Source organism: Periplaneta americana, chromosome 9 (genome assembly GCF_040183065.1).
Source record: "Periplaneta americana isolate PAMFEO1 chromosome 9, P.americana_PAMFEO1_priV1, whole genome shotgun sequence".
In the NCBI taxonomy this organism is placed as follows: Eukaryota; Metazoa; Arthropoda; class Insecta; order Blattodea; family Blattidae; genus Periplaneta; species Periplaneta americana.
This window is the reverse complement of record NC_091125.1, coordinates 98,696,586-98,768,674: the sequence shown is the minus strand read 5'-3', so window position 1 is coordinate 98,768,674 and position 72,089 is coordinate 98,696,586.

The following is a 72,089-nucleotide window of genomic DNA, read 5'->3' as shown; positions in this document are numbered from 1 at the left end:
AGTTAAAATAATGGATAGTTGAAATGGAATCGGCAGTGCCACAAACAGAGCCATCTTTTTAGTTATAAATCAACAAACAATTGAACATCAGTTCACGTTAACAGCTTCTCAAAGGGCCGATTGTATAAACCATTTAATCTTAGATCAGAGGTTAAATTGATCCTCGTTCTAGCTGAACTTGCAATTTTGTGTTGTATAAAGTCTAATCTGAGATTAATTTGTTTTAAACTAAAGTCAACTTTGAGTGAAGAAATTTCTCCGATTAAGTTACATGATCCAAGTTCAGTTATTTATTTTCTGTTTGAAGTATACGAGTGGCAGATTGTGCAAAAAGAATAACCATTATTATTAATATATATGGTAGATACATTTATATATATACATATTTATATATATTTTTTTCAATTTCCTGCCTTAATATACATTCTTATATTTTATAAGTCTTCATCGTGTTCAGCAGTATCAAATAACATAACCTATAATTATATTATGTTTATAACAACCATTAATTATTCATGGATATGATAGGTATACATTCATAAATTTTCAATTAACTGTATTACTAAACGAAAATTGTCGTTTTATAAAGCTTTATTATGTTTAGCAGTATCAAACACCATAACATAACAATTTGGAAAATGGTCAATCTTCTTCTTATTGTCCGCCATTATTTACAACGCACAAAACAAACTAGTGTCTCCAACAGAGTGTGCGGAAAGTCGCCAAAAAGTAGCTGGAAAGTCACTAGAGTTCTTATTATCAACAAAGAAAGATTAAATTTTGTCACTATGAGGCGCTAAAAAGATCGCTAAATCCCTATTTAAGCAATATAAAATATAAAAGAAATTGTCGTCGAAAAAGAGTTAAAGTCGCTATATTGGCTACACTGAACAAACCTGTACAACATGGCCCGCGCATAACATATTTCACCTGTTTATGCGATGTTGCCAAGTCCTTTTCACGTGAACTTAGATTGCATTTGAACCTAGGTAATTTGATCGCAGAAAAGTTTTATACAATAGAAGAAGTGTCTGAACTCGGTTCACTTTCCGATCTTCGATCAAAATTTATCTTTAGTCAGGGAGTTTTATATAATTGAGCCATAAACTGCTAAATAACAGAGGACAGTTCATATCTGGAAATCCAGGTATCATACTGTAAAAATGAAACTATGGACAATTTACAAGAACTTAAAACGAGTTAAGAACAAACAATTAAATTTGTCTATATTATTACGATGTACCGAAGTACATATGATATTTCAGTGCAGAAATTCTGCGTCATCATATGATTTTCTGCACTGAAATATCATATGTACTTCGGTACATCGTGATAATATATGATATGCGAAAAATAATCACTTTGTGATTTAAGACGGCGCTTATTCCGTTGGATCCCGTCACTTAGTCGCTCATAACGAGTGCACCTCTGCATATGTGTGGGCATTGTGCCACTGTCATACATCTATGACGCAATGCATGAGGGTAGGCCACTAGAGGGAACCCAAGAGGTGGAACTTAAACTGAGAGGATTCCATTCGACATCGGGATGGGAATCCGATGTGGCTTAGTGTATAGAGCGTCAGCACGGAGAGCTAAAAACCCGGGTTCAAATCCCGGTGCCGGAGAGAATTTTTCTCTATTCTACTGATCCATCATCATATAAATTTTTCTAAACAGAAAACATAATTCGTGATTGAAATGGTTTTATTCTCTTCAAAATGGCGATGTATTGTTTCGTTATATTTGAAAAAATCGTGACAGTTTGAAATCATCCGTTGATGATATCTTGTGGATAGTCAGAGAACTATGTCTCTGGAGATGACAGCATGAATGTGGCGCGCTCTCAACAACTCAGTGTCCATGAAGCGGCATTGAAGTTCCTGTCCTCTGTAGAAGACGCAGTGAATTAAAGAGTTAAAACTGCTTAGAAATCTTCAATCACATTGTGGAGACAACAAATTTTATATGAAATAAATCTTCTATTTTTTACTATAATATGGAGCAAAATCTTTTTAATAACCTAAAAGTGGATAACCATTTTAAACTTTTCACATTTAGAACGTTCTGGGTTTGGGACATACGCCTGCGGTAAAAATCCACGCAGTTACAGCGAGACCGCTATGTTGACAGATAGCTATCTGAATAAGAGCTGTTTGTGAGATCTCATCCTTGTTTTTCCCAAGGACTGGGAGGGAGGCGTGTGACGCAGTCCAGCAAGAAATGGCCGTGGGCCTCCGTAATGGGTCGGGGACACACAGACAATGCGACGCTGAGAAAATTGAATCAGTGGACATCACAGAGGAGGCGGTTCTCGGATCAATGGGCGCGGGCTTCGTGGCCTGATGTGGTAATGACCCGGAACTTATTTAATGACTCCGTATCAACCACATATAAAGCCTCATACTGGCATTGTCTCACAGCCAGCACGAGATTCATTCCAATAAATACGAGGAACAAATACGTTACGCATATGTCAATCTGTATTGGTGATAGCCACACATTTATAAATCTCAGCTATAGCCGAAGCAATTGATCAGAGATATCAATGTTCGATTATCGACATATACTTAGGATTACTTTTGTCAACATGATTCGAGATAAGATTTTCTTCAATATTTGTAACAACATTGGACATTATACCCGATAAATTTCTTCGAAAATGTGATAAAAATGCGTCGTTTTATATTATATGTCTTAATAAGCGATGTCGATCTAAGCGATTTTTTAAATACAGTGTTTATATAGGATTTAGACGGGACCGTTAGATTTCGCCGTTATAGCCAATACGTCGTTAAAAGCGATGTCGCTATAAACGGTTTCCACTGTAATTCCAAATGCATTATATACGGGTATATATACACTAGGGCTTGTGCAGCAAATGCTGCAACTAAGTTCATTAGACGTTCAAATAAAAATTTTACAGATTAATTTTCAATGAAGAATACCAGACATTTTGAAAGTTATTTGCTTCCATAATAATAAAACATACTCCCTCTGAATGTTTTTTTAAATGCCAAATACTTTTTCTTGAACCTATCCACCTTCAGTTTTTGAGTTTCAACTCGAAAACGCAGTAAACAATGTCAGGACGATCAATGGATTTTTCATGTGGGAGTAAAGCAATAGCTATTTCAGGTCATTGTGGATTGTAGGTGAAAGTTAAAAAAAATTAGGTTTGCTATGCTTTCAAACAATAGACATAGCATCTTGGCAGAGCTCTGCATGTAGAGCTTGAAATGTAGAGGGTAAAATCATTTTATCCTGCTAAGAGATCTTGCTGAAATGGTTGGGAGACTACAAAATTTTGTAGGCCTCTTATTTTATCAGTAAGTAATACCTTTTGCTCTTTCCTTAAGAACTGTAATTTTTGCGCCCTCTCGAGCCAGTATTAAAGAGAATGACGCATCAACACCAGACCGTCATTAAGTATATGAAAAATGCCCAATTCCACTTGATTAATAACTATGAAAGTATATGATTTTTAATAACAATATTATTATCTTACGCAAATTTTGTAGTAATATATATATATATATATATATATTATTTTTAAGTTAACATTTGCATAGCGGTATGTATTTTTCTGTATGTGATTTGATCCTGGTTGAGTGGAAGAGAAGGCGTGCCTTAACTCTGCCAGGAAAAATGAACCCTATTATTATTATTATTATTATTATTATTATTATTACTATTATTATTATATATAATAGCCGCCACTCAGTAAATTACAGAAATAAAGATCGAATTTTAGATATTCTCTACATCTACTTATATAACCCCAAAACGTTTCAATTTCATATCATCAATATAGCATTAATATGTATAATTAATGAAAAATAATCACGTCATAGCATTAACTATAATATTATTTCATTTCTAATGGTAAAAATGTCATCAAACCACCTCAAGTTTTGTAGATTTTAATATCTAATACACAGCTGTACTCAGAAAATTACACACCCCAGAATCAGATTTGTAAATTATTTTAATAAGTCTTGAAGTTTTTAAAGACCAATTTAATTTGAACTCTAAATATGTCAGCAATCCTGCAGGTCATGGCCTTCATGTAATAGTCTATTGTTTATTGTAGTGTGCGTTTTGTTTTATTCTGAAATGCAATTTAGTTCTGAAAAATGACGAAAGATGGATTTTGGAAAATAGGAAAATTATTTAGGAAAACTAACGCTTCACTGAAAGTTACTATTTTTCTGAAAATCCTTGGATGCCAAGCTTCAAAATTACGGGTCATTCATTAAAATCCGTTCAGCCGTTTTCCCGTAATTTCCATTACCAGTTCAAATTATATATATATATATATATATATATATATATATATATATATATATATATCGTATTCGTTTACATGCCATTACACATGTAATGCATTTCATCTGAATTTGTTCATTAAGTGTTATAATTATTTATTGTAGTCGGAAATATTTTCGTCATTTTGTTCATGAGCACCAGTCTGTTGTAATCCGCCACATGGTTGTGGACAGATCACGGAGACTTCATTCGACGCCGGTGGACTGTGGAAAGAGAACCAATGCTTTCCCCACGACTGCACCTCTCTCTCGCCCAGTTCTGCATCGCTGCCTTGTCCTGTGCTCAACAAGTTACAGGGTCACCGCTGAGACAACGCAGAACAGCACATGACGTAGAACAAACACTCAGTTACATGGACGGAAATTAAATCTCTTTCAATATTTGCGACGGAAATCGAACCAGGACCGCATGGATGGGAAACACATATTAACGATAGAAGCAAGGTTTTCAATTATGTTTTATTCCTTTCGTCAAAATTGTTCTTTACGTTATATTTTCCTGTGGGTTTTCTGATACACGAACTTTTTAAACTCGTCTTCAGGCATTCTTTTAAATGATACAACCACTACTCTCTTAAATTAAGGACTATCGTCTATTTGTTTCAAATTATCTAATGTTAGTTCTCATGGCATGAAATAATCTGAACGAATATATTGTAACTTCTTTTAATGCAGTTTGTATGACCATATAAATATATTACACTGTTTATTTTTTGTCAACATAAAAAATTTCTTATGCGAACCCATTACATAGAAAGCCTGCAAGTTTTAATTAACGTTGCAGAATTATAATTAAGTGCACTTAATATACACAATGTTGGAGATGCATGTGGCAACAGTATGACGTTTTAAAACTTCACAAATAAAGAGTAAAAAAGTGCAGAATGTTCATCAAACAATTTAAAAGTGCAAAAAATTGTTTATTTCTTTATCACATGCTATGAAGTTGCATGGAAAACGTTTGTTGTTTGTATTCCAATGAAAAAAAATAATGTTGAACTAGGGCCTTCATGAACGCCGTTAGCTTGCCAAGGGGAAAATTTCAACTTTTTGTTTTAATTTTTTTAATGTCCTGATAATTAAGTGCAATTAATGTACATAATGTTGGAGATGCATGTGGCAACGGTACAACATTAAAAAACTTCACAAATAAGGAGTAAAAATTGCAGCAAGTTCATCAAACTATTTAAAATGTAACGTGCAAAAAATTATTTCTTACTTCATCATATGTTTTGAAGTTGCATGGAAAACGTTAATCCGTTGTATTTCAATGCAAAAAAAAATGTTCAACTAGGATCTTCATGAATTTCGTTAACTTTCCAAGGGAAAAATTTCAACTTTTTGTTTTAATTTTTTGTTTATATCCTGAAAGACGAAATTAACTACCCCCAAATATCAAACTATAAATTTGTTAATAACACTAACGATGATTATAATAATAATAATAATAATAATAATAATAATAATAATAATAATAATAATAATAGCCTAATAGTAATAAATGATAATAGTAATAGCAATAATAATACTAATAATAAAAATAGTAATATTAATAGATGATTAGCGTGAATTATTGTGACCAAGAGTTTTCGATTTTTTTATATTTACTTACTAATGGCTTTTAAGGAACCCGGAGGTTCATTGCCGCCCTCACATACGCCCGCCATCGCGTCTCTATCCTGAGCAAGATTAATCCAGTCTCTACCATCATATCCCTCCTCCCTCAAATCCATTTTAATATTATCCTCCCATCTACGTCTCGACCTCCCCAAAGGTATTTTTCCCTCCGGTCTCCCAACTAACACTCTATATGCATTTCTGGATTCGCCCATACGTGCTACATGCCTTGTCCATCTCGAACGTATTGATTTAATGTTCCTAATTATATCAGGTGAAGAATACAATGCGTGCAGTTCTGTGTTGTGTAACTTTCTCCATTCTCCTGTAACTTCATCCCTCTTATCCCCAAATATTTTCCTAAGCATCTTATTCTCAAACACCCTTAATTTCTGTTCCTCTCTCAAAGTGAAAGTCCTAGTTTCATAGCCATACAGAACAGCTGGTAATATAACTGTTATATATATATTCTAACTTTCAGGTTTCTTGACAGCAGACTAGATGATAAAAGCTTCTCAACCGAATAATAACAGGGATATCCCATATTTATTTTTCGATTTTTATTTAGAAAATAAACATACACGAAAACTCCCTTCTTTAAGTGTATTTATATTGTACTTAGGTCCTAATGTAAATTGTTAGCGATGGACTTCCACTGTAATTTTCTGAAAGAAGCTATTAGGCCATAGGATTTCTGCCTTTCCTTAAAATGCATTAATATAAAAATGGGTCTGAATTCAAGGACTTCGAAAATAGGCCTAATGACAATATGATATTGTGCCCTGTAACACTTTATTGGTCTATAATTTATAATAATGTTTTCTTTTACTTTTTCATTTAGAGACGCTGTATCATCTTTTCTGTTATTTAACGTCGATAGAAGCGAGAATCTAACCCATGCACGAGCGCAACTCCGTATCGCCAGGAAAACGCGCTACCGCCTGAGCTACGCTGTTGAGTGAATAATCGTCTTACAAAAATGTTTTAGATATGCATTAGCATAACACGTTACAGAAGTGTTTGGAAAGAAAACAACTCAACCAGCAAGATAAACAATAGAATTGAAAGACAAATTGAAAAAAAAATATAAGGTTCAGAAGACGTGGAAAATATTGTCTAAATATACCACAAGACTGTATTTGGAACGCTGAATAAATGTTTAGGAAGTGAAGACATTTGGAACTCAATACCTGCTGATGATGCGGAAAATGATGCATAACCATCAAATAAATGCTTTCAAGGAAGAGTGCAGAAGCTCCCTGATCGCTGCTGGAAGAAGTGTAGCGATAATCTGGAGAACTATTTTGGAAAATAATTAAGATTTTTTGTGTTGTGAAATGTTCACAAATACGAGTAGAAGAAGTCTGGATCAAATTTGACCTCCATAAACATTTCCTTTGCAGACAGATCTATATATGCTCTAATTGACATCTTCTGCTGTACAGAAATAGAATAATAAACAGGCAGACGTTGCATTTGGGATGATAGTTGCAAAGAAATTTCTTTACAAAAATTTCAAATAGATATTTAGTGCCACAGCACTTTTTTATTATTAATAGCTATAACAGTGAAATAAAAAGACTAAAATTACGTCAATGCCTTCTGGCATTCAGAAGAATTCGTGTTGATATGCAACGCATCACAATATCAGTAGAGAATTCACGCCACGCGTATGAAAGACGCTGAAGAGAATTCCTATAGTGGCTCACGTTCAAGGCATCAGACAGTTTATCCCTGAAAATATTCCCACTTGTAAATATTTAATTTGACTCTTGCTGTTGCTCACTCTGACGTCTGGAGTCGATATTTTTACTGGCTTCATAGTCTGTCTGCCATTTCCTGAACATATACTTCTTTTTTTTTATCTCAAAAGCTTTCCAGCTTTATCTCTCATTTTCCTCCGATACTTTTTTTTTATACGTTCTGAAGTTCCTTTTACTCAGATGGACACAATCAAATAGAGAGAGGAAATTGTGGCTTATTCAATACTGTACAAACTTTTAATCTCACTTACACATATTCTGTCATAGCACAAGTAACTATTTTTGATCGAATGCAATCGGGATTGAATTTTGTGCAGATTCGGAGAAATATGGGGTGAACGTTATACTTGTGGGTACGTTTTCTACAGGGACATCATTTTATTTTTACTTCACTTTTTATTATACTTGAGTTTTTGAGTGTACTTCACTCCCACCCATTCTACTAATGAAGTTCAACCGTCCTGCACATAGATCCAAGACTGCATATACAATCATAGTGGCCTTACGGTAATAGTAAACAGTACGTTCCAAAACTATATTCGCGTTTTCCAGTGACGAAAGAGCTTTCAATATTAAATCATTTTAGCACAGGTACTGTCGTCCATTTGCCTACGTCGTATCCCTGTTTCCTCCACCTGCTTTTATTCGCCAGCTAGTGGCTGGGCTGTCGTCTTAGCTCTTTTGCGAGAACATTAATTTCTGTTAGGAATTGGACGTCTACGTTATATTATACAACTGTTTAAAACAACTTAAATAAAAGGGCCTCGTTAGTAATTAACTGTCACGTGATTTTCTCCCTTTCTACGACCCTACGACATAACCACTTGGACAGACAGTAGATAGTATGTCTGAGTAATTTTATCTTTTCAAATCGGGGAGAAGTGAAGATTGAATTTACAGTACGTAAGGTACTCTTTTACAAAGTAGATACAGAATTATTTCAACATGAGTTACTAGTACGAAGGACGAAACTGGTACTTGAAATTAGGTACAATAGTCTATAGTGCGATAATATGCACAAAAGAACTGAAGACTGTATCGAAATAAAAAATGTGTTTAAATATCCATATTATGATTATTTTTTTAATTTAACTTCATTCTCTATATTGTACGCTGATGTGCTGTAGACAGTATAATGTACACTACATAATGAATACGTCCACATGGACAGCTCAGTTCGTGAGTAAAATCACTTATTGTTAATACTGTACTGTATTTTGATTAAACAAAAGCGCGATATTTCCTAGTTTACAGTACGTATATGGATGAACTACTTTTCTTCCCTCTTATACGTAGTAAAGTGATTTGTTTGTATATTACGCCAGTATCATCGAACTCCAGTTGTGGAAGGGGGTAGGAAACAGCGTTGATCTAGAGGTATAGCCAGGTTAATATTAAAAATGTTAGTAAAAATAAAATGATGTCCCTGTACAAATGATAGGTTGTTCAGAAAGGATGTTTCCATTGTTATTACCATGACTTTCTTATTGCAGCAGTAAAATATCCTTGTAAAAACAAATACTATATACTGATGTTTCCGAGGTGGTGTTAAAAACTTTCAGGGATGATGGCGAAGGGCACATGTATCAATTTGAAATAAAGAACTCTGGTCCGGAAATGACTGAGTCGAATGTTATAAGCAAAAATAGTTGTGTGGAAATGGAATTGTAATTTGGCACCACGTGCCCTCCTTCCCTTAACCTTTGGAACAGTGGAATTACTTGTTGAACACCTTTCACGTAGCGCAAGTTCGGCTTAATCCACAACATGTAATAAATATTGTAATTAGGCTGTTGCAAAATTGACATTTATTATTATTATTATTATTATTATTATTATTGTTATTGTCAGTTATCGCAATCACTAGTTATCAACTTAGATAAATAAAACAACACAGAAGACATCTAAAACGTATAGTATTAGACAATTGCAACCAGGAAGAATCAATACATAGTTCAAATCTGCGTGTGATGATATGATGATGATTATGTGGTACACAACTTTTTTTTAAGAATACAATATATGGTGATTATTTTCACGTGTTAATTTTAACTAAGTTTATAAATACCTAGTTGACTAGTTTCGGCTTGGGAGCCATCTTCAGAACTGCATCTTCCGATGTCTTCACCCCCGGTGGGGGATATTGGATATCACGAGGTCTTTTACATGTTTTAAATCATACCTGCACAAACCGCGCTCAACGAGCGCTCGCTCCTTCGGAGCGGGAGAGCTATGTTTACCGCTCGCCGAAACGGAGAGGAAGATACGTCAGAATGACATAGACTTGCTATAGGTAGAGAAGAGGGAAACGACCACTCATTTATCTAGTGGAGTGCAGTGTGTAGGCCAATTCTCAGTAACTGTTTCAAGTTGCTTACCTACTGCTACAGTACAGTATGGAGGAATCTAAAAGACGGAACATAACATTTAACATTTAATGATTTACAGCTCGAAGTTACTGATCTTCAATGTGACCTAAGGGCTAAAAATCGTTTGAATAATACTACTACTCTGGTCGAGTTTTACAAGACTAAACATTAGCAATAATATCCACGACTACACAGGCTGGCTATGAAAATGATTGCTATGTTTGGCTCAACATTTATATTTGTGAGCAACTGTTTTCTATAATCCACTTTAATAAAGGCAGACATCGAACATCTGTAACTGATGTTTCATTACGATCAATAGGCTACTGTTCCTTTCAGCTGCCAACAGCATAAAATCTCGTTTTCATGTACTGATAAATAAAAATATAACAAAATGATATTGTACATTTAAGTAGCTATAGAATTTCTATTATTTCTGTAAAATAAATATTTCTTTATTAATGAATAATAGTCCAAGATAGTTTTGCAAACACTCAACGGGAAATCATTTCATAAACACTCGTAATAGTACTTCCTTTTGTGTATATTTTGTACGAGATCACCCCTTCTTCCAGTCCACCCTTACACAGAGCGCAGCTAATATCTGCATTCCGCTCGTGAGCTGTGAGCCGGCTCGGAGAGCGCAAACCTTTTGCAGGCCTGTTGTAAATCAACGACAGGGTCATCCCAGTCTTACCTCCCTTCCAAAGAAAGCAATGCTAAGCATTTTATTGCCCTTGAAAATCCATTCCTCCGATCAGGGTTTCAATACACGAATATTCGATGCAAGAACAATCACCGTAACCACTTCCACGGCTCGTGTGGTCAGTGCTGCGGAAGGATATCAATTCAAATCATCACAGCGTTCATGTAAGGCAAGCGACATGCATTCAATATGTACTAATGGGAAATGAGTCTCCACTTTACTGCGAGAGATCGAAATAGGATCCTCTGGATTTGTAATCGGAGACACCGCTACTTGAAAGGATGATATGAACTTCTAATTATTCCAAAGTGTCATTCAGTGACACTTCATCAGAATCACAATGCGCGTCTGCAAGCGGCAGCAATAAACAATATAATAGATCTACTAATTCCACATTCGCTATCACTTCAATTTTCTAAAGAGAGGTCCAACTCGAAACAACGCTGGAGAGTTTAGGAAGGGGTTGATGACAGTTGAGTAATGATGGGATTTCCAGTGTCGTCACCGACGTGCAAGCAGCTGGAGATGAGACTGAAATGCTCAAATCCAATCAGAGCCATGTACCCATTTTTATATTAACAGGAAGATTAGAGTGACTTTGGCAGGTTTTGGCATAACGAGATCAAACATCAGTGGAATCCACTCATAATCTCTCATCAGATTTATCCCTATGCTTGAAGTGGGAAGCAATGGAAGAGAAATGAGGGGCTGTAATCAGGCATTCATATCAGATTACAAGACGCTAGGTGATTAACACACTGCCATCCTATGCCCCTTTTCATCTGGGTCTTTAATAACAATTTATTGTAAACAGAAGTTTGATTCCAACATTTATCAAGAGAAAATTTCGTCTTCCTTTACACAGTCTGATATAGAGAAGTAGCAGTAGCAGTAGTAGTAGTAGTAGCAGTAGCGGCAACGGCAGTAGTGGTAGTAGCGGCAGCGGTAGCAGTAGTAGTAGTAGTAGTGGTGGTGGTAGTAGTAGTAGTAGTAGTGGTAGTAGTAGTGGTAGTGGTAGTAGTGGTGTTAGTAGTAGTAGTAGTAGCAGTAGTAGCAGCAGTAGTAGCAGTAGCAGTAATAGTAGTAGTAGTATTAGTTAGAGTAGCAGTAGTTATAATAGTAATAGTAATGGTTATATTATTAGTAGTTAGGATAGTAATGGCATTTGAGTAGTGGTAATACTAGTATTACCTGTAGTTAGAGTAGGCCTAATATTAGTAGTTACAATAGTAGTACTAGTAGTAATAGGATAGTAGTATTAGCAGGAGTTTGTATGTATGTATGTATGTATGTATGTATGTATGTATGTATTTAATTACACTGCAAGTGGGCAAGCACCCGGTGGTAATGTTAGTAGCTAGAGTAGTAGTAATAGGATAGTAGTAGTATTAGCAGTAGTCAGAGTAATGTTAGTACTTAGAGTAGGCCTAGTAGTACTGGTAGAAATAGAGTAATAATAGTAGCAGTAGTATTGGTTAGAGTAATATTAGTAGAGTAGTAGTTGTAGAAGCAGCAGTAGCTTTTTACTTGGTTATTTAACGACGCAGTATCAAGTACTAGGTTATTTAGCGTCGATGGGATTGGTGATAGCGAGATGAGGCCGAGGATTCGCCATACATTACCTGAAATTCGCCTTACGGTAGGAAAAAACCTCGAGAAAACCCAACGAGGCGATCAGTCCAAACGGGAATCGAACCCGCGCCCGAGCGCAACTTCGAATCGGCAGGCAAGCGCCTCAGTCCATTGAGCAACGCCGGAAGCTGCAGCACTAGTGAAGACAGTAGTAGTAGTAGTAGTAGTAGTAGTAGTAGTAGTAGTAGTAGTAGTAGTAGTAGTAGTAGTAGTTAGAATAGTAGTAGTAATAGCAGTACTTAGAGTAATATTAGTATAGTAGTAGTTGTAGTAGTCGTAGCAGCAATAGCTGGAGTAGTACTACTAGTAGGAGCAGGAGTAGTAGTTAAAGTAGTAATAGGAGGAGGAGTATAAGTATTAGTTATAGTAGTAGGAAAGTACCAGTAGTAATAGTCGTAGTAGTAGTTGTAACAAGAATAGTTTGTAGCGGACTTGGCCAAGTTTCATAATTTTTCTGCGGACTTGCCTAAGTTTGATAACTTTTCTGATATAATATCACTTTTCCACACCTGTGGGGTAACGGTGTGCACGTGTGACTGCGAAACCAGGTGGCCCGAGTTTGAATCCCGGTCGGGGCAAGTTACCTGATTGAGGTTTTTCCAGGGTTTTCCCTCAACCCAATACGAGAAAATACTGGGTAACTTTCATTGCTGGACCCCGGACTCATTTCACCGTCATTATTACCTTCATTTCATCCAGACGCTGAATAACCTGAGATGTTGATAAAGCATCGTAAAATAACCCAATTAAAAAATATATCATTCCCCTCTAATCGTTATCGGCTGATGAATCAATTGCTGCTCGAATAGCCACTTACGGAACATACATTTTATATTAAATAAAAACACGGAAATTGCACACGCGCTAGTAGAAGCGGATCAGGATATAGTATGTTTGTTCTGGAAATTATTTGTAAGAAACAATTTTTTCCAACATAGACTATGTAAAATGCAATGGAAATATTTATTTTTGTTATAAACACAACGCAATTTAGAAAGATGTAACTTTAATTGAGTGCTCAATAATTTGGGTGCTTTAAATAAGAATAGTGCTAAGTGCCAAAAGAATAAAACTGATATACATTCGAAAAAACTGCTTATTAGGTTAAGTTGCACGTTACATAATACGGTATATATAATATTTAATTAAATTAAATGAGTAAATGCTGTTTCAGTGAACCAGTATGTTGGTAATGATAACTACTTGTAAGAAATAATAACCCTCACAGTCATGAGACAAAATCTTTCTTGTGAAATATTTTCTTGAGTTTACATTCGTACCATCCTGTAGAATAATTCTAAACGACTTTCAGAGGCCATAGAACATAGCATCTTTCATAGATGATAAAGCTGAGTTTGACCCGTTTGGGTATGGATAATATTAATTTATTATTACAACGGTATTTTGATAGTAGGAAAAATTTATTGCTGGTTATATTATGATTTAAAGATGGGAGCTTCCATATATGACAATCAATGCATAATCTGAAAGGACAAATGAAAATCGTAAATTATTAAAATGGCTACTACAAATGAACAGTGGGCACAATGTGTTCTTTGGTATGCTAAATTTGAGAGTGTTAAAAAATTTCAAAGGGAATTTCGACGTATGGTGTGCTTAATGTACCTAAGCTAAATACGATTCCATAATGTTGTGGTATCGAACGTTTGTAGAAACAGATTCTGTGTTAAAAAAAAAACAAGCACGAGGTCGCAGGCGAAATCCAGTACGAGAAGCAGCTATCTCTTGGCTTGGTCGCCAAATTCTCCAGATCTAACCCCTCCTGACTTCTTGTGTAAAAATTACTCAAACTTTTCAACAAATCACCCCTCTTATGTTACAACGGACATGGGCTGAATTGCATCACCGTTATGAGTTGTGCAGGGTATGGAATGGGGTCATGTTGAGCTCTGAGGAATCTTCTATCTTTCAGTGTTATGTGCACAAAGTTTCAACAAATAAAGTTCAGTAGTAAATCTTTACGGTGTTTTTATTTTATCCATACCCAAATTAATCACCCTGTATATAGAACCAGTCTAGTGTTATAAATCTCACTTATCACCTTTGTTATTTAAAGTACCAAATTATGAAGGTGTTATTCTGTGACAGATTTATTAGGTGTGTTGTCACTGATGCAGGGGAAATTCAGAGGCCTATTGATTGATTATTCCTGATTTAACTGATAATTAGTTTGTGATGTTCCATACATTGTAAGTTTGCGGCAACAATTGCGAATTACCGGCGACAGGACAATATTAACAATATAAAATCGACAATATTGCAGTGATAGAAGGATTCTTATATTTCATTGGTAAATCAGTAGGCATACATGAGCGAATCGTAAAAATATATTGTGAAAAATAATATTGTATCATGATTTTGTTATTTTTTAAATTGGCATTCAATAGAATTTAAAAAAAAAATGTAATTACTATTCTCAGTTGAAATTAGTAGTGCTACAATTTCGGATAAATATTTATTAGTACGTGTCCCAATTATTGCTCCGATTTTAATATTGTTTATTTCGAAACTGTCTCAATAAACAGATAATATATTCTAGTTTATGAAGTGCAGAGCTACTATATGCGCCTGCGCAGGCTATTATTGGAAATGGTTATTGTTAGAAAATGGCGCTATTGAAACCTGAGAGAGCTTTTTGTGTCCCTGAATTTCGCAGCATAATCTTCAGTTGTGACTGAGCGAGCGTGAAAAGATAAAATGTATGCACTATATCTCACGACTGGTGAAGTAGAAGCAATTATTTTCGGATATATATATATATACAAATGGCGTGACAATAACAACTTTCTTTGTATCATGGAGGCTGAAACTTTGGAAATTAAAAAAAAAACAGTTAAATAAGGAAAAACAAATCCAATTAATAAAGCCAAAATTAACTAAATACGAGCAAAATAATAATAAAAAAATTATATAAAAAATACGCGGTCCTTAGCAGAAACTTTAATTGGACGGAGTTACGCAATAAGAGACCAAGCGCCAAAAACCTGTTTCGAGATATTGGCCATTGAAATAAATCTGTTTTTTTTTATAAAATATTTTATGCAAGGAGATTAGAACATTAATACGCTACTATTACTAAAAATAGCACAAGTAATATCAAAAAAGACTAACCGATTTTTGATAAGAGACCAGCAGTTGAATTAATATTTTAAAGCAAAATAAATAAATGAATTTTATTTATTTATTTATTTATTTATTTATTTATTTATTTACTTATTTACTTATTTATTTATTTACTTATTTATTTATTTATTTGTTTATTTATTTATTCTGGTGTAGTTAAGGCCATCAGCCTTCTCTTCCACAACACCAGGAATACAAATACAATAATAGAAATAAACAGAAAAAAAAATACACAAAGTAAAGCTACACAAGAAATAAAGAGAGAGAGAAAAAAACACTATAAACAAAGTAAAGCCACACAAAAATATACACAGGTTGCAGTCACACAAACTTTAAATGAGTGATTAAGTATCATAATTAATTGTATCCTAACTAATTAACTAACATAAATAAGAAACTTGCAATTTTAATCTAGATTAAAAAAGAAAACGAAAAATACACAAATCAATACTTCTAGCAATACATAAAAAACATTAACTAAGACAAAATTTTCCAATTTAATTTTGAATTGTGATAAAGTCCGGCACTCCCTGATGTCATTAGGTAAAGAATTCCAGAGGCGAGGTATTCCTACACTATAGGAAGATGAGTATAAAGAAGTTCTATGATGAGGGATAGAAAGAAGTGCTTGATGTCGGCTTCGAAGAGTTGTAAGAAATTGAAAGCGCGATAACAGATAATTCGGAGTAGAAGTATGCATGATTCTAAAACAGAAGAGACAGTGAATGTATTGTTCTTCGTTTCTTCAGACGCACCCATGAAAGTAACTGGAGGGAAGGTGTTATGTGGTCAAATTTACGAGTATCGCAGATGAATCGTATGCACACATTATGAACACGTTTTATTCTCTCAGCTAAGAGTGAACTTACATTAGTTAGCAAGGAATCGCAATAATCAAAATGGGGCAATGCAATAAACGAATTTTTGCTTATAAGTAACAGCAAAATTGAGATATCGCATTCTTGATTTTTCCGAGTTAAATTAGCCTGCCATCAACAGATTTGTGCAAATATCTTTTCTTTTTTTTTTTTTTTTCAAAATATTGCGTAACTCCGTCCAATTGCAACTCTAAAAGATTGCAAAATACCAAATTATAGCTGGCTTATTAGGGCTTTCATCACTACAATCTCTCTTTGAAACTTGGTGTAAGAGAAATTAGAAATACTGAGGGCATCTGTTTCCTAGGCACCTGAAGTACGTGGACAGGAACACACCTTCCTATGATCTCGACACAGTAAACAACATTACATGCAATGAAAAGTGTAATCAGAGAAGCAACAGAACTGCAAGACGCAATGTGATGCTGCGCTTGTTTCTCGTTGTTCTGGTCGGCAGTACACACTGTGTTAACCGAGAGCGCGGGTTCCGATTAGGTCCACGTTCCCTTTCAATCCATTATCTCTTCCATTTATCTTATTTTTTAACTTCTCTTCTCTGTCCCTCTCTCTTCTCTTTTCATTTTGTGTTAAAGTGCTACTGGCGTGGCGAGGCTTGCGTGTGAATTACAGAGATACGGCCAAGTGTAGTGGTGGGAGCGAATTCGCTATTGGGCGCGGAACACAACACCAGTACGATTCTTCCTTCATTCTAGAGTCTAGACTAGTGTAGCCAACTGGACGGAAATTCCGTCCAAACTGACTAAATTTCAACGTAGCGGACGGGAAAAAAATGGCTTTGGCGGGTGACGGATTTTCTGGCGGAAATTACGATTTACATCGTCTTTTGACATTTTTAGCTGCTGTCATTTTTAAATGTTTAATTTTTGGGAGATTTTACTTTTTATTTGAACAGCCCTGCCTATTCCGTACTATGTTTAAGAATCCCCTGTCCAGATTTCCTCGTAAGCAAGTTAGATGTTGACGAATTATTATTTTAATCAGGATTGGTAAGTAAGTTGTGTTAAAATTTGCTTTATTCATTCATTCATTCATTCATTCATTCATTCATTCATTCATTCATTCATTCATTCATTCATTCATTCATTCATTCATTCATCCATCCATCCATCCATCCATCCATCCATTTATTTATTTATTGGGTCTTTTTTAAATTTTGATGGATTCTGACGGATTTCCAGATGTTATACTGACGGGAATACAATTTATGTGTTGGCAACACTGGTCTAGACCTAGTAGTAGTCAGTCAGTTGAGAAATAGCAAAGATACTGCAGTTTAAGACAGTTAACTTCGCAGTATATTGCTGGACATGGACTTAAGGTGAGAGGTACACCTTTCGCTAATAAAATGTTTGCATAGTGCAACATTTTTCCTCAGAATCTATAAGCCCTCTATAAACAAAAATTGACATGGTTAATATGCACTCGACACGACAATCTATTGTAAGTCCCTCTCCACAGAACTTTCGGGTATTCTTCCTCTTTTACAATAGACATTACCCGTTCTTGGAATTCATTACCTACAGATGTTAGGCACTGCCCGACTTAAACGCTTTCAAGTACAAAACGAAACATCTCATTTTATAACCCACAGTGTCCCAGGACATATAAAATTCACAATTGTAACTAGTCTATAAAGTAGTCATGTAGGGTAAAGTTACCTAATTCCGTAATATCTCTAATCCCGTGGTACATTTTTTAAATTGAATGTCAGTCAAGCTTTGACGTTCGACCATAGCGCCAGACATCTTTCGCCTACTTTTGAGACATCGGTGAACTTCCTAGCAACATACCCAATCCTAGGACATTTAGTTAAAAAAACGTAACACGGAATTAGGGGTATCACGGAATTAGGCAACTTTACCATAATTTAATTTGTAATCTAGTGTAAGTATTTAAGTTCTATAAACCTCAGGCTTATGCGTATTTTTCTTTTTCCATCTTGTCTTAACTATACTTTTAACATTCTATTGTACCGTACTAACATAATATTATCATGTATTTTCTTTTTATTCTCTGGTTGAGTGGAAGAGAAAGCTTCACGTGCTTAACTCTGTCAGAAAAAAAATAAAGCATTATTATTATTATTATTATTATTATTATTATTATTATTATTATTATTCTTACTTACAAATGGCTTTTAAGGAACCCGGAGGTTCATTGCCGCCCTCACATAAGCCCGCCATCGGTCCCCATCCTGAGCAAGATTAATCCAGTCTCTATCATCATATCCTACCTCTCTCAAATCCATTTTAATATTATCCTCCTATCTACGTCTCGGCCTCTCCAAAGGTATTTTTCCCTCCGGTCTCCCAAATAGCACTCCATGTGCATTTCTGGATTCGCTCCCACATGCTACTTGTCCCGCCCATATCAAACGTCTGGATTTAATGTTCCTAATTATGTCAGGTAAAGAAAACAATGCGTGCAGTTCTGCGTTGTGTAACTTTCTCCATTCTCCTGTCACTTCATCACCGTAAAAAACAGACTATTACGAATTCATACAATTATTATTATTATTATTATTATTATTATTATTATTATTATTATTATTATTATAGAAAGGGAGATATCTCCTGACAAACCAGGTGATCACACAGATCCAGATTAAATACAACACAAGAATAAAATTTAATTTAACTAATTAATATGAAAACGGTACCAACTTGGAAGCTAGCATTATTAACTGTAAAAAAATTGTAACCAAATTTTGATATAATAACATTAATACATAGAATACAAATGAGTATTTAGTATAAGTATAGAGTTCTTAAGAATTTTGAGACAAATACTTTCCATATCATGCTGCATTATAACTAGAGATAGAAAATAATATCCCACGGAAATGGATCTGATAATTGGCATATATCTGAAGATTAAGATTATGTTAGATTAGCTATGGCAATAACTGTAGTTCCAACAACTATATATCTAGGTGCCAATCACTGATATTTATTCCAGATTTTGTGTTCCGGCATATAGCCTATCATAAATTCAATATTTTTCACAAAAATGTTTCGAACTTAACGTTATAATCTCTGAACTATTCCCTACATATTCCAATAATTATTAAAATGAAAACATGACATCAGTTAATGAGCATTAAAAAATAAAACCTTATTGATTAATGTCTCAACGGTGGCAATAACTGTACAGTTCACCCTATATACTAATAATAATAATAATAATAATAATAATAATAATAATAATAATAATAATAATAATAGTTTTATTTTCCCTGGTAGAGTTAAGGACATCAGGCCTTCTCTTCCACTCAACCAGGATCAAATCACATACAGGAAAATACATACCGGTATACAAGTATTAACTTAATAATAATAATAATAATAATAATAATAATAATAATAATAATAATAATAATAATAATAATAATAAATAGAAAAGAGAGATTGAATACATATACACAATCAGTATTAACTTAAAAATAATAATAATAAAAAATAAATGTAATAAAATAAAAAGAGATTGAATACATAATCACAAACAGGAAAATACATTCTAGTATACAAGTATTAACTTTAAAAAAATAATACATAATATGAATATAATCTCACAACTAAAGGAATAGTACAATTAGTATGATCAGCATAGCACGGGTTACATTGAGATAATGACAATTACCTAGATATTGGTGTTAATGGAAAAATAAAGTAATGACTTAAAATAATAATAATAATAATAATAATAATAATAATAATAATAATAATAATAATAATAATAATAATAATGATAATAGTGCATTTAAAATGTGTCTAAACAACCTAATTTTAAACAACTGAGGACTAAGATACCCCTGATTTTCTTCGGCAGCGAATTCCATGAGCGGGCCATGGCTATTGAGAAAGAACTTGAGTACAGAGATGTCTTATGACGTGGTATTGATAGCAACAGATTGTGCTGTGAACGTGTATAAATATACATGGCACTGCAGAAGGGTCACTAAAGACCAGCATTGCAACCTTATTTATATTTTGCTCTAACTCCTACCTAGACTCATTTTCAACCCACACTAACAAATTGCGCTAACTTTCGCTGAGTAATCGTGGTTCCGATTCTGGTAAGGTCGCTCCTCTCTAGACAAGCTCCCTCCGAGAGCTGTCAACAGCAATCAGGAAATGCTATGAAATTATAATAGAATGGAGCTTGGAGAGATTTGTCGATAGAGAGATGGTGGGCTATATGGCGAAATGAGCCCGAGGATTTTCTATAAATTACCTGACATTCATCTTAAAGTTGGGGAAAACCTCAGAAAAAACCCAACCAAGTAATCAGCCCAAACGGGAATCGAAGTCACGCCCGAGCGCAACTCCAAATCAACACGCAAGGGCGTTACCGCTTGAGCTACGCCGGTGGCTAAAATGGTGTTAATACCCAACTTGTGAAATCGGAGAGTCTATAGAAAAATTCCAACTGCAACCTTGTCCGATACAACTATTATTTGAAAAATGTCAGAGCTTACCGGAACTCGAACTCGGACCGCCTGACTGAGAGGCTGATGCTGTAGACCGTTCAGATAGCTCAGACACTATAATATAGATTGATATGAGAGTCAACACTTCACAGTCTCTCTTTTCGGAGTTATCGTGGTCAGTACTTGTCAGTCAAACGCGGCATAATGTCGAAGCATGCCAAAAGTGTCAAACAACACATGAAGTTACAGAGAGTATCGCAGTCCGTGATAGTGAAGTGACACTGTGGTTACAACCCAGGATGAGATGCATTTTGCAGATTTGAAGTACTTTAATAATACCAGTCCAACAGATTTGTACCTACCTGCCACCTTCGACGCATGGTCAGCATTCAATTGTTATTCTGTTTCAGTAAATAGCAGATAATGCCTCTCGAACTGAACAATATTAATTTTTCTGCTCTAATTTACTTATAGGTCAATTCACATTAGTGTCATGCAATGTTCGAACATGAGAGGGTATATCAAGATACTACGAACTTCGCCCTACTCCTTAGGCATACAGCAGTACGTGGAAATGAAGCGCGTAAACTAAAATAACCGAATCTGTTGAAAACCGGTCAGAGGCCTTATGTTCGGCTCAAGTTTGCCGAGTCTCTGTAGAACCGAAGCTTCCTTTGCGTTTGTCCACTCTCCCTTTCGATGTCTTTCTCCTTATTTCCTCCCCTTCCTGCGCCTTTATGCTTTAGCTGCATAAGGATGTCAGGCACATATCTTGCGAAGTTACGCATAATAATGAGGTTACCAGACATAAAGTCCAGGATTATAATGAGCGTATTCCGAATCTCGCCGGTGAGCAATCCGATGGCATCACGGTGTTCCGAATTCCACCGATGACGTCATTGATGCTCCACCGGTGTCGCACCGGTGCCATCAACTTGCAGAGGTGATGGCAGTCTCCATCAGCCGCCATCAGTGAATCTGATTGGCTCTTGTATAGGGCGGGAATTAGCAGACGAATGACATCGTGCACTGTTGTGTCATGGCGGTGTGTTCTGCTTTAGTTCTGCTGCATTGTTTGTAGTGAGCACAACGTAAAAACAATATCTTAATGGCTTATGAGCGAACATGTCAACGGACCAGTTATTACTACCGGTTCAAGAAATAAGTTGTTCATGATCTCTTTTCTTTGAACGAGATGGCAGTACGAAAATTTCGCAAAATTTTGCTAGCGTAACACAGATAACCACTTACACGGTCGCCATGACAGCATCGATTCTTCCAGCAGTTTTGTTCCTTATTTTCGTTGCAACGTGACGTCATTGATCCCACCGGACCGGTGAGATTCGGAATACGCTGAATGTCTATACGTAAAATGTCCAAGGAATAATGTCCACGTTGAAAATCTCCATGTTAAATCATCCAGAGTCAAAATGTCCATAGTTCTATAATGTCCACTTCATTCTGATGCCCAGAGTCAAAATGTCCATAGCTCTATAATGTACACTAATATCCATTGTTCATGGTAGTTATAGTAACCTATGTAAAAATTTTCAAATGTAGAACTAATCAGAACTGAATTTTTTAAACACGGAACGAAATCTTCAGTTAGTGCCATCACAGAAGGGTAAGCCACTTCTTTCTTTTCGTGGATACCTGTAGCAACATCATGACTTTAATAAAGATAGGACAAAAATATATTGGCGATACAGGAACATGAACCTCCCAAGCCTGAAATCCATGCAGCACACAAACAACGCGGTAGAAGACTGGCACAATCTTCTTCAACGCGTGATGGCTGTACATCCATCCACTTGGCGATTTATACAGTGCCTAAAGCGCGAAGAAAATGGAATTTGGATACAAATATTGCAAGCAAGAGTGAGGCATACACAAATTAAAGAGCCGAGAATGAAACGCATTTGACGAATCAAAGACAAATTCTCCAGATTGTGGGAAACTACAACAGGTACAAAGAAAAAGGAGAAATTCTCTTAAATCTTAAAAGTATTAGTTACCATCTAAAAGTGGGACTCCGGTTCCCGATGATTAGTAACATATTTGTACGAGTTATGAAATAAAATATATTGTGTTCTATTCAAGCAGAATTTTGCTTTGAACTTGGACATTATGGACGTTTGACACTATGGACATTTTGATCTAACGGACGTTTTATTATATGGCCTTTCTGTCGTATGGACATTTAGTACATGGACATTTTCACCGTATGGACATTTTGACAATATGGACATTTTGACCTTACGGACGTTTTATCATATGAACGTTCTGTAGTATGGAATATATACGGCACAACGGTGGAAATGTTGTTATTAATATGACTAAACATTTACAAAAATATACATATAAATAAATCAAACAAGCAGAAACCAAGATTTTACAAACTTCGCCCTATTTAATATGACAAACTAATCGCAAGATATGTGCTCAAATCCTTAGGCGGTTTAAAAATAATGTCGTGCAATGTAGAACACGAGAGCGGTAACGGAGATTTTAAGAACTTCCTCTTGTTTCATATGACAAACTAATCGTAAATGTGTACTAACATCCTTAAACGGTTAAAACATGAAGGGGTGAGAGTGGATGATAGAGAATTTTTTTATAACAAGGTAGAACAAACACGACAGGCCTTCTCCTGCAGGGCGAACATCGGCGAATATCAAACTTTGCCATACTCGACAAACTTGAACAGAACATAACGTCTGTAATGCACGACGCTAGTTTAAAGCATGAAGGAATGGGAGAGTAAGACAGCAAATATTTTCATAATATTGGTGAACAAATATGATAGGCCTTCTCCTGCAAAGTGACAAATATCGAACTTCGCCACATTAGACACAATGAACCGCATATAGTGTCTGTTATGCATAACGATAATGTATATTTTATAGTATAAAAATGAATTTATTTATTTATTTATTTATTTATTATTTATTTATTATTTATTTATTTATTCATTTATGTAACAGGCAGGATAGTATGTTATAATTATGAATAATATTATGAAAATGAAAACATTTATTTAACATGCTGGATATTATTATTTTATTAACAAAGTGGATAATATAAGTTGTAATTATGTATAGTATGGCAATGTTTTTTTTTCTATTTATTAACAAGTACACTACTGTAAGTTTATTATGTGTATCATAAAATTGAAATAATCTTATTTATTCTCAGGTTGGATATTGCAAGCTACAACGAATTATGTGTAGTACGAAAATGAAATCAAATATTTTATTTATTAACAGGCTGAATATTATAAGTTATAATGATGTGTAGCATGAAAATTAAATAATTTATTTTTATGGACTTACACAATTTATTTCTTATTAAGTATTCATGCTGTAATAGGCCTACTTTAATCATCCGTATAGCCACACATCTATTATTACCGAACATCTGTAATTTATTTGAATATTATGTAAAGAATGTAATTATAGCTATTCTCTGTCGGTAATTGGTATAGTACAAACTGTCATATATTTTTAAAACAAAATGTGATTTACTTATATGTACGAGTACGAATATTTCTGTCGATATTTAATCATATTTTTGTACTAAAAATTACCTTACATCTTTATATACTTCACAAGATTTGTTCTACAATCCTTACGCAGCTAACAGCATGAATGGATGGGAGGGGAGGCTAGGAGAGGCCAGCGAGCTCTAAGGTAGATTCGAGCGAGCTGGATATATCTGCTGCTTCAAAAGCAGACTTCGGTTCTTGTCACTCTAGACAAACTTGAACCGAACATAGAGCTTCAAATGCACGACACTAATCCAAATAATCGTGCACTTACAGTGCCTACTCTCTTCTCTGTAACTGATAAACACTTACACTTCCTTTATTAATAATAATAATAATAATAATAATAATAATAATAATAATAATAATAATAATAATAACCAAACTTTCGCATACTATCTTGCTACATACATCATTCGCATTCTCTGTGTCATGAGAGTTTATAATTTCGTAATCTCTCATTCATTGTTATTATTTGTTTATACAGTTATTGATAAATGGTCAGTGATTAATGTTAATTTGCATGTCATTGAAAATAAATAATAAATAAATAAATAAATAAATAAATAAATAAAACTAATTATGTAACAATCCTCACCTTTTATCAATTCCATTAATTACGAATGCTTGTCATTTTCTCAAACATAGTAGTAGTAGTAGTAGTAGTAGTAGTAGTAGTAGTAGTAGTAGTAGTAATAATCTATCTAAAATTACTTTAACACGTGTACACATCTTACAGTGCCCAATAAAGACAGTCCCAAGCCTGGTTGAAAAAGGAGGAGGGGGAGGAGCACACCTCGTAAAAAATCCCAGGCTCACAAGCAAACATTCTGATGGGGGCAGATAAAAAAAGTTATTTTTTTCTTTCACCATGTTAATAATGTCAAAAGAAGTGCTTATACAAATTTTGGCCACTCAACCGCAATTACGAGGACCGTAAAAAAATAAGCTCGCCAGGGGCCATTAACAAAAAGAAAACACAATTTCATTGTAACAATTTATTGGAACACACACAGCAAACGTTGAGTTACTTTTTAACATATTTCCCACCGGAATTGAGACATATTTTGTCATGTCTTGGGATCGACAGAGAGGTGCAGATGGCGTAGATCCCAGGCGGCTGACTTCTACGACACAAGGATACAAAAATTGATCCCATGGTATGATAAATGTATCAATTTCAGTGGGGAATATGTTGACAAATAGCGCAACAACTGCTGCATCTGTTTCAATAAATATTTCCATGCAATTGTGCTTTTTTCTGTAAACGACCCAGGGAAAATCACTTTCTGGACGGCCTCGTAATTGCGGTCGAGTGGCCAAAATTTGTATAACCACTTCTTTTGACATTATTAACATGATGGAAGAAAAAAAAAATAACTTTTTATCTGCCCCCATCAGAATGTTTGCTTGTCAGCTGATCCGGCTCTCAGTACCTGGTTATGGGTCCCTTACACGAGGTTACGTGGTCGGACTAAGAGGGGTCGTTAGTTGTAGTGAAAGCAGCCTCTCTAGGGGACGATGACCCTGAATTCGAACATCCTGGTCCTCTAAGTTGGGGGTTATTACGTCGGGCCAGCTCCCCGGCCAGTATAAAAAATATAATGCTAAAAAGCCGAATATGAATAAAATAATAATAATAATAATAATAATAATAATAATAATAATAATAATAATAAATGTCCACACCTGTGGAGTAATGGTTAGCACGTCTAGCCGCGAAACCAGGTGGCCCGGGTTCGATTCCCGGTCGGGGCAAGTTACCTGGTTGAGATTTTTTCCGGGGTTTTCCCTCAACCCAATATGAGCAAATGCTGGGTAACTTTCGGTGTTGGACCCCGGACTCATTTCACCGACATTATCACCTTCACCTCATTCAGTCTCTAAATAACCTAGATGTTGATAAAGCGTCGTAAAATAATATACTAAAAAAAAATAATAAATGTTTCAAATCTTGTAACCAGGACGAGTCCTTGGAGTGAACGTCTTTACCTGAGCAAGTGATCTTTGCGATGCTAAGAATCATACCAGGACAAATAATATAATAAATTTATTTTCTTGAAAACAGAGAAGAAATTCTGTTTTCTCTTACCTCCTGAAGTCAACTTTATGTAACACTCAAATCATATTCTCTTTATTATGTGGTTAACTCTTTACTCTGCAGTACGTCTGTGTGAGCGACGATCGTAGACATGGCATCCTATCCTATAGTCACAGAGTAACCAAACCACAACTAATGTGGAATTCTCATTACAATGGCACGAACCTGGGCTAATAGCAAGTGTTCTCAGCTGTCGCAACACACAACAAAGCGCCGGGGCATTGTACGCCCATTGATTATGTAATTCATTTTAACGGTAAAGCGTTTCGATGTATTCCCTCAATCAAATTTGTGTCAAATAATGAATGACATTAATAATACAGCAAAGCTGCCATCCGGCAGATGAATAATCGCCGACGTGTAACGAAATTAAAATGCTCCGCATTTATTTGCATCACGTGATGTACGATTTGGCACAGCGAACAATGATTTTGTGCTCTAACAATATTCCCATACTGAATTTTCAATATTCGTTGGCTCTATCTTACTAAACGTCACCGACGCTGCGTTGGTACCTCAGTCGAAAAAGCACTGGCTTCCGATGACCGCAGATCTGGGTACGAATCCTGGTGATGATGGAGTCGTATTTGTGGTGGCGACAGCGAAGGCTCCTGAGTTTTTTCCTTTGGTTTCTCAAGTTTTCCCTCTGCTATCTTTTTAGTGATCATTCAAGCCATATTTTGGTGGTCTTCTAAGGGACAATTTTTCTTAGGTATCCTGGTCCCGTCCATTTTATTCAATTGTCGGTTTCTGGTTTAATTATGTGAATCCTACTTACTTGTAATCTAATACTAATATGTATTCCAATGTGTGCATTTTTTATTTTATGCTGGACCATGCCGAAATGTAGTAATTATACACCTGGTAGCAGTCCTTTAATGCATGTCATTAAAGTACACCTATTCATTAAAGTTCAGGTTTTCGATTATTCTCGGATATGCAATCGAAAGAGAACTAGCAAAACGTTACGCAGGCTGGAAATCCAATACTGTCGCAGAAGGTTATGTTCTGTTACTATAATAATTAGCGTTAATTGTAAATAGGCTAATATTCAAATAAATTAAATTTGTCATCTCGTTTTTCAATGTCGAATTCAATTTCAAGGTTATATCAAGTTTAACGTTTATCTTACTCTCTAGGTTATATCAAGGTCGTCGACATTCATTGCCCGGAAAAAATCAATACTTTCGCGTCTGCGCACATCTCACAATTTAAGAGATTGCACAAGGTCAGTTCGCTCCCCAGTCACATAAGAAGAACATGAATATTTATGAATAATTTCAAGTTAGAAATATGGTCGAGCATAAAAAGTCGTATGAAACTTGCCTATAATGGTAATTAAGATGCTCGTATGAAAATTATGAAACACGCTTGCGCACGTTTCATAAACATCCTCGCGTCTTAATTACTATCATTATAGGCTCGTTGCATAATGTACTATTTACTGTGTATATTTTTTTTATTGAACTATCGGCTTCTGTTTTTGTGTGATTCGTATTTGATTCTAACAACATTAATATGTATTCCACATGTTTATTTTTATTCTATGAGGTAAATTTTTATGTAACTACCTCTTTTGATATCATTATGTACCTAAATCTTATTAGTATGTAATTACTTAATTCCGATCCAGTTGTATGTTCAATTATGTAAGGAAGTTTTAATCCTGGTTGAGTGTAAGAAAAGGCCTTATGGCCTTAACTCTGCCAGGTTAAATAAAGCCATCATCATCATCATCATCATCATCATCATTATTATTATTATTATTATTATTATTGTACTATTATTGTATTATTATCATTTATTTATTTATTTATTTATTTATATAATATATTATAACTATTTCGTCTTCTACTGATTACTGTTCTCTATTGTTTGTGTAATTCTGAGTGTTTTAATTTATCTTCCTATCTATGTAGCCCGCACATTTTCTACCAAATTTCACCTAGATTAAATTCAATCGTTATGCATTCTGTTTCCTAACTGACCATATTTCACTACATACATCGTCGTCTAGCAGACGAAAAGACGTAATTCACTCACGGAAGTATTCAAGACGGGCGTCTCTCTTAAGTTGATTTTTTTGGAGTTAGTACGTTTCTTCTCCTGCTAGGCGACGTTATGAGGACGAGGACCGTCTTCCCTTATTTTTTTGTTTTTATTCTATTATTCCCCAGACTTTCGTGAAACTGAAAGTTGATTATTTTTAATGCTCTTATAATATTTTGAATTTGAATATCTTGTTGTCGATCTGGGTGTGCTTAAATGCGACAGGCTCATATCAGTAGATTTTCTAACATGTAAGAGAACTTCTGTGGGACAAAATTTCGGGACACCGGCGATGCTGATATAACCTCGGCAGTTGCGAGCGTCGTTAAATAAACCACAATTAAGAAAAATGTGTGTGTTTTCAATCACCTATCACAACTATGGATTTGTGGTTGAAACAGGGATTTTGTTTTGAATATTCTATCATATCATAATTCTAGAGAGAGAAAATATTTTTTTGTTGGTGTTTTTAGGTTTTCCGACGTGTTTGTACATTGAAATAAGCATATAGTTGTTTTCTTAGCTGATCGAAAACTTCTGACCGGTAGTGTGTATATACAGGGTGTTTCCGGGCTAGTCCGGAAATGACTGAGTCAAAAGTTATAAGCAAAAAAAGCTGTGTGGAAATGGCATTGTAATTTCGAACCACTTGTCCTCCTTCCCTTAACCTTTGGAACAGTCGTGGAAAGATGGTATAGGCCGGATATCTCCTACGTGGGTACTTATACCCAATGCAATCTGTGAGCTTGTCTACTGTTCTCATTGGCTCATCCGTATTCGAAAATCAGGTCTGCATATTCCGCTCTCGTGTACTCCTCCATTTCACTAGGACTGATTGACTGGACACTGCAACTTGTACACATACACTGCTGTCTACAGACGTGCATATCAGGACCGACCATGTCCGTTACACATTACGCTATCTGCATTGCTTTAATGTAGTTTCCTGTCCCCTCCCCTCAGACAGTGCACTGAACGGAATACTGTAGGTAGACAACGCAAACAACGTCAGATGAATACAGTATGTGTAAGATGTGCAGATAAATACACAAAAATAAGGTGTGCAGAGGAATAAAATAATTTTCTTTCCACACAACTATTTTTGCTTATAACTTTCGACTCAGTCATTTCTGGACCAGGGTTCCTCATCTCAAAGTTATATACTGTATGTGCCTTTCCCCATCATCCCTGAAAGTTAGTAACACTAGCCCGGAAACACTCTGTATAACACCTTCCTATCTATTAGCCACTGCTTTCATTTGTAGAAACACAAATATCGTCAAACACTGAAGACACATTTACGGGACAACACAGTACACGTGTGGAAGACAGTACTCGTGACGTGAATCGATTTCACAATCTCTCACGTACAGTAGCGTGCAAATTAATCCGAACACGACATATTTTTACATTTTCTGTCATTGTTGGCCTCACAGCTGCTCATACCGCTTTAATTGACATCTGTAGTACGTGTAATTCCATTGTTGAAGATCTGTCGTTATTATTTTTTTTATAATATGTGGCATTTTGCCTGTCGTTTTGTACTTATAAACATTTCAATTGTGTTGAAGACGTAATACTGCAATCCTGTGTATATTCTGTCGTCTTCACAAATGGATACAACTCCACGAAAACGGTCTAAAATTATAACATTAGCAGAGCATTCGTCTATGACACAGAGGCAAATTGCTGCAGAATGTCACATCGGTTTGACTACTGTTAATTCGATCATAAAACGATACAGGGAGACTGGATCCATCACACCCCAGAAAAAAAGGAAACTGTGGCCGGAAAAGGAAGATTTCACCTGCAGATTATCGTTTAATTGTCAGGAAAAGTAAATTAAATCCTAGACTAACTGCTGTCGACTTAACCCGCGAGTTAATGGTTACCACTGGGGCGAATATTCACATCACAACAGTGCGGCGTAGGCTTTTGGAAGCTGGACGAAGGGCTCGTAAGCCTATTGAGAAGCAACTGCTAACCCCTGTTATGTGCAAAAAACGCTTAATGTGGGCAAAATTACATCAACACTGGACAGTGAATGACTGGAAGAATTTACTTTTTTCCGATGAGTCTCATTTCGAGGTCCACGGCCACCGTGTTTCTTACGTACGGAAAGGATCCGAAAAAGTAACAGCAGCTCATCTCTAACAAGCACCCAAATACCCCCCTAAACTAATGTTTTGGGGTTGTTTTACACATGAAGGACCTGGAGCATTAATACCTATCAAGGGAATGATGAATTCTGACAAATATATTGACTTATTAGAAATTAGAATCGTACGCCAGCTGCAAAAATCATTTCTGGATGGCAGAGGTGTGTTCCAACAAGACCTGGCACCATGCCATACGTCTCGAAAAACTACAGAATTCTTCAACAAGAAGAATATTCAGGTACTCCCCTGGCCAGGCAACTCACCCAACATCAACCCCATTGAGAACTTGTGGTCAATTTGCAAAAGAAGAATGCAAAAAATGGATTGTTCTACAAAGGAGAAGATGATTTCTGCCCTCATTGGTGTATGGTTTCGCGATGAAGAAATGAAGAATATTTGTGGGAAATTAGTGGAATCCATGCCAAATCGTCTCAGAGCTGTTATTAGGAACAAGGGAGGCCACATAGATTACTGAGGTATGTCTTAGATCCTTTTTTTTTTATCCCGGCGAGTGTTTTTGCATAAGTAATTACGTTGTTCGGATTAATTTGCACGCTACTCTAAGTACAAAACGACAGGCAAAATGTCACATATTATAAAAAAAAATGATGACAGACCTTCAACAATGGAATTACACGTAACACAGATGTCAATTAAAGCGGTATGAGCAGCTGTGAGGCCAACAATGACAGAAAATGTAAAAATATGTCGTGTTCGGATTAATTTGCACGCTACTGTAGGAGTGCTTTCTGAAGGTGAATATGGGTTTTAATATTTATGCAAAGTCACAGTTCACATGGCACAAGCATGCGGGACACACGCGACTGTCTGTTGTTTAAAAAGAAAGAATATACGTCACCGACATTTCAAACAGCAAGTGAAATATGTATATATTTTTTATATATTACACAGATGACATTAAAGTTCCCATTATTGGTAAGAATCCCATAAAACGAATTTCAAAATATAAATACTCAGCTTGTACATTGAGCTACACCAGGATATCTAATATAAAATAATCATTTATTCTGCGTTTAATTTCCTCCCAAGTATCGTTTACATTTGTTACTGTTGCTCCAAGATATTTGAATTTTTCCACCTCTTCAGAGGATAAATTTATAATTTGTATATTTCCTTTTCGTATAATATTCTGGTCGCGAGACATCATCATATACTTTATCTTTTCGGGATTTACTTCCAAACCTATCTCTTGTATATTGATTATTTATTTATATACTGTTAAACTAAAGACATCACTCATTGTGTTCATTTTGTATTGAAAGGAAGAGTGACATTTATATTAACTTTCAAGATTCATTACTTAAATGCTACAAATTTATGTTTCCGTAGGTGATGATGGGAGGAAAGTTTTGGGAAATCTAAAGCAGGCTAGGTGCAAAGAAATCTAAAAGAAACTACAGAAAGAAAACCTAGCATTATCGTGAACCTTGAAACGACATAAAGCATTATAAATACAATAACTTTATTACAATGTTTTTTTAATTATAGTGCCGCCACTGATAGACCTTCCCAACGCAAAGATTGCCAACAACTCTACGTAAAGTCAATCGTCCCCAATAGAAGTGGAGTGAGGCTGACGTCGTATTTCCCCTACTTACGGGTTATGCAGGCCTGTTCTAGTCCAACACTCATGATATTATCTACTATAAAATGGCAATCGTTCGAAACAATTAGAATTTCTAACGCAATCATTTTCATTCCATTGATATACTAATATAATTATAAATACCACATCATTCGTGCACTACGGAGGACTCACCTTCTCTCGTTTACATTAATTGCAGTGACTTCTATATACCGGATCGGCTCAGAGACTGACGTTTGCTCCCGAAAGCGTACCAAATAATTGAATATCGCTTTCCGACAAAACACGCAATTATTTAGCACCCTGCCAAGCAGAGCCCGTACGTGCGCTGGAGTGGGAGTGTCACGTCTCACGCATTATTCACCGCCCTCGGAGAGGCGTTCGGCTGTCAAACGTGTCTCTCCGCTCCTGCATCAACTCCCGGTGCATGCATCGACACCGCCGAGGCGTCAGCGGTATAGCCTAGTGAAAATTCCTTATTGGCATTCTTTTGTGTTTTTCTTATGCTTCACACTTTTCTGTGCTAACTTTCAAGTTGATAAATTTACAGCTACAAGTTCTCTGGATCCTGAGTTCCATTCTCGGCTACAGGCTCAAATTGGGGGTGCTTCTACTGGCATGCGTTTGCCCGCGTTTCTTAAGCAGTAACTATCACGCTATTCTAAGCAATGCGATCAGAAACTCCCGCTAAATATTGCTCATTATTGTTAGTTAAAAAATCTTCACGGGAATGAAGACAAGATTGCCACAGGTCCCTATCCAATGAAACAGAAGGTAATAATCATGGCCATGGAGATGATACTGATGATAGTGATGGCAGTTGTAGTGTAGTAGTGGTAGTGATGATGATAAAAGTGGTGACGGTGATGACGTCAATGGAGAAGTTCGTGGTGGTGATGATGATGATGATATTGATGATGATAATACTGAACATGATTTTGGTGGTTCTAGTGACGATTTTGATGGTGATCGTAATGATATTAATGATGATTATGATGGTAGGTTGATGCTGATGATGGTTATGATGGAGATCATTAATGATGGAGATGATTATGGTGGTGATCATAGTAATATTAACCATTATGACTAATATGATCGTAGTGGTGGTGATATTGATTGTAATAGTTATGATGACTGTCGTGGTGGTGGCAATGATGAAGAGTCCAGTGGTGACTGTGATGGAGGTGTGATATAGATGAAGTTGATGATTTGCGACAGTATCGTTATAAAACACGTAAATAAATTATTTCATTTATATTACAAGGAGGGGTGTCCGCTAAAACAACGCCATTATAGCCAATTGTACTGCCAAACTCTCAACACTCTGTAGTAGTAGTAGTAGTAGTAGTAGTAGTAGTAGTAGTAGTAGTAGTAGTAGTAGCAGTGCTAGCAGTAATAATACTACTAGTAGTTGTAGTTGCTGTAGTTATAGTTGTAGTAGTAGCAGTAGTAGTTGTAGTAGTAGTAGTGGTAGTTGTAGTAGTAGTATTAGTGGTAATAATAGTAGTAGTACTAGTAGTAGTAGTCGTAGTGATAGTATTGGTAGCAGTGGTAGTAGTAGTAGTAGTAGTTGTAGTAGCCGTTGTAGTAGCAGTAGTATTAGTGGTAATAGTAGTAGTAGTAGTAGTGCTAGCAGTAATAATACTAGTAGTAGTAGTAGTAGTTGTTGTAGTTATAGTTGTAGTAGTAGCAGTAGTAGTTGTAGTAGTAGCAATTTTAGTTGTAGTAGTAGTTGTAGTAGTTATAGTTGTAGTAGTAGCAGTAGTAGTTGTAGTAGTAGCAATTTTAGTTGCAGTAGTAGTGGTAGTAGCAGTAGTATTAGTGGTAATAGCAGTAGTAGTAGTAGTGCTAGCAGTAATAATACTACTAGTAGTAGTAGTTGTAGTTATAGTTGTAGTAGTAGCAGTAGTAGTTGTAGTAGTAGCAATTTTAGTTGTAGTAGTAGTGGTAGTAGTAGTATTAGTGGTAATAATAATAATAATAATAATAATAGTAGTAGTAGTTGTAGTAGCGATGGTAGTAGTTGTAGTAGTAGCAGTTGTAGTAGTAGCAGGAGTAGTAGTAGTTGTAGCAGTAGTAGTATTAGTAGTAGTAGTAGTAACTAGCAGTAGCAGTGATAGTTGTAGTAGTTGTAGTTTTAGTAGTAACAGTAGTAGTAATAGCTGTAGTAGTAGTAGTAGCAACAGCAGTAGTTGAAGTGGTAGTAGCAGCAGTGGTAGTTTTAGTAGCAGCAGTAGTTGTAATAGCAATAGTAGCAGTAGTTGCTGTAGTAGTAGTTGTATGCGGCAGTAGTAGCAGTTGTAGTTGTACTAGTAGCTGTAGTAGAAATAATAGTAGCAATGGTAGTTGTAGTATTAGTAGTAGCAGCAGTATTGGTAGTAGTAGTGGCAGTAGTAGTAGTAGTGATAGTATTGGTAGCAGTGGTAGTAGTAGTAGTAGTAGTAGTAGTAGTAATAGTGGTAATTTGTTTCGCCACGGTTTGAAGTGCAGACGTTATTCAGCGTCGAATGTCAACGTGAACGAGTAATGGCCGAAGAATTTTGCCTGAAGCCCTCTATCACCTAATCTACAACAAGAAATTATCGTATGAGTTTGAGTATGAATCCGCGGACTTCGGATCCAACAGTTATCAGGATAACCTCCAGACCACCGAGGACCAATGTTTCAATAGTACGAGCAATAATAATAATAGTAATAGTAGTAATAATAATAATAATAATAATAATAATAATAGCGTAATCTCAGAATATAATATGGTGAAATATTTGCATCTAAACAGAATTACAGAGAAATGTATAATCATATCTACAGCATAATATTATCCTCTAAATAAATCAGAAGGCATCTGGTTTGCAATGGCGATTCTAGCAATGCTGAGAGACGGAGGGTGGAATAGCATGTAAAACATTTGAAAGCAGAGTTCGAGTATTGAAAGGGACAGGCAGCCTTTTCAACTGCTCTATAATTGAATCCCTGTTACGACAAGCGCAAGCAAACATAGACCGTAATTCAATTATACGTAAGGCTTACATCCGCAAAAGCTTGTGGGTCTGTCCTATATCCTTATTTTTAATAACTCATTCAATTCCTACGTGGTTGACCTCTGATCATTTTTCCGTCTTGCTTTCATCCTGAAGAGGGCAGACTTTTTATTGAGCAAGCCATTATGCAGAAATGCTTCTAATACAGCCATGTTTAGTAGGCTATACCGGAGGAAAGAAACGCCGGTCTTCTTTAAGAACACGTTCTTTGTTGTTAATAACTACCATTAGAGGAAGGAAAAATGGAAGAAAAAAAGAAGTTTTAGAGATTCCAATAAGGAAGTGCTGGCCACTATTTCGTTCCTTGGCCAATTAAATCACATTTAAATTGAATTAAATACACGCTTGCATAGAATTTGTACTTCATTTTGTGCGTACGTTTGAAGTAGAAATGGCACAAGTTGAGTTTTGATTTCGAAATTAATTTCAATTTAAAGTTAAAGTCTCATTTTAAAATAACTTTTCAATAATATAGGCCTAATATCAAAGTTTATATTACTCCTTCCACTTTTTTTATTACTGCAAGAATTTCCCATTCAGATGTTTATCTTTTCCTCCCGTAGCAATAGAATTTGCATATCTCCTCTTTGAGTGCAGTAAATTAAAATAAATTGAATTACTTATTAAAACTTTCTTAATCCTTAGTGAGGTGCGCTAAATTTTGTTACCTAAATGATTGTGTGTCTGTCTTTTTGCTGCCTTTATCATATGTGCCAAAAACTTTTTGTTAGAACTTACTCAAGACTACACGAGTCTCGGAATTAAGCGAAACATCATTTTATATGTCTGTGCCATGGTCCGGTTCTACCAAAATATCTTTTTCCCGTTTCATCTCTACTGTTTTCAAATTTGTCAATTACTTCATTAACTCTTACAATGTGCTGGGGATTGGTAAGATAAAATACCTCACCATCTATATAGAAAACTTATACTGTATTCTTCGGATTTTTAAGAATAAGCAGACAGTGTATACGGGATGACTTAAGGAAAAGTGAAGTTGTTTCGTATCGGATTATATGGCACGTGCCGCGTCGTTCGTCTTTTGTGTACCTGGCGAGTACAGCAGCGTACATAATGAAGGAACCCCGGTCCACATTGCAACGCAATGTGTGCAGTTGTGTTATTCTGCTCAAGTATTTAGTACGAGTTGAATAGTGTAGTGCTGATCCATTCATAATGTCGAAGTCAAAACGTTAAATTCGCTTAGAGATACGAAAAGCAATTAAGAGGTATGAGAGTGACATTTTATGTATTAACGAAGACAATATCGTGTGTAATGTATGTAAAATTGAAATAAAAACCAGAATAACTCAGGCTATAGAGAAACATTGCAACAGTACATCGCACAGAAAATGCGTTGAAATGAAATCTGAGGAACCATCATCATCATCATCATCATCATCATCATCATCATCATTTAGTTGTGCGGGTCTAAATGACAGGTGCAACATGATGCTCAGTGCAAATATTCCTATAAAGAAATTGAGTGATCCCCATTTTAGAGTTTTTCTTCAGAAATTCTCTCGATACAAAAACTGTTTAAGCGATAGGCGAAGACGATTCAGCTTCGACAACTTACGAGAATATATCGTCGTTTACTGCAACGCTGGTAATTGCATCAATGATGGCGAGGACTGAACTTGCAAGGTATGTACTACAGTACGTTATTTTTCTTTTCCTTCTGACTGTACGGAGACACAGTAGCATGTTGACGTCGTCTGTTTACGTTTAAAACCTGTTGAGCCAATGGTCTGAATGAAAAAAATTTAACATATAGTAAATGTGCACCTACATTCAACGATAAGTCATCCCGCAACCATTGTCTAATAATAAGTTACTGAATTGCTCCAAAAGTGCTACATAAAGGCGCGCCACGGTCTGAAAGACTGACTCTGTATTGTTGGGGTCTTCATAAGAAAAACATGACGCATTATGAGCTTGCAAAAAATAGGTATAGAATATGTAAAATAATATTCAAAACTAGCATCAAAGGAACTGAGTGATTAAGAACCGTTTCGACATTATAACAACTTGTCACAAAGGAATATTTTTTATTCATTAAAAGTCTCCATGTTCCTAATTATTTAATTCTACTACGAAACGTATTTATAATACAGCTCTATCAAATGGTACCCTATTTGACCCGACTCCCATTTGAAATTTTAAAGTGACATGCCACTGACCCTACTTCCTGTTAGGGCCGATTGATGAAATCAAGTTCAAGTGAAAGTTCACATGGGGTTTAGTTACAAATAGTTTTGTTTCGAAAATTTTAATGCACTAGTTTCCGAAATAAATTACTATTATGGGTGGTCTGAATCACCCTGTAGGGAATGGAGCATAGGGCGACTTAAGATCACTGGTTCTTCTAACGGTACTGTATTTATAGCGTATAAGTGTGGATTTTTTTGCAAAATGACCATCAATGTAATTGTTTGTGTAAATAATAGTATAATATATTTATATATCAAAGCAGACTTGTATCAGTTGGTGTTAAAATATTGTCTTTTAAAGATAAGGAATCCCTTAGACTTAGGTTTAAAATGTTTCTAAGCAGCCTTTTCTGAATTATAAATGGTCTTCGAATGAGACAGACGCGGCCCCATAATAAAGTATAATAAGATAAAATACATGGATAAAACGTTATGAACATTAAGAAGGGCCAAGGTGTACAGTGAAGTTCTGAAGCTCCTCAGAGCAAACCAAACTGTTGTGTTTGGTACAAATATGTTCTACTACTACTACTACTACTACTACTACTACTACTACTACTACTACTACTACTACTACTACTACTACTACTACTAGAAGAAGAAACTAGAGAAAATTCATTTATTTCTAAATAATCACTATATTCCATATAATGTACAAATAAATATATCTTGTAATACAAAATAAATATAACAGAAACACCCACAAATAAGAGAAAATATCTGCCAACATAAAACAAAACTTTTACGCAGTGAGAGAAAACTAACAATACGTGATGAGATTTTCTAAAGCCAAGAAGAAAGCGAGAGAGCTTGCCATAGCCGAAAGCAGCCGAAACTGGCAGTACACTTGTCAGCGGTGAGTAGGATTTTTCCAAATTCGCCTCCTCTCGCAGGTTTCAGTTCGGTTTAAAGACTTCGCTAACCAGCTATCTTATTGGTTGAAATTCTGTTTCTTGGTTACCGGGGAGGAGAATAATATAATTGACTCCGTTGTCCCGCTCTCGCATAGACACTGCAGGCTGCTAGATATCGATTGTACAGGTTACAGTGCTGTGTTTTTTTTTTCATATGAATTATTTATACTATCTACTCATATAACAAACAGGCATCACCAACTGGATATGGTCGACTTGACGTAATTTACATCTTACTCGTATTGGATAGTAAAATTAATATAGTCCTAAAATAAAAAAATTCTGTCATTTGCTATAACTTGTCTATGATCTTAATTCAGCTGAAATGAATACTATCATATTGTATTCTGGTAAAATTAGTGGAGACACGGTCTCCCTTGCCTTCCCTGAAAATCCATCCGAAAATCCCGGACTCTTCGGACAGTTGACTAAGCAACAATTGAACTAAGGTAGTTAGCAAACTTAGATTTTACGACTAGCCTCTTCCGATCTATGAGGAGTTGAGTAGTTAACTTTCCAGTGGATTCGCCGTTATTATTGTGTTATTAGTCTTATTACTTTATTATTTTTACTCTCTCTTGTCATTTTATATTATTATTATTATTATTATTATTATTATTATTATTATTATTATTATTAATTATTATTATTATTATTATTATTATTATTATTATTATTATTATTAATTAAGAGGAATAAATTAAACATAATATGGAAGCAAAAAATACATTTTTTTTTTTATTTCCTGTGTAAGTTAGTACGCAACTTTTCTAATATTCCTGTTAACATGTGAAGACAGTTGACTGCGAGAACCGCGAAACATTTCCATGACAACACAAGACAGAGAACCTTCAGCTCGCTTCGCTATCACAAGAGAGCAGCACTGTAACCAATCTATCCGTGAAGTTATGGGAAAGTTGTGTGTTGTGGGAACGACAGTAGAAATTTCGATGAGCTTCTTTTCTTCTTCTTTTTTTCCCCCCTTAAGTGTACGTGCTGCCTGGCGTTACTTAGCAACCAGCTCTGCCGCCATATGTCCGGGGATCATCGCTTTTACGACCTCCATCCTCCCCCAAAATAATCTGTCATCAATTTTAAGTTGCGACATGCTCGTAAGAACTTGAGGTATCAGCGGGGATTATGAGTGTATAAGATATTTATTTTTAAAACGCAAAGTGATTCCAGTACACCCGTATAAGACTACAAGTCTGCATTTCCGTCCCGTATATGTATACGGAGAACTATTCATACAGGGGCTTGCGATGGCAGTACATTTAATTTCCATTAAATCTTTTTCCGCATCAAGTAGTAGCAACTAAAAAGTAAGTAAATTAAAATGGTGTTGCCTTTAGATTACTTAAATGCTGCGTTATTCCTGATTTACTTAAGCCAAATAGGCCTAATATACATTTCTTCCAGCTTTATCCATTACAGGCATCTCCGCACACACAAGGCATTGAGTACTACATAAACAAAGTGTAATATATTTACTCTATTATTAATATTATTATTACTATTATTATTATTACTATTATTATTATTATTATTATTATTATTATTATTATTATTATTATTATTATTATTATTATTATTATTATTATTCAGTTTTCTGTTCAAGGGCGGATCTTTCATTGCAAACACAATCTCAGCTTTCAATCTCTCCTATTTTCTGTCTTCTTCTCCTCATATGATCCATATATTATTATTATTATTATTATTATTATTATTATTATTATTATTATTATTATTATTACTGTTACTGTCACCATCATATGTTATACTCTCGTTTTCATACTCTTTCTCGCTATCATAATATTAATACTCTATCAAAACGCGATAAGACGCTAGAAATTCCACTCCACACATCATCTCTGTATTCCTCATCTTTCACTGTTGCCACCTCTCGTCACTGGAACTCTCTGCCGCCTGAAGTCAAGGGTTGCCGAACATTGAAATCTTTCAAATTATAGTTCGAAAATTATCTTATGACAAGTGTTATATTGCATGTTTCCACTTATATACACTTTTTATATATTCTAGTGATATTTAACTGATTTTATCTTTTTGTTTTCATATTTCCCGATAATGGTATATCTATAATGTGATAACTTGAGCTATATATAATCATAATTTTCCTTACTGTGTGTACCTAAAAATATTGTATTCATTGTATGCTTTGTACTTCACTATTTTATTATTACCATTACTAGGCCTATTATTTTTATTATTATTATTATTATTATTATTATTATCAATGTTATTATTGTCTTATATTTTTATACTTTGTATGTTTCATTTATTTTGACCTACTGCTCACATTTTATTATGCATTTTCCTTTCTTTTTATATGTTATATAATATGTCTGATTTCTACTGACGTGTTGTTTACATTATATTATGATTATCTTCTTCAGTTTTGTGTGTAAAATTGTAGTGTACTTTACTTTGTAAATTTGTAATGCTTTTTGTAACGCAGTTTCACTTCTGGTTGAGAGTTAGAGAAGGCCGTATGGCCTTAATTATGCCAGGTTAAATAAACCATTATTATTATTATTATTATTATTATTATTATTATTATTATAAAATATGTGATAAATCTTAAATAATAGATTAACTGCGAATACAGAAACTATTATTGAAGAATCACAGAGAGGCTTTGAAAAGAAAGGTCTTTTATTGATTGCGTATTTACAGTGGTCCAAATAATAGAAAAACTTAAGGAACGTGATATAGTAACGAGTATACTTTTATAGATTTCATAAAGACTTTTGATAAGGTACAAAGGAGTAAAATTTGAAAATAATATTAACAAAAGGCGTACCAAAACATGTAAAAGCAAAACAGAGCCTTTCTATTGGTACAGGAATATATACAAATTCCAATTATAACAAATCAAGATATAAGACAAGGGTGCCCATTACCACCCACAATTTTTAATTTATAAACCCTATATGACTAACTTCATGAAAACGTAAAAGCATCATTTACAAGAAAACTTTTGTATTAATAAAATTTAAAGTACTTATATATCCCCTTTTTCGATGATAATCAGATTATTATAATGCGAGATGAAGTGAATCTATAAACGTAACGCATAAATAAAATAATAAAAGAGTACATTATTTAAAAATTTCCACACAGAAATAGCCTTCAAATCGAGTTACCCAATAAATTATATCACAATATATGAATAAATTAATAGAAGTAAAAAATGTTACAATAATGCAAAAATTGATATCAAAGTAAGCAGATATCAACAATTTTTGTGTTCCATTAATTAAATTTTCTGAGGAAAATGTAATAATAATAATAATAATAATAATAATAATAATAATAATAATAATAATAATAATAGTAGTAGTAGTAGTAGTAGTAGTAGTCGTAGTAGCAGTAGCAGCAGTAGTATTGAGTGGCTAAGGACGGGTTACGGACGACCCTTTAGCACTTCGGCTCGACAGTGGCCTATTGTGTACCTAGAATTATGGAATGAATGATAATGAGGTGTACCAGCCCACCGACCGCATGAGATCTCTCACCCGTTCACCCAACGAGCTCCTTACATCCCCCGCCTTAAGTCCATACCGCTAAGGTGACTAAGTAGCACAGGATCAATTCCAACAGCCCTTCTAAGGTGTCGAAAGACTGAATCCTGACAGACATATTGCGAAAGGGTCTAAACCCAGAGACAGTTTCGGAGAGTATGCCCCTCCTACAGGCAGACGAAGACATCCGCCATGACCTGAATATGCCTATGGAATGAGATAATGAAGATGAATGATATGATGTGAAATCTAAATTCTTTTTATACTGAGAAAAGAAAGGGAAATGGATCGTGGCAACGAAATTTCCAACCCCGAATTTGCCTAAGTAACTGTGGAAAACCACGGAAATTCCACAGTCACGTTGGTCGGTCTGGGGACTTGAACCACTTTTTGTTTTAATCTGGTCACTTTACTGTCTACATCGCTGGTTCTATGTTCTTATTAGACCTTGGATTTTTAGGCTCGAATACAATAGGTTACAACAATTTTATGTAAAAACCCCTAAATGTATGCAACACGAGAAATCTAAAGCGAAGATATTGCTTAAAACTAGGTGCATTAAAGAACTATGTTTCAGCCTACGTTAAACGAGCCTAAATATCCGAAGTCAAGTTATTATACAGCTTAGGTAACAGGTAACAGAATTCGTTAACTTGTTTAAAATGTATTTTTTATAGTTATCAATACATTTTCACGTAGATCTTCTTGACCTTTAAAAGCCGTTATATCTATTTTCTCTGTTGAAATTGTTAAATTACATTTTTTTTAGATTTTGTCAAAAATATAGGTAGGCCTACATAATTCTTTGTAAGAAGAGAAATTAAAATAAAAAAGTCGAAGAAGAGAAGATTACAAACAGGAAAAATATTCCGCGGTCAGAAAAGAAGGTAGAGAACGAAAAGAAGAGTAAAATGTGTAGAGAAAATTGTGTGAAAGAAAATGCAATAGACTTCCAACAAAAAAATCTGTTTTGCACGTATCTGGATTCGAACACACTTAGAAATCCAGAGTTCGAGACTTCATTCCGCTTGGATCCCACTCCTGGACGGCGCCAGCGTCTGTTAATGCAACTAATGATGTTGAAAATAGAAGAGCAGATCGCGTCGCCTAGCAACGGTCGCCAGGCTTTTGTTTAGTCGCTCAAGTATGAAACAAGTGATTTATGGGCTCTTGCATTGTTCCGTAATCACAATCAAATATTTCAACGCGAGTAGGTCACGTGTTTACAGATTCTCCATCCGTCTTTTTAAGTCACCCCTCCTCCCCAGCCTTCCTACCCTGCTGCTTTATAAATCTACAACACGTTCGTGCAAATATGTGCAGAATGAGAGAATGGAATGGCAAAAAAGAAAATCTGTTAAGAAATTGAGTGAAATACGTCACAACTTCAAGCAATTACGAAACCTATAATTTATTCCCTTTGCTTAAAATTTTCACGACAAAGTCTGGTATGTAGAGGGCGTCGACCCACATGCTGACTGCCTACATAAATAATAGAATGGCTAAATTGAATGAACAAATTGTTATCGAATATAATTATTCACTTGTAAAAAACCGAAGCTGTGTTATTGATGCAAGGTGAATGCAGAATACAGAAGGAACATGAATTTCTTTGAAAAATTTCGAGAATTTTCATAGTTATAACTTAAGATGTTCACGATATTAATATTGTTCTATACTTATAGAGTGTTACAGATGCAGAAACGTAAAAAGGTTTTGAAAGTATATTTCGGCTTCATAACAAGGAAAGAAAAAAATATAAAATCCTACAATAACTAACTAACAGATCGTATACTTACTGTGCATTTCATAAGTGAAATGCGGATTTTTGGGGGTTTTCTCAGTGTCACAGACGTAGGTAGAAACAGGCGATTTTCGGAGCAAGACAAGAAAAACAGAAAACATTAGACTTGCAAACTGTAGGTCTCATGTGCATTGACGGTCCGAAGATGTAAACAACAAATACCCCGAGCACAAGGACAACCAGTAAGATGTTTGGCAGCTAGCTTTGTGTTCTGTGTGGGAAGGAGGGAAGTCAGTGGTGGAATTCTATCTACTGGTTGAATGTTTCATAATAACGAATAACGAATATTTATGTTGAGAAACAAAAAAATATAACATAAATTGTATTTCAGAGTCGATTCAAAAATAAAATAATATATTTTAATTCAATACTAAGTGAATCTTAAAATACATACAAACATAATATGGCTGTAAAAGCATTTGTACTTGAGCGCACCATGTTTTCTTAAAGTGCATCTATTAAGAAGTTTGACTAACTGGTTCAGTTTATGATAAAATCAAATCTGGAAGACCAAAAATTTGTGACATTCAGGATGCAGACGTTTTTCACAAAATCCAACACCTAGCTAGAGGAAATTCATTATCCATCAGCAGTGCTGATGTGTTAAGTAACGCTTGCAAATATATTTTAATTCAATACTAAGTGAATCTTAAGATACATAGAAATATAATATCTGCCATTCGTACATTGGCGACGGAGTGTGATAGTTAGCATTTATAACGTCCAACCATCCATACACTTGAGTGCACCATGCTTTCTTAAAGTGCATCAATTAAGAAGTTGTATATTCGAGTGTAGGCTTTCACGGCCGGCGTCAATAGGAGAAACGTTTGGTCACACAACCAACGGATCACTGCCTGATAGCCCGGAAAACTTTTCTCCTAAGGAGTTTGAATAAACTGGTTCAGTTTACGACAAAATAAGATCGGGAAGACCAAAAATTAGTGACATTCAGGTTTCAGACTTTTTCACAAAATCCAATACCTAGCTAGAGAAAATTTGTTATCCATCAGCAGTACTGATGTGTTAAGTAATGCTTGTAAATGTCATACATACATTTTGTAAAATTAAACTTCTGAAAACATCCTTATAAAATGCACATGAATGGTGTGTGATTTTGATTATGATTATGAAAAGAGATACAACATTTCCTAATGTGTATTAGCTCAGATGGAACTTGAACTGCAATAGTTATCTCTAGAATGTGTCATTAGAAAAGTCCAGGAAATTGATGGGTTACATGCAATTGAATGGTTTACATCAGCTGCTTGTTTATGCGGATGACGTGAATATGTAAGGAGAAAATCCACAAACTATCAGGGAAAACACGGGAATTTTACTTGAAGCAAGTAATGAGATAGATATGGAAGTAAATCCGGAAAAAAAAACAAAGTATATGATTATGTCTCGTGACCAGAACATTGTACAAAATGGAAATATAAAAATAAAAAAATTATCCTTTCAAGAAGTGAAAAAATTCAAGTATCTTGGAGCAGCAGTAACAAATATAAATGACACTCAAGAGGAATTTAAAAACAGAATAAATATGGGAAATGCCTTCTATTATTCGGTTCAAAAGCTTTGTCAACCAGTCTGCTCTCAAAAAAACTGAAAGTTAGAATTTATAAAACATTTATAACCGGCTGTCCCGCATGGTTGTGAAACTTGGACTCTCACTTTGAGAGAGGAACAGAGGTGAAGGGTGTTTGAGAATAAGATGCTTAGGAAAATATTTGGGGCTAAGAGGGATGAAGTTACAGGAGAATGGAGAAAGTTACACAACACAGAACTGCACGCATTGTATTCTTCACCTAAGATAATTAGGAACATTTTTAAATCCAGACGTTTGAGATGGGCTGGGCATGTAGCACGTAGGGTGAATCCAGAAACCTGTATAGATGGAAAAAACCTTTAGAAAGTTCGAGACTTAGAAGGGAGGACAATATTAAAATGGATTTGAAGGAGCTGGGATATGATGGTAGAGACTGGATTAATTTTGTTCACGATAAGAATCGATGGCGGGCTTCTGTGAGGGTGGCAATGAACCTTCGGGTTCTCTAAAAGCTATTTGTAAGTAAATAGTTGTCTCTAATAGTGTGGAGAGATAAGGTTCACTTCACTCTCAAAGATGGAATCAATTACTTTCAATAACTCTCGAGTATGGACAACATGCAATCCGCATGTAGAAACTAAAGGCCACTCTTATTACATTACAAAGCATATATTTTCGTCTTTTGTTTTTTTTTTTTTTAAGATTACACACAAATTCCACAATTTTGGACATCTGGCCGACATTTACGGCTGACCACTAGGATCCAGAATACAAAGCAGCGGTTAAATTAAAAATACAATATGATTGCGGAAAGAATACGGAACAATGATAAATTTAAAAATAAAGTAGGCCTACAATTTGATTTCGGAGAAACATGAGATGAAAATACATTGAAGAGTAATGAAATGAAGTAAAAAAAATACATAATATTATACGTACAAGTGATTGTGAAAAATGGATAAATGAATCTCTCAATACCATTAGACAAATTTTGTTAATGTCCTCATTAGAAAATCTAAGAGAATTTAAGAGAAAGGAGAATGGTTCCGCAAACATTTTGGAAATTATAAGGTTTTTTATCTAGGTCTATGTCCCTTTCATATGACATGTAGCATCCTAAATACTAGCAATATTGCACTAGTTCCATAATAATTTTAACTATTACCGGCATCGTTTTTGTCCTTACTGATTGTTTTCTTTTAGATACTATTGTTTTAGTTTTTTTCGCTTGAGATTTAATATATATATATAGGGTGATTTACGAGGATTTACCATTACTTACGGAGCTTATTTCCGAAGACATTCTGAGCAAAAAAGTCATATAAACATTTGTCCTAATTGCAATATTTTCAGAGTTACACTAATTTCAAGTTGATAGTAAAATACTTTCTTTCTTTTGTTTTAAGAATAAAAAATATTAAAAATAGAGAATTAACTATTCAGAAGTGTCATTTATTTAATTGGCTAGTATTCTGAAGTAAAAATATGTTGTTAGTTACTTTGTACAGATTTTATTTTTCAGTTTTAACTAAAAATGACATCATTCTTACGTACTTATCACAAAAATTGTTACAAATCATACGACTCTAGGAACTTGATTCATTACAGTTTAATTATGCATCTAATGTAGAGCCTTAAAGAATTTACAAGAGTGGAAACTGAACACTTTTACAGTCCTAATAGCTGATCTTTCCCGAACACCATTCCCGAAAATGAATATTCTAACCTGTTGACTGTGAGACAGAAAAGAAATACACTCATTGCACGACTAATATAAATCACTCGTTGACGAATACACAAAAACACTCGGATAGATACATTGTTTTCTTTCCTTAGATAACACTCAAATAATTTGATGACTAATCTATTAAGAAATGGATTAAGATGCAAGTTGCAAACAATGCAATAAAGAGTAGTTCTTTCTTTTAAATAATAGTCTATCACAGATTTCTTTCTATTGCTTAATTCTCATGACTTAAATGATATTAAGATATCTCTTGTAAACCTCTGAAGAAGAACTTCAATATTTTCAAACCAAATATCATACCTTTCTAAAAAATGAAGGCTCAACTCTCAACAAATGCCCCACGCAAGTGTTCAAGAAAAGGCTATAACATTCACATGTTGCAGTCCGAGAAGCTGTTGAGTCGACACACTTACCTGAAACAAACAAAAGACACACTTAGTACCCACGCTCCGAAGATATTCTAAAAATAACGACATTTTACCTGGTAAATTGTAGCACCATTCTGAATTCCACTGATGACTACCTAGTGATATTACAATATTATTATGATTATTCTTACCACCACCACTACTACTACTATTTTTAACTATATTTAAAATACAACCTCATAAGTGAAGCCTAGGGATAAGTAACAACACAACATTAGTTGTCTGGAAATCTCCATCACCAACCCACAAAAAAAGCAAAAATGGTTTATTCTGCTGAGAAAGTTATGGTGACCTCATTTTTTTATGTTCATGGAATGGTTTACCAGCATGTCGTGCCTGCACGCACAACAGTAGTCTAACTGGGCAATACTATAGAGATGTCCTGAAAATTCTGCAAGGCCATACCAGACGCAATATCAGACATTTCCGTGCAACAAGCTGAATGCTGGACCACGATAATATACGGCCGCTCATCGCAAATGTTTTTCCCTGAATATCTTGCAAAAATCAATGTCAAGTGCGACTCTCATCCTCCCTACAGTCCGGATTTAACCACGAGTGAGTTTTTTTCTGTTTTCTAACTTGAATAAACATCTTCGTGGGAGGCACTTTCCATCTTTAGAAGCAGTAGTGAAGGCTGCTGAGGCGTTTCTGCCAGCCTGCGAAGATATACAAAGCAACAACTTCATCGTCTACAAGAACATATTGCAGGCCAGCAAGGAATCAGAAAATCACGAACAAACTGAAGCTGAAGATTTTTGTGAATATCATGAAGTGAGTGCGGATTTAGACATTTGAAAAAAAAAGTGGTTTCATTATTGCAAGGTGATAATAAAACATAGTAAACATGATAATAAAACATTGTTAAAAGAATGAAAAAGCTCTGTTGCAACAATTAAATACATACAAAGTACTCTATGAAACAATGTTTATTAGATCAAATAAATTACTAGAACTTTTTGTTATTCAAAGTGCTACATTTCCAATTTAAATTAATATTTCTTGGTTTATATATATATATATATATATATATATATATATATATATATATATATATATATATATATATATATATATAACATTCGAAACACATGTATCATTCTTCAGAATATGTAAAAATAAACATGATTATGCAATACTATAAATTTTAATGTAACATTACATTGTATAGAATGTTTTTCTTGTTTTTCTCGAAACAACCTAGAATGGAAAAGACTCGCTTTGAAACTAGACCCCTGAAATATAACTGTGACAGAGGAATTACGAATGATGATTCTGAACAGAGATGCAAATTTTATGAGTGTGATATAAATAATGAGCACGATGGAGATGGAAACGTACTATTTCTCAAATTAAACTAAAGCGAATGATACTTACAAGTAGTTCCATAAGAAGGTGAAAAAAATGGAATAAAAGAATTGACTTTTGAGCTTTTACTTGCTTATTTGGGGCAGATACTTACAGGGCGGAAGTAATATAAATGGTTAGATTTTAACAGCTTAATTCCTTGGATAGAATACATAAAAAATTCTAATGTTATATTAGTCCCAAATGAATACTTGAAGTAATCTTTCCTAAATGTTAACACTGTTTTATTCGATAAGTACTATCCGTACATTATGATTATTACTCTTATCATTATCCCCTGGTAGAGGTGAAGAGAAGGCCTGATGGCCTTATCTCTACCAGGTTAAATAAATAAATAAATAAATAAATAAATAAATAAACTACGAGTAATAAGAAATGATTTATCCCTTTGCATATTTTCAATAAAATGAAAGGTATTATTGAAAATTAAATAAAAAACTAACAGATATAGTTAGGAAGTCTGGCAACTCTACAGTAGTAACAAAGGAATGAAACTCTGCTGTTGAGACTGAGTGCGTGTGTACTTTCGTAAGTGAGCCGGCGGTGCGATGTTGCCAAACTGACTTTCAATTTACTAATTTACCATGCACTTAATTACAAAACGAATAAAAGGTTATTATTTATTTTAATATATTCTATTGCCGCCTTTTATCTGTACAAATTGTATCCCTTTCATTCTGTATATCTTAAGGTGCCTATATTTAATAATTTGTTACAGAATCAACAGTTGTTGCGTACAATAAACTTATGCTTTACCATCATATCGGCTGCTGAATGGATCACTCAACGTATTGGTTCTTACTTCTGGGAGACTTGAGTCATTCTTCAACGTCAAAGATTACATTATTTGCTCTTCTACTCTAAATTTTCGTAATTGGAAGTAAAAATTAACAATCACTAAATTAATAAATGCTAAATAAGATCCTCTATTACATTCTAGTAGTATTTTCATGTATTTATTTATAAATCAGCTAATTTGAAAATACTTTTCCAACAGTTTCACTCATCCTAAATCAATAGTGTGAACAGATGCCACTCATTAACATCCTCTCTTCTACCAGGAACGAGTAATATTTGCAAGTGGTTTGTACGAGAATTTCACGCAACTAATTTGCGTAGTGATGCTTGATCACTGATTGTGGGTATGATTGATTGATCTATTGATTGATTGGACAGACAAGTTACGTCACGCGATGGAGTATCCTAATAAAGTAATTATTTTAGAGGATGAAGTGAATTAGATCTGATATAAAACACGGGATGTTGGCACATCGATTGAGTGTTTACAAAGTACACTCAGGGGTGCCAATATTTCTGACGCTTGACAACTCATTCCCCACACTCCATTTCATTCGCATCTACATATACGAGTTTAGGTATTTAATTGGTTCTTCAAGGACCTCTTGAACTACAATGACTTAGCAGCGCGTTGATCGAGTACTGACACTTGATTGATCATATCAACTCAAGTCATTATTGAAAAAATTTATGTCCAAAACAGCCCATTTACATCTGCAAGTAATCAAGTGAAAATTAAATATAAATAGCCTACTTTGCACTAAGTAAGACTGATATAAACAATATTTTATTTAAAATGATTTTTGTAAGTTCACTACGTTCTCCTGAAGTGATTTACATGCTAATTCCGAATACAATTTCCAATTATTTCCATAACCCACATTGTAATATTAAAAATACGGCATTACAGTGAAACCTCTCTTTTCCTTTCTTAACGGGAGAATTGTCGTTTCCTAATTTCACATATTGAAACGTCAGCCTGTGTAGCGTAGTCGTTATAGCGCTGGTCTTCTGTTCTCGAGGTTGCGGGTTCGATCCCGGCCCAGGTCGATGGCATTTAAATGTGCTTAAACGCGACAGGTTCATGTCAGTAAATTTACTGGCATGTAAAAGAACTCCTTGCGTGACAAAATTCCGGCACACCGGCGACGCTGATATAACCTCGGCAGTTGCGAGCGTCGTTAAATAAACCATTATTATTATTATTATTATTATTATTATTATTATTATTATTATTATTATATTGAAACTCTACGGTAAGTAGGCCTAATCTAAGGCGAACACATTCTAATTAATTAATTAATTAATTCATTCATTCATTCATTCATTCATTCATTCATTCATTATATTCCATAGATCTTACATGAGCAATGAAGCTTTAAGATGTGGAACAAGTCAAAATTTTACAATATTGCAATAATTACAATTTTTACACATTTTGCAATATTTTAAAATTTTTACAGTTTTACAATTTAGTAATTTTTTACAATTTTTACAATATTGTGCAATTTTTTACAATATATTGGCGAGATGTAGTGAGATGAGGTGAGGTGAGGTCCAAGGATTCGCCAAAAAATTACCCGGCATTTGCCTTTTGGTTGGGGAAAACCTCGGAAAAACCCAACCAGGTATTCAAATCAAAGGGGTGAAATGAAGTGATGCCAAGGACTCGCCATAGACCATCCGGCTTCAGTCCTACGGCTGGGGAAAAACCTCGGAATACTGACACAAAAAGTATACTGAAAGTAACACTCTAAGCTTCTCTTTATCGGCATTAGACTTAAAACAAATACTGGTATACATATTCGTACATTTGTAGACCCACCGCAGATAGTGCCCTCTGCATAGTCTCTGACGAACTAAGTGATCTACGCTTCTTGGAAGTAGCGACATCTACACGCTACATTCGTAGAATTTTTAGTAGGTTATTTTACGGAGCTTTATCAACACCTTACGTTATTTAGCGTCTGAATGAGATGAAGGTGATAATGTCGGTGAAATGAGTCCGGGGTCCAACATTGAAAGTTACCCAGCATTTGCTCATATTGGGTTGAGGGAAAACCTCGTAAAAACCTCAACCAGGTAACTTGCCCTGACCGGGAAACGAACCCGGGCCACCTGGTTTCGCGGCTAGACGCGCTAACCGTTACTCCACAGGTGTCGACACATTCGTAGAGGACAGAAAAAAATCGTTCACATATACAAGTTGAGTAAAACTTAAAGTAAACAAAGCTAAGCTCCGTTCAGTGATCGATACCACACAATTATCTTTACATGTTGTGGCAACCTAAGATTTTATTTATCTAATGTAATCTAACCAAACATAACAAACGTACTTTTTAATCAACTAAACAACATTATTCTGAAGGTTAGAACAAAAAAAGATCGATCGCTAAACTGCGTAACCTTTCGACTCAGGCTTCGCTGTCTAGTTCCGCCTCCTAGACTTGCTGCAATAATCACGGAAGATGTATTTGTATACCTCACAGCAGTACGCTTTACTCGTTGCACCGTTACATAGCTATTTGCGCGCGTACAATTTTGAGCATTTGTGAAGCCCTGTTGTAAGGCCTGAAGAGTTGACTCCAACACCCTTGGGATACACGCGTAGACAGCCGTTACTAAGAAAAGACTGTAAAAACACTTTATAAAGGGCTTACGTCGCATCGTTAGGTTCGATACAAAACAGTTTCAAATAGCACGCGCACTGCTAGGTCACGTATGTTACACATTAGTATGCATGTGCTCATAGAATCGAATCCCCATACCTCGACTTTTTTCTTCAGTTTAATTGTTTTCACTGTTTAATAATTTGCATTACCATTATATTTACAAAATTATATTACACAATTTTGAACACATTTTCCGAATAGGCCTAATTATATAACGTTACTCACCGCTTATTTCACAATGTCATATATGGGAATAGACTTGCGGGAATCAATACAATAACATAAATACAACAGTATAAAATAAAATAATTACTGAACAATAACAAAATAACTGCTCTGGAGTGGCACAAAGTAGAATCATAACATCTGATTACACGTTTCAAAACAATTCGGTTCCTTTGTCAAGTTGCGAATGATAATAGTAAAAATACTGTTTTTGCACGATCGTGTTTTTTGTTTTATTTACCGATATTGTTGTTAGGACTTGAAAGTTAGAATTGCCACACATAAACTTGTTGCTAGGGAAACCATTCTTCATAACATAAAACTATACTGAAATAGATCTATTACAGTGCACTTATTGTATCTTAGTTACCATTACAGTACAGTTTTGCGAAGGTTTTGGTAAGATATTGTTCTCAATTTTCAATGCAAAATACACCGTGTCCCGCTTAGAGGGATCGAGAAATAGCCTACGTACTAATTTAAAGTATAAATGATGATTTTATAACTTTTTGTATAACTTGATGTAAAAACTCTCCAAGTTTCGGAGAATGGTCAGTGCAACTCGATGTGTGCGCCTCGAGCTACCCTGAAGACATCCAAAAGGTACTCAACCTTCTGCCAAGTGTTCCATAACATTTGTGAAGTGATTAGCGCAGCTGCATTTATAATGCGTTGTCTCAGTTTTTCAAAAGTGTCAACTGTACCCCGTTGATACACAACATTCGTCATAAATCCCCAGGACGCCTCTCCTGCAAGCGGACGAAGACATACTGTACGTCATGACTTGAATATAGAATGAGACGATGAAGATGAATGATATGATATGGAATATGAGACTGTTCCTCGTATAGGATGAGGAGATTTTCATTAGATTAGTATTTCGTGTTAATATTCTTATATGGATAGGATGCGCGGACGTGTAAGTTAGTTTCAAAATCTGAGACGGAAGTAACAGGTGGACAGGAAGGCCGAAAGGAAGCTAGGCGGACAGGAAACATGTGTCCAGGCGTGGAGTTGACTGATGAGGGAATGTATGGACTTTGCCTGCGGGTGGTCAGTAAGATGACGCCAAGCCAGGTTCCAAAAGAGATGATCTGGTATATGTCAGAGAATTGTCAGGACGCCGGAAGTAAGGGGATGTTCTAGTTAACGAACAATTTTTGAAGAACGCGTCTTAAGTGACGTAAGTGTAATCATGGCCAATCAGGATTCTTAATAGAGACACGTGATATATAGATAGGAGGGCGAAATTCTATGTTTGGTGGTTGAAAGTAGGGGATAGATTTGGCAGATAGACAGAAGGCATATAGAACGCGTACGGAGAAGTTGCACTCCACATATTCTCGGCAAACCTAACTCGGAAGTATAACAATTTACGGACTTAGAATTTTTTAGTGGGTGTAGTAAGAAGTCGTGTGTTGCATTATTATTATTATAAGTCTGAATTCTTTCCTCTCATCACGTTATCAACTGTCCGTTATATTACTGGTGTTTTATAGTACAAAAGATATAATTACGTGAACTCAGAAATTAGTATACCAACTTGCGGGAAGTGAGAGCGAGATATTATACACTTGGACGCGCATTTCTGCTAACCTGAAACGAACACTTAATAATAATAATAAACGTTTTCATAGTTCTTACCAACAACTTCTGGTGTGCGCCTACATCATTTCAACCTACGAGCACGTCTCCCAAACCCCATGTCCCGACCGTTTTGCAGCTGACCTGGGAACCTCATCCTCTACCGGAGTAATCTCGAGGAGGCTGGCGCCCAAATTAATCAGTGTACGTAGTTAATTATTGACATCGACGTGCTTCCTCGAGATACTTTCCATATACGACTGAGCTGGCAGCCGAGGGCAAGGAAAGGCGTCGTGGGCAACGACGACCGGACCGTCGCAAATATAAATTATTTTTCTACAGGAAAGAGGAAAGGAAAATGGACCGTGGAAATGAAATTTCCAACCAGAAATTTGCCTAAGTAATTGTGGAAAACCACGTAAAAATCTCAGTCAGGTTGGTCGGCCCAGGGATTTGAACCACGGACCTCCCGAATGCGAGTCCTGTGCTTAACGTATGAGTGACCTCGCTCGCTCTGAAGAGTAAAGGCTGGTTCATAATAAACCGGAAACGGAAAAGACAACGAGAACGAGAACGGAAATAATGTTAAACCAGATATATTTAAATACGAGCATTCACAATATGCTCACATTTAAATACATTTATTTTAACACTATTTCCGTTGTCGTTGTCGTTTCCGTTTCCGGTTTATTGTGAACCAGCCTTTATAACGAAGAATTAGGGATAAGATACAACAAATCGGTCGAACTGTGTTACTGAAAACATTAAACACTTTCAATGACATACTTATGCATTGTGCTTAAATTTGAATTTTGCGTAAGCATTTTCCAAGCCACTGAAGTAAAAAATGTTTTTGTAATGTACGTCTTAACCTAAGGAATAAATAAATTGAAAAATACAAAGTACGTACACTCTGTCATTAAAAAGTACAAACTGCTTGACACACATATTAAAGACGAGAAAACAGTTTATGAAAACAAATTCAAAATATTCCTATTTTTATCTCTAACATTTATATATGGTTTTTCTTCATAAAATTAAAAATAGCAAAGCTACAAGCAGTGTTCTGTACTTTTTACTCTTCTTATACATCTGACATACTTAAAAACATTCCAAGAGGAGCCTTATTGCATATCCTACTCCAGGGTTCTGAAGTAGAAGAAATCAAAGATAAATACCTCGAGAACACTAGGCCTATGTCCACTGTGTGAACTATGTAAATGTATACAGTGTATAGATGTACATTTGCATAGTTATACATGCCTCTGAACATTTATTTAATTTGCTGTATAGGCCTATGAGAAGCATGGAATTAAAAGGTATAAACACGAAAAGATCACTTTGAGTATAATAAAGTAAGACGAATGAGAAGGGTTATAGACAGACAAGCAGACATCTTAAGCACGTCCTGGAAACAAGGGAAGAATGTTAAGACAGAGGGCTTCATAAATTGAATGCTTTATAGCCTAGTATCCTGCTACGTTGAGGAAAAGCCAGGCTTTAGAAGGCAGTGGTAAGGGAAAAGTGTTTTTAGTTCATAATTCCTTCCGAATAGGAAGGATTAGGTTGGCAACAGTGTCTGATGTTACAACAGCGAGATGTGTTTCTGCGGCTTTTCCATTTCTTTCCGAATCTCTCCCAAACCCTTGTGTTTCTTTTCTTTCTTTTCTTTTGTTGCAGACTCTTGCTTCTGTTGGGGAGTGGGGTGTGCAGTCGTGTGTGGGAGGGTGTCAGCGGCAGAACGAGGGTGGGGGCGGATCTTCTGCATGTTAAATACGGCGCCACCCCCGCCAGCCTAAGAGTGAAAGACTAACACAAAATATTTGGGTCTCCAAACAACTTTGAAACACGGAAACTTGGAGTATATTAAATAAGCTCTTTAGTGACCTTTCCATTCAGAACTTTCTTTACGCTTCTTCTTTCAACGCCTCATTTTCTTCTCATTGTTCATTACATCTTATGGTTTAATATCAGATATTTATTTTTCTAGATTTTCACCAAAAGAATAATTTCTTAAACTTTGTTTCTATTCATATATTTCATCATCGTCATCCAAAAGTCTCCTTTTCGTCAGCCTCTCAATCTTGTCATTCTTCTTTTCAATCTTCTATTCTCGTCACCACCTTACTTCATCCTCCTCTTTCTAGTCATCATCCCCATAATCTTACCTCATTCTCGCCAAATTCTCCTCATCCTTATCAACCTTCTATTTCTCATCATCACCTCAGTCATGTTACTTCATTCTCATTATCGTCATCATACAGTACTTCTCGTAATAATCCTCATTCTTTTCCTCGTTGTCCTCTCATCCTGATCCCTCTTAACCTCGTCATTATCTCCTTTCTCGTTATTAATCTCATTATCTTACCTCATTCTCATCACCATGATAATCATACTCCTCGTCAACATCCTCATCCTTTCCTTCGTCGCATTTTCAACCTTATCATTCTTCTCCTCATTGTCTTCTTTCTCGTCATTATTCTCACCACCTTACCTCATTCCCCTCATCATCACAATCGTACTTCTCGTCATAATCCTTATACAGAGCGTTCGCCTATGGGTGAGGCCAGAAAAGCGGCATGTACTGATACGCCGCTTTGTGCGCGCAGTTGTTGAGACACGCTCGACAATCAAGGACATCAAGTCGACAAGTTATCAGTTGTGAGCCAGCTGTTGCAGTATTTAACACGTACAGCGTAGTCCCTTGACACAGTTGCTTAAATATTCAGCGTTGTGTAAAATTTGTTAGCAATGCAAAACGCAAAATTCACGCTTGAACAGAGAGTTTTTATGTACTATGATGCATATGTGAAAACAGAGACATGTATAGAGGTGCGTAGGCAATTTGAAGTGAAATATTTGGGTGCTCCAATTCAGGGTAGAGAAACTGTTAGACGTCTTGTTAACAAATTAAGGGCAACAGGGTCGATAAATGCTACAATTCCTAAGCGAAAACAAAGAGTATTGACGGAAGAAAAAATTGATGAAATCAGTGCATCATTTACACGCTCTCCTAATAAATCTCTAAGACTTGTTTCACAGGAAGTTAGTGTTTCAAAAACATCAGTCTTTACTGCTGCTAAACTTTTTAAATTGAAACCCTACAGAGTATAGTATAGAAAGCGGAAGCTTACGGATAGACGATTCCCGCAAGCGACACCGCAGGTAGGCGAACGCTCTGTATTTCTCCCCGTCAAAATTTTATCCCAATCATTCTCCTCTTTTTCGTCAACATCTTCATCATCTTACCTCATTCTTATCCTTATCATAATCTTATCATCACAATTTTATTCTTATAAACTTAGGCTATTTCTCGACATCAACATCCTCATCATCAGTCGGCCTCGGTAGCGTAGTCGGTATAGCGCTGGTCTTCTGTGCTCGAGGTTGCGGATTCCATCCCGGCCCAGGTCGATGGCATTTAAGTGTGTTTAAATGAGACAGGCTCATGTGAGTAAATTTACTGGCATGATAAAGAACTCCTACGGGACAGAAATTCTGACATATCGGCGACGCTGATATAACCCTCTGCAGTTGCGAGCGTCGTTAAATATTTTTTTAACATCCTCATCATTCTTCTCATTGTCCACATTATTTTAGCTAATCCTTATTGTTTTCATCATCCTCTTCTTTTTCCAACATCATCTTATTTAATCATTATCATCCACATCATTATCATCTTAGCTCCTTATCCTTATCAACCTCTTCCTTTTTGTCGTTATCTTACTTTATCATCACCATAATCCCCGTCGTCCTCTCTCCTCATCATTCTCGTCCTCATCTTTCTCACCATCGTCCCCTTTCTCATCATTATCCTCATAACCATCATCTTACCTCATTTTCATAACTTTCTTTATCCTGATCATTCTCTTCAGTAAATATCTATGTTACAGGTGCAGGTGAGGAATGACAGTAGAAGAAGTGGACTTCGATTTCGAAATTGAAACTTAGATTCCTGAGAAGCGAAAGAGGAGATAATGCTGAAGACAAGTAAATGTCGATGCCAACAAAATTTATACAAATCCATAATATCATCATTGATACTGTAGCAGAGAGTATGACATAGCGATTCTTCGCAAGTAACAGTTACATATTCGCTGTTAGAGGAGTATACAATTAAACAAACATGTGTGCATCCGACGGAGAAAATGTGAACCTTTTGAGTTAGTGCAATGAAGTAGTTCATTCATGGTGAGTAAAATCATTATTATCTCTTTATAAATACCCTCATTCACCTCGTTACTATCTCAATTTTTCCCACTATCATCATTCTCGTCGTCAGCCTCATCGTCAGCATCATTTTTGTAGTAATCCTCATCACTCTCGTCGTCATCCTCAATTATTCAGGTCGCCATCCTCACCATCTTCATATTTTTCTGTCATAATCCACATATTTCTCGTCGTTATCCTTGTCGTACTCATCTATTTTATTATATTATTATTATCTTTTTAGTCTCCATTCTTATTAGCTTTATCCATTTCGCTATCATCTTCATCCTTCTCGTTCTTATCCTTCTCATTGTCCACATTGTTATCAATCCCCTCGTCATTACTCTCTTCGTCCTCATCGTGGTTACGATGCATCCTGTCGACTAGCCACGTTAGCCACAGTACCTAGTAAGTACGTTTATATAATTGTCATAGGTTTTTTTCTCAAATAACACTTTATACATTCTGATATATTACGTTTTGTTACAGATAAACCTATTCCACCAACTTGATTTTTAACACAAACGCAACTTCAAAATGTCAATGTATATAATATATTACATCACATATAAGGCCTTTCTGAGAATTTAAATGTGAGTATTCATAATAAATAACTTAATGATTACCACTTTAATATATTTATATCAATTGCTCATAATAAACATACATTACAGAATGGATTCCACCAACGAATGTATTATCCTCTTAGTGAGATCTGTATCCGCACTCCAAGTATACAACTAACAGAAAATCATTGATGTTGCCTTATTATGAAGCTTAATATTGATTAATAAAAACCATATGAGTCTACTACGTTATTTTAATAATCATACCATTATGAATTAAGTAATAAATATATGATTAATAACAACATTTTTAATCACAATCAATTTTATTACAAATATAATTTTATTTTAATATCTGTAACTTAATTTCAATTTCAGGTTGTTTGCTTACCATAAAGATAATCATCTCAAACTGTTATTTAATGATGTACACATTATCTGTAAATATGTTAGATGTAAATTGTTTGATATATATTTCACAGGCATCATATGGTAAAAAAGTTGTATAAGATATTGTTGAGTCAAATGCCTTAAGATGCCCAAGGGCGAAAACGTTAGCACATTATAATATAATAATATTAAATTGGGCTAACCGTCTATACTTATCTAGTTTATATTTGGATTAAACATTAACGTTTTCGGCACTTATGTGGCATTTTCAAATGTATGGAATTGCCTTATTACATGATCAAATAGATACACCTTATGTGTGTGAAATACAGGGTGTTTAAAAAATACGGGGCATAATTTCAGTATGTATTTCCCACATGTAGACAATCAAAATAGTTCGTCACAACATGTGTCCGGAAATGCTTCATTTCCGAGTTATGGCCTTCACAACATTGAAATTCACCGGAACGTTTTTCTTTCCGCAGGTCGTTGTCATTACAGAAGATGTACAAAATGTCCACCTCCTGCTTGAATACGGATCTCACATCGATGTCTCATTGGCCTGCGAACACGATCCCAAACTCCAGGAGTATTGCGTATGTCCTCAGAACATGTCACAATTCGATTCTGAAGGGATTCCAAATCAGGCATCGGAGACAGTCGTATGAGGAATATTGATTAGCAACGTTACCCTTCGTGTGCTGATAGAAGGAGTCATGTTCACAGCCTCCAGAATCTCCTCCTTTACTTCTGGAGTCGTAGATCTTGGTCGTCCCCTTCCCAAACCAGGAGAGTTAAATTTTCCATACTTGCACAGACGGTAATGGAGACGTACAATTGTCTTCCAATCTGGACATTGTCGCTGTGGGTACCTCTCCTGGTACAAACGACGAGCCAGCGCAGCATTGCCGTCCGCCTTACCGTGCATGAAGTGTATCTCTGCCAGCTCTTGATTTGAATACATGTCGCACAGTCTAACGCCTACACAACACTGAATGTAACATTCGCCTCGGAACGAACTGTCAGAGTGCCCTCTTAATGTCTCCTTTGACGGAAACGACCTGCGGAAAGAAAAACGTTCCGGTGAATTTCAATGTTGTGAAGGCCATAACTCGGAAATAAAGCATTTCCGGACACATGTTGTAATGAACTATTTTGATTGTCTACATGTGGGAAATACATACCTGAAATTATGCCCCGTATTTTTTAAACACCCTGTATATAGTATGTACCCTTGATGATCTACCATCGTTTACAAAATATATAAATTAAAATTAAAAACATTTACTAATAATTAAAATCTATACTAATTTACATCTACAATAAAAGTCCTTTGTTTTATGTAACATTATGGTTATCTTGAAGTTGTTATCACATGTAGTTCCTATATTTATTAAAATATTTTTGAGTTGCACTATGTTGCACGTATTAAAATGTTAAAATTCTGTTTGTTATATATTAACACACCAAGGATTCATGTTGTTTCACTTACACAAGTCGAACCACTATACCACGATGAAATGTTGCGTAATATCAGTTACATTGGTGCTTGTTATTGTTTTCCTTCGATTTGCCAGGGTTAGATGTTACAAATTCATCATTGTCACCATACGATTTTCAGTTAAGCCTTTTACACTGCGAACATAAAATGTTGTTGTTACGTATGTGAATATACTGGTGGTTAAATGCATTGATTGAAATTATTATCTTACTTATATTGGATGGACGTGTTGTGTGCTCGACGTTGGTCAGGCTGTTACTGAGAATCGTTGGGTGCTCACAATAGTTCTTATTTTAATGAACGTCTGGCGGAACCGGAAGTGATGTGGGGGTAGGGGGATGTGATATAATATTATGGGATGATGTCCGATTTTTCGAGATTAATTTAAATAAACTGAATAGTGGGTTATTGGGATTAACTATTTGTTCGTTTAAAAGGTGTTTTCTATCATTGAAATTCTTTGCAATATAAAATTGCTCTGCAATGTCTATTAAGGGGCTGTTAATGGCTTTTATAACTTTTAGTGTATCTTTTATATTACATAATTCATGTCCTTCTTCTATGAGGTGATGGGCATATTTCGACTTGTTTCTATTGTATTTGAAAACTGTAACGTGTTCTTTATATCTTATTTTGAAATTACGGCGGGTTTGACCGATATATAATTTGGTGCAGTTTTTACATTGCAATTAGTATATACCACTATTTAAGAGGGGTTCATTATTATTGGTTTTATTGGGGATTATGTTATGAAGCTTGTTGTTGGTTTTGAAGGCTATGTTGATATTTTGTTTTTTGAAAAAATTATTGATTTGACTAGAAATTTTCCCGAAATAAGTCATGGTTTGCCATTTTTTGTTCGGTTTTGCATTTTCTGGTTCTAATGTAGTATGTTTTTTCTTAAGTAATATGGCTTTTCTGTTTTTAAGTAGTTTATGAATTAAGTGTTTTCCAAAGCCATTTTCTTTTGTAAGGTTTTGAATATAATTGAATTCTTTTTTGTAGTTACTCTTGTTAGCACATTAGTTGTCTATAATATTTTTAAGTGTTGTTGATGTTTTTTAAACTATGATAAGTCATTTAGACTGAATACTAAAATAAACATTATATTATATTAAATTCTTATTATGAGATTGTTTTATCGACGTCGCTAATCCTTTTATTGCTACACGTGACTTAACATTAAAATTACTTAGGCTATTTAACATTCTATTATTTTCATTATCATTGTTGTTATCACTGTCAATTTTACTTTTATAAAAATATCATCGCAATATTCACTAATTTCATCGACGTTAATACACTACGGTTTTCCTAATCAGTGTCATAATTCTATTTCCTCGTCGTATGTTTCCTGTCCTGGCCAAAATGAATGGAGTCCAATTATAGTCAAGCCTATTTAATTGTTAATTCAGATAACTGCTACACGAGATTAGTAGTTTTCTTTTCCTACTTCCTTGTCCACGTTTTCCTTTTCCTGCGCCCACACCCACCCATTCTCATTACTATCATTCACTCCATCTTCTTGTTTTTCCTCGAGATTTAATAGCACCGCTCAAGTAACAAGTGACTCTAACTACGTGATTGCTATTTGTCTTAACAAAAGAGCATCTGCACAACTACATTCTCTTCTTCCTCGATTCCTGCACGTTATGTTTTTATTCCTTGGGGTAATTGCCCTTTAATTCTTGAGTCTGTTTTGCTTCTGTTTTCGCAAGAGTCAGGATCTGTTTTCTACATGGCTGGCTTTTTTGAAAAGTAAGAGTGGAGTCTCCCACGCAATTGTGGTGCCTCCAAGCGGTCGAAATGTGCACTACTACTCTACAGAACGTCTTGCCCTTCCATTAAGCCATTTATTGCAAAATGGGAATAAGGGAAACTGCTTCATCAACTGAAGCGATTATTTAGAAAACTTTGAAATAATACACATATTAATTATTTAAGAAAACAATCTGGGTATACCTATTTTAAATTAGATTCATTTCTTGTTATCGTCAGAATATAGACCCGATGTCTCAAAATTATTCTTTTCTTCACTGTTTAACATTTCAAAGTGTTCGATTATTTCGCGGGTGCTCGTGTAAAGGGGGTTAAGTATGAATTGGCTAAACTGGAATAAGTATAGATTTGAACTAGTATCTACAATTACTTTTCTCTTGTGTTAAAGGGGTTAAGTTATTCTTCCATCTATGATGCAGTTACAGTGCTCCATAGTTCGCGACAAAGGGGTTTTATTCAGTGCCAAAGGAGAGAAGTTTACATACCTTACAATTTGACGATCGCGAAAGATCCGTGTAATTGTTTTGCAAGATTGTAGATATGGGTCGGTGCGCCATCTTGCATGAAGAGCAACACAAACTTTTCAATTGTGGGGATGAAATTATACAATAAGCTCCCCAGTCAATACTATAAATTACCAATCAATAGTTTCAAAACTAGATTTTACAATTGGTTATTAAATAGCTAATCCTTTTTATTCTGTTGCTGAGTTTTTCAACACAAACTTGTAAGAAATTATTTTTAATAAATACATTTAATTGCAATTAGTTACAATTAATACATTAAGGGTGAACTATTTTCTTTAATTTAAAATTTTCAATATATTTCATGTTTTCATTGTATTATTTAAATTTTACTGTTTCTTGTATTAATTATTTGTTTCAAATGTATTGTATGTTTTCCAGTGTATTCTGACGAAGCCTAAAATTGTATGTCTAATGGCCAAAACAGATTGAATTGAATTGAATATATTTTTCTGTCCGCGATTCATCAGCCTAGGAATGACGAACTTCTGTAGTATACTGTAGTAGTGGTCCCTGTTTACTGTAACTGTCTCTATTATACCATTGTTATCTTCATCGAAGAAATATGGAACAATGATGAATTGCTAAGTGCAGACACACTATGCAATTACTTTTAAATGATGGTGTATTTAAACTAAAACTTGGGAGTCATTTTAACATTAAATTATGCAATTACGTATGTTATCTCAACCACTAAGAAACAACAAGTGATTTGTTTGTCAAGAAAACTTTTTCCAGCTCATGATTATTAATTTGAATCTCTGCTAGCACAAATTAAGCTTGTCACTATTTCTACACTTCATCCTATAATGTCTGACAGGAGAAGTAAACATTGCCGGCAGAAGAGGAGAGAAGCATAATTGCTATTCAATCAATAGCAGAGATCTCATCCCACGCTTCACTTGAAGTTGGGCGGTCTGAAGCGTTCTACTTCCGCCCAACTTCAAGACAAACATGAGATGAGGCATTATGGATCAAAGTACTGGTTTTAGTTTATATGGGTGCAGAATAAGGTGTTCTTTACAATTCTGGAGACAGTGCTATAACTCGTTAGAAGATAGGCCTACTTGGACACTGGATTAACTCTACTAATAATAAACTAATTATTTTCACTTATTTCATTACATATCTGAAGCACTTCAACAGCAGAGACATCAATGATTACCTCTGGTATTCCAGATTTCTTCTTATAAGCAACAGAACAAGTTTTCTCAAACAGCCTGATTAAATCCCATCATTATAAATGTAACATGGGTCTTATTTTAAATGGTTAAGTGAGAAAGACTCTTATTGCTTTCATAAATCCTTGAGCAGCTGTGGCCTAACGCTTAATGACAGAACCATTGCTTGAAACTTCAAAATTCTTATATATAGGTACTAATAAAATCATTAATAATTTAATCAACAAAATGATAACTATACAAATGCAAAAGAAACTAATGGAAAACCTCATTAATGCGTCACAGAGAGTGATGTTTTCGTATTTTTTCTACCTAAAATATTAAAATTTATAACGTCTTGAACTTTGGAGTAACTTTCGAATGAACACTTTACATTACATCACATAGTTTAATATATAGTTAATATAAGTTAATGTACTTTACATTTCAGTCATTAAGCAATTACCAAAATTTCAATAGACATTTTTCCTACATAACACATAAAACATATATATTACAATATAAAACAATACATTAAAAATTTACTATTTTGATTTCAAAATATTCATTTCTATTATAAAATGGATGAGAAATTAGCTAATCACATAACTTACGCTTAAAAACGAACAAATTCAATCTTTTTACGCTATCGTCAAGCCTAGTATTAAACAATTTTATCCCAATAACATTAAAACTTTTTTAGGTTTACATAACCTGTAATAGGGTATATCAACCAATGATTCGACTTCTGGTGTAATAGATATGAATTTCATTAACCATGTGGTTAGTTCAATACTTTTTCAGATATTTCAACAGACATTGAAAAAATGCACATTATAATTCCTGTAAAAATCTTAAATTAAAAAAAAATTGGTTTGCAGTGTGAACTGAAAGGTAATTATTGATATTATTCTAATAGAATTTTTGCAACAACAAAACAATTTATTTTTGCTCTTTTGTTAACAACCCATATACATACTTTAAAAGGATCGTTAAATGAAGAATAACCCACATATTTATATAATCAATCGCCATCTTTTCTCTACAGATAGTAAAAAATCCTACAAACGTTACTATATGAACTCGTGAAATCACAAGATAAACAGTGTGTGGGAGTGTTTGCTCCTCAGGAGTTGTGTTGTTTATGCACGGCAGTGGATGGACGTGTAAACGTTCCCCACTGCCCCAATGCACCCATCCGCCTCCTGACACGGTTCACGTCCCTCATGGTGATCAAACACGCCATCAAAAAAGCGGTGCACTTGGGAAATAGATTGTGGGTCCACAGCCGCAAGTCTTTTGTCATTTCCGTACGAAGGCAAAGAGAATCTGTATCCGCTGTAATATGCGAGAGCCTGAGGAAAGTCCAGGTTTGGGTTCGTACGGAGTTTCAGAGTTACACTTACGTTTTCCTTATGTCACTTCGGACCGAGTACAAATGAAGTTAGAATCTCTATAACTCTAGTACAGGAATTGATTTTGATGTATAGTAGATACTATATATTTCGTGAAAGTAAACATTTACAAATTATAGCATTTATTTATTTATTCATTTACTCATTTACTCACTCATTTATTTATTTATGTATTTATTTATTTATTTATTTATTTATTTATTTATTTACTTGCTTTGCCTTGCCTTGCTTATTTGTTTATTTATTTATTTGTTTATATATTTGCTTGCTTTGCTTTGCCTTGCCTTGCTTATTTATTTATTTATTTATTTATTTATTTATTTATTTATTTATTTATTTATTTATTTACTGACTGACTTACTTATTTATTTATTTATTTATTTAGAAAAAAAAGTTTAGTTCAGCAGTGTTACGGTTCAAAATACATCAATCACGTACACTTTTGGCTGTCTTACACGAGTATTCACAAATACAAAACAGATCGTTTATAACAGTGACAACGCTTTTTAGTCCTTTTAAGTATTCTGGTTACTGTATTGCGTTTCTGTTTAATGAAGGATTTTAGATAAGGGTGCAAATAGCTATAGTAGCTGACGCGCCCTTTCTAAACCTAACTAACTAACTAACTAACTAACTAACTAACTAACTAACTAACTAACTAACTAACTAACTAACTAACAGATTGTTTAAAATCTGTTCGTTGCCAATTCATTTAGTAGTCCCCATTCTGAGAGGGTACAGAATGGGACTGTCCTCCCACGCAGGCCGCTGGGCGTGGAATGGTGTGCATGCCCTATGGTCCTCCGCGCTATGCAGCTATGGTTCTGGGAAGTAATTTTGGTAGTTCTGGTCGTATTTTTTAATTGTAATTGAAAGTTGGTTGCAATAAGAGCCTTAGCCTGTTACAGTCCGCGTCACCGCTTTTGGCGTGTGAAATAAGTAATGTCAATGTTAAGTACGACTGTTTTACCTTTGCAGCAGTCAATCTGACAACTGTGTTTGCCAAATGGCTGATGTGACGTGTATATGAGTGGTACCATTCTCAGCTGCACTAGTAAAATGCGCACAAACTGGGCACTTTACTCTAGGACACACGCCAAAAACGCTGGCGCCAGCTGTAACGCTGTTATTGCACAGGTAACTGTTCTTACATATAATGAGCCACCGGCGTGGCTCAGTCGCTTAAGGCGCTTGCCTGCCGGTCTGAAGTTGCGTTCGGGCGCGGGTTCGATCCCCTCTTGGGCTGATTACCTGGTTGGGTTTTTTCCGAGGCTTTCCCCAACCGTAATATAAATGCAAGGTAATCTATGGCGAATCCTCGGCCTCATCTCGCCAAATATCATCTCGCTATCACCAATCTCATCGACGCTAAATAACCTAGTAGTTGATACAGCGTCGTTAAATAACCAGCAAAAAATAAACAAAAATAGAAAAATAATACATACATACAATCTGATCAACGAGGAGTTACCGCACTTACGGAGTATATTCCCGAAGACATTTTGAGCAAAAGAGTCATGTAATCTTGGGTTCTATTCTCAATATTTTCAAAGTTACATTAATTTGAAGTTGTTAAAAAAATAACCTTTTTCTTTAGTTTTAAGAGTATGAGAATTATTACAATTAGAGAATGAACTATTCAGAGGAATAATTTACTTAAGTTGGCTGTATTCTAAAGCTAAAAATATGTTATTAATTCCATAGTTGCTTCGTACAGAATTCTTTTTCAATTTGTAACTACGAAATTACATCTTTCGTACGCATTTATCGCAATAATTTTCACAAATCACGCCATTCTTGTAAACTTTTTGGGCCGTATTCATAGACATTTCGCAGCACGCGCTACGAGCGTACTAAGCTAGCCCCGGCTATCCACTGGTTACTTGTACAGAATTCAAATCATATCCTATCGCTAACACTGGTTTATGAATACGAAAAACGCTGATCATCCACCGGAAGCACGTGCTAAAAATGTTTATGAATATTGCCCTTTAACACTTAGATTAGGATGCAAAATTGAATTGTAAGCAAGCAAATTGCTAGAAGTGTAATCTGTAACAATAATTCCTGTGATAGGTGTGTAAGAATAATGTAATTTTTAGTTAAAAATTGGGGGGAGGGGGGAAATCTGTACAAAGTAACTAAGGAATTAACAAACCTTTTTTAGCTTCAGAATACTAAAAAAATAAAGAAAGTATCTTCTGAATAGTTCATTCTCTATTTGTAACATTCTTTTACCGTTAAAACTAAAGAAAAAGATATTTTTGACAACTTCAAATTGGTGTAACTCTAAAAATATTGAGAATAGGACAAATATTTATATGTTCCCATAACAACCAAATGTTTTGTATGAAACAAATGAAACTAAATAAATAAGATACCAACCTCTCACAAACAAAAATGAAAAAATCACATGTTGCCATTTAAAAATTTTGTCGACGATGTCACATCCTGTACAATAATGGCTGAAATTTTTGTTCCCGTTTTTTTTTTTTTTTAATTTTCCTTTCAAAATATGACGTGTTCGAGCATTCTTAAAAAAAATTAGTTAATTTTAGTTTTATTTGCATTATTCCTTATGAAAACCCCGGTATATCCCCTTAACATAAGATTAAATTACTACGAAATGTAAAAATTTTGTTGCTAACAATTTCAGACATTCTTTCTAATACTACTCACAAGCGATTTTTTACATTAACGCTGTTATTGCGCCCACCTCCTCAATTTGTAATGATAGTAGTTGTAGACTAGTATGATTCTGGTCGTACTGTCCGTCCGTCCGTCCGAGTATTGATGTCGCAAAGTCATCGAAACGGGGGAAAATCACGTGACAGTAGCTTAATTATATCAGGATCCTTTTCTTTAAGTTATTCTAACAGTAGTATAATATTACATAGACGTCCAATTCCGAACAGCAAATGTTTTCAAGAAATAGCCAAGACTGGCCAGCCATAAGCCTTTACAGAGGGGCCAGCTGTAACGGGTGGGGAAACCGGGATACGACGTAACCACTCGGACGGACAGTAATTGTGGTAGCTGCGGAAATATCGCCGTGGTAATCGTGGAAGTTGTTAACAATGGTATCTGTATATCGTACCCCTGCAATAATAATAATAATAATAATAATAATAATAATAATAATAATAATAATAATAATGATTTATTTAACCTGGCAGAGTTAAGGCCATACAGCCTTCTCTAACACTCAACCAGGAGTAAAACTGCGTTACAAAAAAAAAAAAAACAAATTTACAAAGTACACTACAATTTTACACACAAAACTGAATAAGATAATAATAAAATGTAAACAACAAGTAAGTAGAAATCAGACATAATATATAACATACAGAAAGAAAGAAAAAAGCATAATAAAATGTGAACAGCAGGTCAAAATAAATGAGACATATAAATTATAAAAAATAAGACAATTATGAATAATAATAATAATAATAATAATAATAATAATAATAATAATAACAATAATAATAATAATAATAATGATGATGATGATAAAAAATAAGAATAGTAATAATAATAATAATAATAATAATAATAATAATAACAGTAGTAATAAAATAGTGCAGTACAAAGCATACAATGAATACAATATTTTAAAGTAGACACAGTAATGAAAATTATGATTATATATAGCTCAAGTTATCACATTATTGATATACCATTATCGGAAAATATGAAAACAAAAATATAAAATAAGTTAAATATCACTAGAACATTAAAACAAATGTGAATACGTGGAAACATGCAATACAACACTTGTCATAATAGTAAGTTAGTTTGGCAACTCGTCATAAGATAATTTTCTAACTTGGATTTGAAAGATTTCAATGTTCGGCAGCCCTTGACTTCAGGCGGCAGAGAGTTCCAGTGACGAGAGGTAGCAACAGTGAAAGATGAGGAATACAGAGATGATGTGTGAAGTGGAATTTCTAGCGTGTTATCGCGTTGTGATCGAGTATTAATATTATGATAGCGAGAGAGAGAGTATGAAAACGAGAGAATAAATAATACCGTCGTAACTCCCAAAAATTGAATTTTTAGTTATAGGCAATTTCGCAATCTTTATTTAGTCCCCTATCAAACAATATAATTGTCGTATCTCTAAGTTGAAGTGCAAAGTCTACAGGGCTCATACTGATAAGCTACTTGGTAATCCTGAGTTTTCGTACGACTTCGAAATGTTTATCTTGGATTTACTCAAAACTGTCTTTCGATAGTTATGACAGTATTATTTTAAGGGTACGATATGTGATAATGTTTGTAGTGGTGCTAGCATCGTCGAATTAATAGTGGTGGTAGTTTTGGACGTGGTAATATCAGTGGCAATAGCTTTGAAGGTAGCGACAGTTTTTCTCATAGCAGTATAGCGGTGGTGATGGAATAGGAAGTCAGTTTCTGAAAAAATATGACCAGGACGCTAGATCTCGTGATACCTATTTCTGGTGGACAAATATCAGTACATTATATTTCCTTGATGTGTTTCAACGTCTCTTGTCACAGTCGTTCCACCATTGCTTTGCTGCCATCTAATCGCATCTACTTGTAAATAAATTTTGTAGTTGAGAAATGGTCCATAAACAAAACCGACTAAACAGAACACTAAATAACAGCACCTTAAACCGCGTCCTGCTGAACACTAGCATGAGACGCAGTGTTAATGGACTCCGTTCCTTGCCCCGCACCTGCATATTTTATGCGATAATGGGCGTTTTACCCCCCCAAATAAACATAACGTTGATCAGGTAACACGACCGCAAACCCACAGTAACGACTGTTAGCAGCAGGCGGCGCATTTTAAACATAGCTTCGATTTGTGGCTTCCCGCGTCCTGCGGTTGCCTAGCGACGATCATTTGTTGTGCTGTCGTGCGTGTTGCCTCGCCCACAGGGGTTCACTACATTTTTATACAATAAAGATCCTATATACTTGATAGAAATAATTCAATAAATAATATATCGAATTTTTATATGAAGACTGTGTTTGTTGCCCAGTAACGCATAGTAAAAGTTCATAGCTAAAACACGTCACAATAGACACCCTCGCGATATTCCTGTTTCCCCAATCTCCACATATCTACCTTGAATAACTGGCGGGGAAGTGCTGCCTCAGAGGTTTATAAGATATGTAAAGAGCAAACATACCTAATTTCGTGACATGGCTAATTTCGTGATATTTATTTTTAAACTTACCACGAAATTATACCACCGACAAATATAACTTTGATGGTAGGCCTATAGTATGAATGACAGAAGATGTCCTATAACATAGATTTTGTTTAATGTGCTCTTGCAATGTCGTGAGCGGATTTTTTGGAAATTACTTGACGAGTTATGAAATCTATAGCTTTGAATTTGCGAGTGAATACAACATCCGATTTCCTTTGTTAAAAGAAGAGTTTTTTTACTGTATTTTGTGGTCCAAATGGTTTTCAATGGTAAGTACTGACATTGTACGCTTCCTGGTGAAAAATATATGCATATCAATGCACTGATTATGTAACAGACACTTATCTTGGGAGGTAATTTTCTTAGTATTTTTCTCATTCCAGGCCGTTTTCTCTTTAATTTGTTTCTATGCTATAACAAGATTCTCTAGAGGAAGAAATATCAAATGCATGAAACGTAAAATATTTGTGTGTGTAGCCTATTCATAGTATTTTTTATATACTGTGCATATCGGTAATATTGCAGATGCAAATAATCAAATGTGGAAAGAAATACAAGGTAGGCCTATATAAAAAATGTATGAAAGAGACAGTTTATTGCTCTTAAGGGATTAGGTATAGCTTACAGCAGTAAAATGTTTGGAAATATTCAACATTTTTTTCTTCCGTAACTGCATCTTGCACAATAATAAAAATTGTTATGTGTAAAACACTGTCCTTCTGCTATATGAAAAAATATTTTTACGATTAATTTTTTTTTAATTCAAAATGATTGCAGTTAACTGTGCAGTGATGAAGCGTTTCCCTCACAACTCATAAACTTGTTAACTTTTTCATGTTCTCTATCTTTTATTTTATTGCTGATACTCATGTTTATAATATCACGCTCTTTCAACTGCATTCCTTAATAAATATATTTTTTTTAAATTTTGTGTTGGAAGAAAATACCATTTAAAAACTTATTTACTTACAAACGGCTTTTAAGGAACCCGCAGGTTCATTGCCGCCCACATATAAGACCGCCATCGGTCCCTATCCTGTGAAAAATTAATCCAGTCTCTATCATCATATCCCACCTCCCTCAAATCCATTTAATATTATCCTCCCACCTACGTTAATGTTTTCAATCA